At 48.8% G+C, this 71,596-nt stretch overlaps 1 protein-coding gene across 1 annotated transcript; it reads left to right on the top strand.

Annotated features, from left to right (window-relative positions):
- The first annotated feature begins 31,327 nt into the window (after positions 1-31,327).
- On the top strand, positions 31,328-53,732 carry Htr1d (5-hydroxytryptamine receptor 1D). Its single transcript, XM_041652645.1, has 2 exons — positions 31,328-31,421; positions 51,190-53,732. The coding sequence occupies exon 2, from the start codon at positions 51,865-51,867 to the stop codon at positions 52,984-52,986; it is 1,122 nt and encodes a 373-aa protein (XP_041508579.1). The 5' UTR covers positions 31,328-31,421; positions 51,190-51,864; the 3' UTR covers positions 52,987-53,732.
- Positions 53,733-71,596: the final 17,864 nt, after the last annotated feature.

The following is a 71,596-nucleotide window of genomic DNA, read 5'->3' as shown; positions in this document are numbered from 1 at the left end:
TTGGTGCTGAAGTTTGAATGCAGAACCTTATACATGCTAAGCAAGTGCTCTCTTAGCTGGCATGCTCTCTGTTTCCCTCCCTCCTTCCTCTTCCTCAATTCCCTTTCCCTTTCCTTCCCTCTCTCTTGTTTTGAAATAGCATTTTACACTCTAGGCTGGCCTCAGACTCACAGCAATCCTCCTGCCTCCAGATTTTCAAGTGCTGGAGCCCCTGCCTCTCTTAAAGATGATCAAAGCTGGGATCGTTGAACTATGACAGAGTTCTTGAGTAAGAGCAGGCAAGGTGGGGCAGTGGCGGGCCCGGTGGGTCTTTGCTTTGGGAAAGGATGAGAATGCCTCTGCTGGGAGGTTCTCTCCGGAGGAGCAAACCTGGCTCCCACCCCACTCGGTTCCTTGGTTCCCGAAGTGACCACTTATTCCGTGGTACCTTCTCCAGAGACCAAATGGAATCATCTCATCTTGAATTTTGAATCTTCAAAACTGTGGGCTGAAGAAATCTCTTTCAGCCAGGCGTGGTGGTGGTGGCGCCACGCCTTTAATTCCAGCACTCCGGAGGCAGAGGCAGGAGGATCTCTGAGTTTGAGGCCAGCCTGGTCTGCAGAGGGAGTTCCAGAACAGCCCAGGCTACACAGAGAAACCCTGTCTTAAAAACAACAATAAGGAAATCTCTTTTTTGCATCATGTGTTTTATTATAGTGGCAGAAGTTGGTTAACATAGTCTCCAAACAGCCTCAGGCTCCACGATACTCAGACCTAACTCTGGAGTGAGGCCGGTTGGTGTTCAGATCTTGGCTCTGTCTGTCTCCTAATTTATTTAAGATTTTAAATCTTCTTTAGGTCTCCATTTCCTAATTTGAAAAAAAAAATAAGGACCCAGGTGTGGAGACTCACGCTTCTAATCCCAGCATTCAGGAGGCTGAGGCAGGAGGATTGCTGTTAAGTTTTCTGCTTTTAGACAGAAGCTACTTAGGAAACACCCAGAGGGGACAGCTGAGGCTGGACAGAGAGCAGAAGGGGCAGACCTGAGTCTGGAAAGAAGCAGGGTCACACAAGTGCCGGCCAGGTCCCTGGCAGAGGCCAATGAGCTTGTGCTGCTGGCCCCTGCACCAACTGTTCCTAACCTCTGCTCCAGCCTCTTGCCATTCCCAAACTGGACAACAGGGAGACTGTGGAAGTCACCTGTTCCTGCCAGCATTTTCTGTGTCATGCGTGGGGGACATAAGGTCTGGAAGGACAGCGACCAGATTTATTCTGTTGCTCCCCCACCCCAGCCACTGTTCTAAGCACTTTGCAGGCAAAAGTACATGAACTATGACCACATGCTGGAGGGAGTAGGTGTTATTTTGTTCCCATTTCACAAATGAGGAAATGGGGGGGGGGGCACAGGAAGAGAAAGGAAGTTGCTCACATGGACAAGGGCTGAGCTGGGATTTGAAGCCCGGCGATCACGATCCTGGCTCTTATGCCCTTGGGGGTGCTTACGGTCTGGTCTAGTGAGTTCATGTGGGTGAATAGACTGGGAAACAGACACTTGGGGGAGTCTACATACCGTTCCTTAACTCCACGCAGGATGTGTTCACTGGCATCCAGTCCCTGCTTCATGTAAGGCTTCTGGCCTGTAGTAGAACTGTGAAAAGAAACTCTTCTGCCCTCTGTCATGACTGCACACCTATAGTCACTGTGCCACAGACACCAATGAAAGCCCCCCCCCAGCATCCCTGTTCTTGCCAGGTGTAGTAGTGCACAATCCCAGCAGGAAGATCGGAGTAGTCCAAGGCCAGCCTGAGCTACTTGAGATCCTGTCTCCAAAAAAAGGTGAGGGGATCAGATATGGAAAGGGTGTGTTTTAGGGTTTTTTGTTTTTTGTTTTTTTTTTTTTTTGATTTTTCGAGACAGGGTTTCTCCGTAGCTTTTGGTTCCTGTCCTGGAACTAGCTCTTGTAGACCAGGCTGGCCTCGAACTCACAGAGATCCGCCTGCCTCTGCCTCCCGAGTGCTGGGATTAAAGGCGTGCGCCACCACCGCCCGGCTTGTTTTAGGGTTTTTGTGGTTTGGTTTGGTTTGGTTTGGTTTGCAGTCCTAGAGATTGTACTTGGGGTGCTGTGCATTCAAGGCAAGCACCCTATCACTTCAGCCCCAAGTAGGGGTTCGAATCTAAACTTCCAGGCAGCTCCAGCCTGGAGACCTCTGTCTTTGGAGCCAGAAGCAATCAAGGCCTTCTGTCCTCATCCTGAGTCACTGAGTGTGGCCTGGATGTAACCAGAGGGCTCACCTAACATCTTGTTCACAAAGGGGACTTGGGAGCACTTGCCTGAGGTAACAGGGAATCAGTGACAGCTCTAGCGCAGAGACAGCTGTGTCCTACTGAGAGGACATCTGTAATTTCTGTGTCAGTGGCTCCTTGCAGAGCTGGCCACAAGTTCACCAAAGGAGGCAGTCTGGACTGACAGTGAGCAGCAGAGGCTTTGACCACCCATAAACCTTCAGTTGGATCCAGTCTCTGCTGCATCCATGCTATGCAACCTTTAAGGACATCATTTGATACCCAATCTTGATCACCATCTTTAAGCTGAAATAACAACTGCCAACTTCTCAGGGTGACCCCCTGAGATGAGATAATGGAGTGGAGGAGGTGAGAGCGTGGGCTCTGGGACCAGACTGCTTGGTTGGGTCCCAGCTCCACCACACAGTGATCATTTTATTTATTTATTTATTTGTTTTTTGAGACAGGGTTTCTCTGTAGCTTTGGTGCCTGTCCCAGAACTAGCTCTTGTAGACCAGGTTGGCCTCGAACTCCCAGAGATCCGCCTGCCTCTGCCTCCTGAGTGCTGGGATTAAAGGCGTGCGCCACCACCACCCAGCACAGTGATCATTTTTTATATTTATGGTTGTGAGCCTAGCCTTTAACGGCTGAGCCATCTCTCCAGCCCAGTGATCATTTTTTAAAAGATTTATTTTTATTTATATGTATGTGCTAGTGTGTGTGTGTATGTGTGTGTGTGTGCATGTGCGCACACACAGGCTAGCCATGTATGTGAATATATCTGTGGAGACCAGAAGAGAGCTTCTGATCCCCTGGGGCTCAAGTCACAGGCATTGTGAGGCACCCAACGTGGGTGCTAGAAATTGAACTTTGATCCTCTATAAGAGCAACATGCCCTGTTAACTCTGGAGCCATCTCTCCAGTCACAAGTATTTGACTTGGGCAATCAACGGTGCTTTGGTTTCTCTGCTGCAATCAGGGGAAGATCATATCTGTGTCACACAGTCATGAGAACTAAAGCCGTGTTTTCCATCACATGCTCAGGAGAGAGGCCGCCACACGGTAAGCCCTCAGCAAGCAGCGGCCCTCCCTCGCTGAGTCTCACCACAGTGCTGTCGGCATTACTACACGACCTTGAGAGCAATCAGTACAGGGCTGGCGAGAAGTGGCCTGCAAGTGCGCCTGTTGTCTCTGCTGCCACTTCTTGCTGAGGGGATGTGGAGAGCTGGCCTGCCATCCCTGGCCCCAAGGTTCCCTAATCAAGCTAATGCCCTGTGCCCTAGAATATAGGTCCCCCCTTCACTTCCTGGGAGCCTGACATTCTGCAGGAGCTCCCGGAGCCTGTTATAGATTTAGCTCCCGAATCACATCTACCAGTTGTCAGCCACTTATCAGCAATTAAGTTTCCATTGTAGATGTCAAGACAGAAATACATTTTTGCTGTTGAGTGGGGAGGTATTCCCACGGGCTGTCAGACCCGGATTCTTATTCTCCTTGCTGTGGCAAAGACTTCTACAATTTCCTCACTTTTACAACCAGAAGGGACCCTGGAGGGGCCCATTTCACATAAATAGAAACAGAGCTGGGAGGGGACAATGAGCTGGGGTGGGGACAGCCCTATGCTGCATATGTTTGCTGGGTCTTTAGAAGGAAGGTCCGGGGACTGAACCCTGGACCTGTGCTCTCAGAGGTCCAAGATGTGGGATACTCATGGAGCTGGGACCCAAACTTGGCAATTGTTTGTAACCATCGATTCATCTCCCCATTAAGCCAACTTCTCCTGACCCCTGCCATTTTCCTTTCTTTTTTTTCTTTTCTTTCCTTTTCTTTCTTTTTTCTGTTTTTGGTTTTTTGAGACAGGGCTTCTTCTCTGTGTAACAGCCCTAGCTGTCCTGTGTCCTGGAACTTTCTCTGTAGACCAGGTTGGCCTCAAACTCACAGAGATCCGCCTGCCTCTGCCTCTGCTGGGATTAAAGGCGTGCACCACCATGGTCCGGCCCTGCCATTTTCTTTTAAGACAGGGTCTTACTATGTGGACCTGGCTGGCCTAGACCAAGCTGTGGAGACCAGGCTGCCAAACTCACAGAGATTCACTTGCCTCTGTTTTCCAAATGCTGGGGCTAAAGGTGTTTGCCACTACACCTGGCTGTTTGACTTTTTTCAACTTGAGATAATTGTAAAATACAAGAGAAGTGCATATCCCCTTACTGTTCATAGCTCACTAATAGAACCCTGAACCTACCACCCAGGGGATGACAGGGGATGAGTACTGCCGCCATGAAGTCTCAATCTATTCATAGACAGGATCTAATTTTATATTTCAGGGGGACCTGGAATTATCTAGGCTACCCTCAATTTCAAAGCAATCCTCCTGCCTCAGCCTCCCAAGGGCTGGGATTACAGGTGTGATCCTTCACACCCAGTACCACATCTGTTTAAACTGTGGCCTTCAGTGGGGTCAGCAGCCCACTGGACAGAGTGAACTTTAGGAGGGATTCATGACAGGAAGGAATACATGGAGATAACTCCCCGTCTTAGGCGTTCTATTGCTGCCATGGAACACTATATTCACAACCAAGTTTGGGAGGAAAGAGTTTATTTGGCTTACACTTCCATATTGTAGTGTGTCTCTGAAGGAAGTCTGGTCAAAGCTCAGGCAGGGTAGGAACCTGGAGGCAGGCGCTGATGCAGAGGCCTTGGAAGAGTGGTGCTTACTGGCTTGCCCCTCATTGCTTTCTTATAGAACCCAGGACCACCAGCCCAGGGACGGCACCACCCACAATGGTCCAGACCCGCCCCCATCAATCACTAGTTAAGAAAATGCCATAGTTTGATCTTGTAGAGACAATTGAGGTTCCCTACTGTCAGATGACTCTAGCTTATGTTGACAAAACAGCCCAGCATCTCTCCTTCTTCATTTTCTCCAGTGTTGCACGCTGGCTTTAAGTTTCATTATCCCAGCATCATTGTAAAGCTAATTCTTGCCCTGGGGCAATAGCTTAGAAGGTGAGGGTGCTTTCTAGCAACCCTGACAACATGAATTCAATACCTGGGACCCACATGACGGAGGGAGAGAACTATCTCCTGAAAGTTGTTCTTTGATGTGCACATGGTATGCACACTCCTACACATTTATCTACACATCGATAGTTTTATGGTGTTAAATTTTTATTTTATTTGAGACAGAGTCTCTCTACATAACACTCACTGACTGTCTTGGAACTTACTATGTAATCCAAACTGGCCTCAAAGTTACAGCACTTTTGAGTGCTGGGATTAAATGCATGAGCCACTATGCCCTTCCTTTAGACTGATAATTTCAATTCAAGTCCTTTCCTTGGGGACAGTGCTAGCCACCTGTGGTAGTTTGAATGCAATTGACCCCCATCAACTTACAGAGAGTAGTATTTTTAGGAGGAATGGCATTTTAGGAGATGTGGCTTTGTTGGAGTAGTTGTGGCCTTGTTGGAGGAAGTATGTCATTGTGGAGGTGGGATTTGAAGGCTCATATATGCTCAAGTCACACCCAGTGTCTCAGACCACTTCCTGTAACCTGCAGGCTCAAGATGTAGAACTCTCAGCTCCTTCTCCAGCACCATGTCTGCATGCATGCTGCCTTGCTTCCCACCATGATGATAATGGACTAAACCTCTGAACTGTAAGTGAGCCTCAATTAAATGTTTTCCGTTGTAAGAGTTGCCATGGTCATGGTGTCTCTTCACAGCATAGAAACTCTAAGACACCCCATTTCAGATCTCAATGTCATTTTAGCCACCCAACTTCAGGAATCTAGGAGTTCATCTTCCAACTTAGTTAAGTCCCCACATTTGATTTCTTTTTATTTTTTTCTCTTTTTCTTTCTTTCTTTCTTTCTTTCTTTCTTTCTTTTTTAAGTTGTCCTGGAACTCACTCTGTAGATCTGGCTGACCTTGAACTCATAGCCTGCCTCTGCTTCCCAAGTGCTGGGATTGAAGGTGTATGCTACCACTGCCCGGCTATAGCAGAGCAGCGTGTGCCTTCTGTAACCCCATGTGCCCCAGGTGGACCAGTCTTGGAGATTATAACATCGTTGTATGGCCAATGATAAACATGTGTGGGATCCAGAGAGGGCTCAGGGGGTAACAGTGCTTGCTGCCAAACCAAGTTCAGCCCCTGAAACCTACATGGCAGATGGAACTGACTCCTGCAAGTTGTCTTTTGATCTCCACAAGCATGCCCTGGTACAAAGGCCCACGTGAGTCATGGACACACATGCACAGACACTAACTGTAATTTGTAAAAGAGAGAGAGAGAGATGCATGGGGGTGAGAGATGGTTTAGTTGGTAAAGTTCTTACCACAATAAAACAAACAAACACAGTCCAGCAAAGCAGCATAACCCCAGTAACCCCAAGATACCTGTAACCCCCAGTGCTGATGGATGGAGACAGGAGGGGCTGGGGGCTTGCTGGCTAGTCAGGCTAACTGAATTGCCAAACTCCAGGCTCAGTGAGAGAGCCTGTCTCCAAAATAAGACAGAAAGCAATTGAGGAGACACCAACGAATGGCCTCCACACGCATGCCCACGCGCACATACACAGAACACATTCGGCCGCATTTCTATTTTTCTGCCTCCAGGATGGCATCCCCTTTCCCAGGCTCATGCCACCCTTCCCCACTGTACACAACCCATGCCACCTGAAGCATTGACTAGTCTATCGACTTTTTAAATTTGAAAAACCTGGGGATCCCCAGGACCCCACTCTTTTTGGGGCACAGTTCTCTAGATGATCTTGTGCTCATCAACAAACACAAGGACCAGGGATATGGGAGAGAAAATAAAGGTGCTGCCCTCAACTGTTGGAAAGGTGTGTCAACTGGAGGTTAGGAAAGCATGACAGTGGGCATGGTAGCCATGTACGCCGAGTCCGCAACCCGCACAGAGCCTGCCAGACGCCCACTGAGGAACGAGACTGCCTTCCTCCATTCCCTCTGGTAGCATTTTTTTAAATTTATTTATTTATTAAAGATTTCTGCTTCCTCCCCGCCACCTGGTAGCATTTTTTGAAGGCAGTGTGCCGACTGAATGCTTTGGGGCTGCTTCCATCAGAATGTTTGTGCGCCCCCTAAATTTTTAGGTCAGACTCTTCTTTCTCAGGCTGGTGAGATGGATGAGCAGGTAAAAGAATTTCTCACACAAACCCGAAGACTTGAGTTCAATCCCTGGGTTCCATGGTAGAAAGGGAGAACTGGCCGTGTTGTCCTCTGGCCTCCACACCTGCCCTCCCCTGTGCATGCTGGGGGTTATCCATAGGGTATCCGTAGTGCTGGAGACGGAGCTTAGAGCCTCGGGCATGAGATGTGGTCTTTGAGAAGTGATTACCTTGTAGGGATGGGGCCCTCACGAGTGGAATTGGTGCCTTTTGTAAAAGAGCCTTGACAGAGGCTGGAGAAATGGCTCAGCAGTTAAGAGCACTGGCTGCTCTTCCAGAGGACCCTGGTTCAGTTCCCAGCAACCACATGGCAGCTCACAACTGTCTGTGACTCCAGTTCCAGGGGACCTGACAGTCTCACACAACACTAATAAAATAAGCAAATAATTTAAAACAAATAGAATATATTAAAAATAAACAAAAAAAACTTTGAAAAAAAAGAGGCTTGACAGAAACTCCCTTGTCCCTCCCCCATTCGAGGACACAGTGAGAAAGGCCAGAAAGGCCATCTGTGGACTAGGAAGCCAAGTAGCACCAGACAGCCAGTCTGCCAAGGCCTTGGTCTTGGACTTTGCAGACTAGGAGCTGTGGGGCTTAAATCTCTGTTATTTATAATCCATCCAGCCTATCCCATCTTGTTACAGAAGATTAAATAGACTAAGAGAAAGGAGTGTCTTCATGGGTTCTAATCTTACCCTTGCAATTTCCTAATGGTGTGGGCAGTAGCTTCCCTCCTGGTCCTCAGTGATATGCGGGAGGGATGGGCCAGCCTCCAAAGCTTGAGTTAATGATTGGCCCAACAGACTGTGGCCTCCTCCTTGCAGCAGGGACAGCTGATGCTGCTGTTAGCAGCCTGGCCTGAATGCTACAGCTCTGAGGAGCTAATTGAGGACCAAATCAGTGTTCTCAGGCGCACAGGCCCTCAGCGGCTGTAAGTCTGCAGTCAGGGTTAAAGGAGGTGAGACGGTCTGTGGACACGAAGTGCTGAGACGAGAGCGTGTCCAGCATGTCGGGGCAGTTCTCCTAAAAGGAGGGCTCCCCATCGGATTTCTTATGCAGACTGAAATGGCTTCAGCAAAATGTGAATAGCTGTGACTGATTTACAGAGGACTTTTGTTTTTCCTCCAGGAATCTTCTCTTTGCTCTACCCAGGGATCCTTAGCTGGTGCAATCATTTTATCCCCCTTTGCAAATCTTTTTAGGTTCTGTCTGTCTCGATACTTTAAATAAAAGTTACTTTTTCGCAAGCTTGACTTTGTAATGGTTAAAAAAAAAAAAACAAGAAGAAGATATGATTGCTTTAAAGGCAGAGAGTCTGGGTGTGCGGTTGCCATGGAAACGATTTAGTACTGTAAACTTTATTTTATAGGATGCCCAGCTAAGTAATTGGTCAGAAGGGAAAGAAAGACATTGCTAGAAACAATTTCTTCTGGTATGTGTGGCAAGGGGAGAAGGAAGGAGGAAAAAAGGAAGGAAGGAAGGAAAAAGGGAGGGAGGGAGGAAGGGAGGAAGGAAGGAAGGAAAGCCATACTAGTTAGGAAAGGCCAGCAGGTGGTAAGGCGAAAGCTTTCCTGTCTGCTCAGGGAAAGAGTTAGAAGACAGCTTGCATTTTGGAGGCAGGAGTCTCAGGACTCAGATGTGCTTTTTCTTTTTTCTCTTCTGTCTGGGTTAAGACACCAGGCGGAAGTCAGAAAGAGAGAGCTAGGAGTCGTGATGGCTCGTGCCTGGAATGAAAGCATTTGGAAGTGTCACAGGAGGGCAACTGTGAGTTTGAGGCTAACCTGAGCTACATAGTAAGTTCCAGGTCATAGTGAGACTCAGTCTGATACACAACAGTGAAGAGAAAGCTAGAGGTGGAGGGAGAAGAGTCATGAGCAAGGACATTAACATTCCTAGCTGAAAGTTCAGTCTCCTGTACCGGGAACGTAACTCATGAAGAGACCCTGGGTTCCATCCCTAACACACATGCATGCACACACACACACACACACACACACACACACACACACACGAGTCCTTATGGCTAGGAGGCACCTATGAAGTGTCAGTGGCTACTAAGCAAAAATACCTGTAACTGTTTTTGTTACTAAGGGATTTCTACGTCCTCAGAGATGATCAGATATTTTCCAGGAGTTTTTTTTTTTTTTTTTTTTTTTGGTTTTTTCGAGACAGGGTTTCTCTGTAGCTTTGGAGCCTGTCCTGGAACTAGCTCTTGTAGACCAGGCTGGTCTCGAACTCACAGAGATCCGCCTGCCTCTGCCTCCCAAGTGCTGGGATTAAAGGCGTGCGCCACCACCGCCCGGCTCAATTAGTTTGGTTTTTTTTTTTTTTTCCAGGAGTTTTAATGCTGGGTTCAAACCCAGAGTCTTATGCATGCTACCAATTGAGCTACAAACACAGCCCTATGCTTTAATTTATATCTTTATTTTAGTGTCTATTTTGTGCAAAGCATAAAACAGACACGATACTTCCCTGCAATGAGTTTGCATTCTAGGTAGGGAAACATGAAAATAACCGGTGGCTATCTGTCATCAGCTGGTGTAGTCACAGAGGCCCAGGGTGGGTCTGGAACCTAGTAGATCATGGACGTACACTCTCTCGCTTAAATCAGCAGCCTGACAGTAGATACTGTCATCTCAGTTTTCATGTAGGAAATGGAATTACTGGTTCATAAAGCAGCCAGTTCAAGGTCACAAAGAAGAGCGGGGACTTGACTTCCAACAGTGAGGCTAGCCTCTCCGTGTTCTGTGTTCTCAGACAAGCTGCGTGGGCTGCCTACGGCACCACCTTGGACCAAAGTTGCTTCACAGGAGTTGGGAACCATCTGACGATAGAGCTTTGAGAATGACCGCATTTTGGAGTGGAGCTCCTGAGGGCTCAGAGTCGTTCCTGGGTTCCAGTTTCACTCTGCTGCTGTGCTAAAATGCCCAGATGACAAGCGACTTCAGGGAGAAAGGGCACTGTGGATGTCTGACTGTAACTGACCCCCATAATCTCATATTAGGAGGTGTGGCTTTGTTGGAGTGGGTATGGCCATGTGGGAGGAAGTGTGTCACTGTGGGGTGGGCTTTGAGGTTTCCTGTGCTCAGGATACCACCCAGTGTCTCAGTTGATTTCCTGTTGCCTTCAAGATGTAGGACTCTCAGCTACTCCTCCAGCACCATGTCTGCCTGCATGCCGCCATGCCACCATGTCCCTGTCATGATGATAATGGACTGAACCTTTGAACTGTAAATGAGTCCCTTCAATTGAATATTTTTTTTTATAAGAGTTGTCATGGTCATGGTGTCTCTTCACAGCAACAGAAATCCTAAGACAGGCTTCTTCAGCGTATCGCTCCTGGCTAGTCTGTCACAGCGGCAGGAGCACAAAGTCATTAATCACACCACACAGTTTGGAGCAGAATGAAACGCGTGCACGCAGCTCCACTTGCTTCTCTTCTCCGTCCCTGTACGGTCCAGGACACACGCACACAACACCCTTCTGCTTCCAGCCTAGGGAATGGTGCCACCCACAGTGCCCTGGGTCTTCCCACATCCATTCACAACAAGACAGTCCCACACAGATACGCCCACAAGTCAACCTGACCTAGCTAACTCTTCCATTAACACAGCTTTCCGGGTGATCTAGGCTGTGTCAAGGCAGTAGCTTAATCAACACACTGGGCAAAAAGAAAACTCCTTCTGCTCCCTCACTCTGGACTTCATATCTCATCCCTCTTTTTTCAGCAGAGCTGACATTCAGATTCGTCTTGTGAACCTCGAATAGTGAGGCTGACCCACAGACCTGATGCACTGGAGAGGAAGTGCTGGAGGCTCAGGGAATCACAGGTTAGCCGGGCACCAGTCAGGCCTATTTCAAGGGTCACTAGAGGACAGCAGCCACCAGGTATCTGTGGCACCTGAGAGGAGAGCGTAGAGGTGACAACCTTTGCCATAGCCTTTAAGGTCTCATTTGGCAGGGACTTGCTGTGTAGCTTCCAGAAGTGGCTGCGTCTCCCCAAGCCTTAGTTTCTCTTTCTGGCTATTTATTCCCTGTGAGGCTACAGGATGATGTTTCCAATTCACAACTAGTGGCCAGGATGGATAAATGGAAGCAAGTCACATGACCTTGCTCGACAGCGTGGACCAAGAAGTTCAGAGCCTGGATGCAAGCCCAGGCCCTTCTCTCCGCCTGTCAACTCTTCTATGAGTTGGCGAACCAGAGCTGAGGAGCAGCTTGTTCTGGGTGATCCTCCTTCCTCCAGACTGTCCCTGGGAGCGACCTGAGGGCCAGGACGAGGTACAGTCCTCTCTCCTGGAGCCAGACTCACCATTAGACAACCTGCAGAATCGCCTGTGATTGACAGGTACAACTGTTTCCTTGAAAAAAAAAATAATTAAAATCAGTCAACTGGGCATTTGTAGCCTCAGCTGTCAGGGTGGCAAGTGCAGTCAGAGTTATTTCTGAAATAATTAGTGGCTGTGCCCGGCGAATCCCACCTGAGGTGTGAAGAGCGGGACGGGTGCTGCCTCTGCTCCATGGGGACTCAGAGGGTTATTTTTATCAGCTGGGCCTGGAGCATTGGCTGCAGCTTTTGAGTTTCAAGATGGCAGACTCCTGCTTGTGGCTTGGCTGAGGGAGCCAGTAGAGTCATCCCCTGAAGGGAAGACACTAGGAGGGATTTACCTTATGCTCAGGCCCATGCATCACCACAGGAATGCCTTGTCCTCTGTCGCAGTCCATCCCACAACCATGGGCCACAGTACAGTTAGAGCCATCTCCACTTGCCATAGCCCCAATATGCCCAAAGTCAGTGGTTGTAAAGTCTGCTGTGTACCAGGCTCACTGGCAGGACCGTGGCCACTCAGAGTTCTCTGAAGACAAGCTGTGTACTCAGATGGGAAAGCTGAGGGCTGAGAGAAGTTGTGTCAACTGCCCGGCATCACTTAGTGTGTGGCAGAGGAAGGACTGAAGACCAGGTCCCTGAGATCCTGACAAAGTGCTCTGATGGAACTTATAATCTCACACATACAGGCAAGCGCTCTGTCACTGAACCATAGCACCAGCCTGACCCTGCTTGACTTCCTTAGAATTGAAGGTAGCCACCACCATGCCTGTTTTATGTAGTGCTGGGGCTCCAGCCCAGGGCCTTGTGCATGCCTTTAATCCCAGCACTCGGGAGGCAGAAGCAGGTGGAGTTTGAGGTCAGTCTGGTCTACAGAGTGAGTTCCAGGACAGACATGGCTACACAGAGAAACCCTGCACCACAAAACCAAACTAAACCAAAAACAAAACAACAACAATAAAAAACACTGAACATAGTTTAAAACTGCAGAAGAACACAAGAGTGTTCAAAGATGGCCATCTCTCCCACCACTCTGCACTGGAACTTGCTTTGTAGACTAGGCTGGACCATCTGCCCTAGTCCTAGTCCACCTGCCCAGAGATCCTCCTGCCCCTCCCTCCAGAGTGCTGGGATTAAAGGTGTGTGCTACCCGGCTCTACACCCCTTGTTTTTTTTTTGTTTTTTTTTTTTTTTTTTTTTTTTTTTGGTTTTTCGAGACAGGGTTTCTCTGCGGCTTTGGAGCCTGTCCTGGAACTAGCTCTGTAGACCAGGCTGGTCTCGAACTCACAGAGATCCGCCTGCCTCTGCCTCCCGAGTGCTGGGATTAAAGGCGTGCGCCACCAACGCCCGGCTTACACCCCTTGTTTTATGTAGAAGTTTCTCCCCCAATCTTGTCATTTTAACTTTGTTTATTGTGTCATTTGCCATACAGAAGCATTTATTTTTGTGTAGTCAAACCTGTCAGCCATGATAGTATTTTAAGAAAATAAAGTTTATTTTTAAGTACCACATTTTTATTTAGATAGTGCAGTTTTAACACGAAACCTCACTTCGCTTCCTCGCCAGATGTCATCTATTCTAAGTAATGTGAAAAAATAAAATAACAGGTCAACTAATACATGAAGTTTTATTTTTTCCCCCAATACTAGATATGGAATCCAAGCCTTCACATATGCCCAGCAAGAGCTGTATCATTGAACCAGCTGCAGCTCGTCTTCACAGCTTGGTCCAGATGTGTCCCCTGTCCCAGACAATGCCAACAGTGATGACAGAGATAAAGGTGATGATGGCGAGAAAGATACAAAGATGACAGCAGTGATGACGAAGGTGATGATGATGATGGTGATAAAGACGGAGGGGAAGATAGAGACGATTGTCATGACGATAAAGGTAGTAATTAATAATGATGGTAATGAGAACGATAGGATAACGAGGATGAAGAAAGCTTCTGCTCCATGCTGGGGGCTCGATCACTCTCTTCATGCTGCCTCCTCTCCCCTTACAATTGCCTTTCCACTTTTTCTGAGACAGTCTTAATGTATGGCCTGGAATTTGACAGGTAGCCCAGGTTAGCCTTGAATTTGTGGCAATCCTCCTGTCTCAGTCTCCTTAGTGCTGAGATGACAGACATGTGCCACCACTCCTGGCTTTTTAAAACATTCTTTTAGATTTATTTATTTTAGTTTCTATGTATGAATGTTTTGTCTACCTGTATATGTGTGTCCCGTGTGTGTGCCTGATGCCCAAGGAGATCCGAAGAGAGCATCAGCTCCCCTGGAACCGGAGTCCTGGACCACCAGGTAGGTGCACAGAACAGCACATGTTCTTAACTGCTGAGCCATTTCTCCAGTCCCAGATCTCTTTTTAAAATTGGTGTATGGGTTGGGCATAGTGACACACACCTAATCCTGGAGCTCAGAAGGTAGAGGGAAGAGAACCAGAGGTTCAAGGCCAGATTGGGCAGCATGAGAACCTAGTCAAGGAACCTAGAAGAAGGGAGAAAAGGAGAGATATTATGTCGTAAAACTCACACGTGCCCCCACTCTTTCTCACTTTTCAAGAGAAATGACATTTACTTGTTTATTACTGAGGGTAGATTACCAACAGCTCCCCCTCTGTCCCTGCTTCTTTCTTTCCCCTTAGAGTCTTGACTATCGATTGGGCAGTGGTGAGGCAACCTTTAATTCCAGCACTTGGGAGGCGGAGGCAGACAGATCTCTGTGAGTTCGAGGCCAACCTGATCTACAAGAGTGAGTTCCAGGATAGGCTTCAAAGCTACAGAGAAACCTTCTGTTTAGAAAAACCAACAACAACAACAAAAAAATCCACCAAAAGAGTTTGGCTATCAATCTCAATACACTGAATAAATACAATTGCATGGATAACGCATTCCCCATGCTTGCAGCACTCAGGCAGCCGTCTTCCTTAATGAAGTCCCTGTCTGAGAACATGCCATCTGTTGGAGGCACAGCAAGGTGTAGCTAAGAAGTCTACAATAGTTTAGAAACAAATTACTTAGGCTGCATGTTTCACATGCTCAAGCTACCCCCCGAAGCTGCCAAGAACCAGAGAGCACGGTCTTCCGGTGCCTCCCTGTGCCTCCTCTCCTCCTGGTCCTTTGAAAACAAGATTTCCTTTCCCCGGTACACACTGGAGGACATCACGCATTTGGCCAAACATCTGGCCCTATTCAATGCGATGAGCCGCTGGGAATTCTCAGAGCACACCGAGGTCTGACTTCTCATACAGCTCAACCTAGTGACTCACTAGAGTCCAGGCAGGAGTGTCACCCGGGTCCACCACCTGCTGTCTGTCACTTCACTAAAACTCGGTTACTCATGAAGGCCACGGCCAGCAGATGGCTACCGTTCCTGTGGCTGAAATGAAATCAGATGTCGGATATTTTTGCGTCAGTGTATACTTGTTGCAGATACCTTGAGCTATTTTGTAAATTTTATTTATTGCTGCTAGGAGCTTTAATAGTTAACATGACAGACACCACCTAGTCATCCGAGAGGAAAGCCTCAATGAGGAATTGATAAGATCAGAGGAACTGGCCTCGGGTATGTCTGTCGGGAATTGTCTTGATTATTAATTGATGTAGGAAGCTCCTAGCCCACTGTGGGCAGGAGCATTCCCTAGGTAGCTAGGTGGTCCTTACGTGTACAAGAAAGGTAGTTAAGCATGAACCACAGAGATTCAGGTGCCTCCCTGAGCTTCCTTCAGTGCTAGAAAGACCTGGAAGTCTCAGCCAGATAAATACTGTCCTCTCCTAAGTTGCTTTTAGTCAGAATGAAGCTGGAACGTCTGTTGTCACTGTCATCATCATCAGTGTGTGTCCACCCATGCCTTACTGTACCTGTCAGAGCACACACACACACACACACCGTGGAGTCTGTCCTCTCCTTTCACCTTTATTTGTATCCGGGGAATGAGATTCAGGTCACCCAGCTTTCCAGGCAAGTGCCTTTACATGCTGAGTCACCTCATCGGCCTCTTTTTTTCCCTTTATCTCAAGCATTTCACGAATGGAATGGTGCTGCCCGAGGCCCAGGCCTGCTCTCTCAAGCCGTTCCACCATTGCTGTGAGGTCAGCCCTGCTCTCCCCAGAGACCCTGTGAAACTTTCACCAAAGGTCAGTGAGTGGAAACAACGTCTCCTTCAGTCAGAAGCAGCCACTGACTTTCTGAGAGCATCTTTGAGGCTGGCTAGCTACCCGGGAGACTGTAAGACACTAAGCAAGGTGAGTGATTCTCAGTTTGTCTGTGTGTGGAGTCCATCCACAATGACCTTGAATTTGATAAGTAGCTGAGGATGACCTTGAATTCCTTTATTAGTGTTATTATTATTTTCAAGACAGGGTTTCTCTGTGTAGCCCTATCTTGGAATGCACTCCATAGACCAGGCTGGCCTCAAACTCAGAGATCCACCTGCCTCTGCCTCCTGAGCGCTGGGGTGGCCTACATGGACCATCACGCCCAGTTTATTCTGGGCTGGGGTGGGCCACAGGCTTCCTGCGTGCTAGACAATTCTCCTCCAGCCCTGACTATGTAGTCTAACAGGACTGAAGAAGACATAACTCAGCTTTAGGAAAAATGAAGAGAAGGCCCTGTTGCCTTTCAGTTTGCAGGCCCTGACAGAGTAGCCATGTTTTAAAAGAGGCTCACGTGGGAAGACCCCAGTCCATCTCCCGGCTAGCAAACGATAAAGCGCCTCAGTCCAACCCACAAACAAGAGAGTTCTGCCAGCTCCCTCGTGAGTATGGAAATGGTTCCTTCAGCCCAGACCTCATCCAGGCAAGCATCTCTTGTATACACTGAGAAGGTAACCAGTGACCTGGGCCTTCGGCTGCACCAAGTCTTGTAGGTATGGCGAAGGCTGGTGTGATCCTGCCCCGTGGTTCATTGCTTCACCATCTTTAACAGTTTCACTGGCATCTGTGAAACAGTAAACCGGAAGCAGATGCGGACCCTGAAGGGGTGAGAGTCAAATAAGGGGGTGGGGATCACGACCGGTCTGTGGGGGCTGGCACTAACTGCTGTGCCCACAGATTCCAAAAGGGTGAATCCTGTGATTTTTACTGAAAAACAAATAATTTTCTTTGAAATTACATGTCACATATTTTTATGTGCGTGCATGGATTCGAGCATGGGCGTGTGTGGAGGACACTTATGGGTGTATGGTCTCGCCCTTCACCACGTGGGTCCCAGGATCAAACTCAGGGTGTCAGTCTTGGCAGCAGGCACCGTTACCTGCTGAGCCATCCCTCTGGCTGGAAAACAAGTAACTTCAAAGAGAGCCCAGGCGTCTAGAGATGATCTTAAATGCTTGCCCTGTTTATTCCCATTAAACCCCATGCTGTTACTAGAATGAATAAAACCCTTGAAAAGAAAAAAGGAAAAATAATACACACAGACAGAATATTGTATACATAATAAATAAATAAATATTTAAAAAAAAGTTTTATTTGTCCTACCGGGTGTGGTAGTGTACTCCTTTAATCCGAGCAGCTAGGAGGAAGGAGAAAAGGATCTCTGGGTCCAAGGCTAGGTTGATCTACACAGCCAATTCCAGGACAGCTAGAGTTACAAAAACATGAGATGGGGTCTCATACAGCCCAGGCTGGCTCCCAACTCTCTAAGTAGCCAAGGATAGTCTTGCATTTTTGATCCTCCTGCCTCCTCTTTATGAGTTCTTGGTGACAGACTTGACCACCACTCTGGCAATTTTAAAAAGTGGTGGGCTAGAGAAAGACGCCATGGGACAGAGTTCACATGGAGGGGTTTTTATTAGGGGAAAGGAAACATAAAAAGGGGAAAGAGGCGGGGACCTGGGATTTCTGGGGACAGGAGCAGCAGAAGAGAAGAGAGAGGCAGAGAGAGAAAACGGGGGCGGGGGGGGGGGGCAGAGAGACAGGCAGAGAAACAGAGAGAGAAAGAGGAACAGATGGGGAAAGGGAAAGCTGAGAGGTGGAAAGGCTCACCTGTTAAAAGGGAACGTAGTGAATGTGCACAGGGTGCTCTTAGTGGCTGCAGCTGAGGATGCGTCCTGTCAGGACCCCAAGGGCAGGCCAGTGCAGATGCCTGAATACTAACCGTACCTGGTTTATGAGGTGCTGAGAGTTGAACCCAGGGCTTCGTGAGTGCTAAGCAAGTGCTCTCCCAGCTAAGCTACGTCTCCAGCCCCTAGGAAGTCTTGATAAACATGTAGTCAATGTGCATATAAATGTGGTCCAGTGTAACATCTCAATCCACTGCAGCAAATGACATTGGTCCAGACTTATCCACTCTCCACCAAGCACAGGGATTAAAGCCAGACCTACCTGGATACAAATTCCATTTTCACTATTTGACTCAATGTCAAGAGACTTAACCTCTCCAAATAGGTTTCCTCTTCTTTAAAATGAGGTCATTTATTTCCAGCGGCATGACAAGGATAGGAGATCTTACATGTGTGAAATCCCTCACACAGTGCAGAGTGGGTTTCAAAAAATAGAAGCCACTATGCCTGTGGAGAGTCCCTTCGCTGCCTGCAGGGAAAGACTCTGTTCAGAGGCTCACTCTCACCCGCTGCGCCGCCCATCTCTTCCTGATCCCAGCGCATGGGCTCTAAGTCATACGCAAATACTGGGACTTTTCTCCCTACTAAGTGCATCAGAGCTTGAGGTAGCACCAGCGGCCGAAACTAAAGCGTCCTTTGGACTTTTCATTCTAAATGGAGAAACTGAGTGCCGAGGAGATGAAGGCCCTTACTCAAGGTCATGCGTCTTTCCTTCAGGGACACAGGTGCTTTCAGCTGCTTTTCTTGTCCCACATTGCCATCTGCCTTCTCACCTAAGGGTCCGGGAGTCAGTGATGGCTGTGGTGCAGCCCTGTGGTGGGGTCCCTACCTATCAATGTGTGCTCAGGCCCGGGAAGATCATGAAGGGGCCGAGGAGTCGATAAGAATAATTAACAAACCAAACCCAGACTCGCTCGTGGTGTTAAGGACTGTGTACATATTCCCGGATCTCTACTCTTCATTTTAATCTATCACTCTGTCCCCAGAAAACCTGGGAAAACTTATATATCTTGTCCAAGGTCACATAGCTAAGAAGTGGCTCGGGCAGGGTTTGAGCTGTCTTCTGTGTTTTTTCTACTTTGCCATTTCAAAGTCTCTTCTCGAATTTTCCATCTTCCCGGAGTTCCAGTGACTCCATGACTGTTCCGTCTTGTTGTTGCCTCAGCCAGGGCCCTGTTCTTGTCTCTCCTCCCGGGCCCAGCATGGGGATCCGCACCCATGCCTCACCTCTTGTCAAAAGTCAGCTCCGTGTTCTGCAAGATGGCTCCATGGTCAGACCCTTGCCTCTAAGTTTGATTATCTGAGGTCGATCTCCTGGTCCCATATGGTGGAAGGACAGAGCTAACTAACTCCTGTGACTTGTTCTTTGACCTCCACACATGCACCATGGCACCCACACAGTTGCACTAATTCACACCCATCCACTCACCCACATACACACACCCCCACACACGCTCATACCCACACATACACAGTCATGCATATCTACCCTCACATACACATGCATTCTTACCCCCACACTCATACACACACACACACCACACACACACGCTCATACCTACCCTCACATACACATGCATCCTTACCCCCACACTCATACACACACACACCACACACACACACACACGCTCATACCTACCCTCACATACACATGCATCCTTACCCCCACACTCATACACACACACACACACACACACACACACCACACACACACACACACGCTCATACCTACCCTCACATACACTTGCATCCTTACCCCCACACTCATACACACACACATACACACACACACACACACACACACACTCATGCTCATACACCCCTTCACATACTAAATAAAGGTAATTAGAAAAAAAAAGTCAGCCAGCTGGAACCCTGCCGAGTAGCTCAGCTGAACTGAACAGCACCCTACACCCTTCTTCAAGGCAGCAGGGCAGGCCGGGCCTGCTAATTGTGTTTGTATTTGGGTTGATTTATATTTGTGCTCAGTATGCATCCTCACCCCCTACCAAGAAAGCAGATGGGTACGTTGTGCCTTTGAAAGAAATATAATTAAGGCAATTTAGCATCTTCCTTCAAGGATGCTCTTCCTCCGCAAGAGAGGAAATGTGTTTGGATCGGCTTTAGAATGTTTGAGGTTTCTTTCTGTGGTACCCGCAGCTGGTGCACTCTGGAGGAGGCTGAGTGGGAAGGGGAAAGGCTTTTTCTTTTTTGTATTCCTAGGCCCTGGGACAGGAGGGGAGAAGCCATGGACTCAGGAGAGGGAGCCATTGGCATTATGATTTTGAGGAAGTCTCTTTCACTTTGTGAGATTCAGTGATCACTTTTGTTCTATGCTTCTTGAAGTGCGGAGAGGGGAAGCCAGAGCCTCCAGTAAGCTAGGCAAGAGCTCTACACGGAGCTGAATCTCCAGTACTGGTATTTTTATTTATTTATTTATTTATTTATTTATTTATTTTTTACTTTACCGTACAGTCACAGCATACAATCCAGCAGCCTCTGGATCCCGAGTCTTTGGAGACACGGAGCAAGCTCCCTGGTGAGCGAGAAGAGCAAGGCTGAGATTTTGTTTTAAATGCCTTGTGCTGCTGGCCTGGAATCCTAGGAATTCAAAAGGCTGATGAGGGAGGGGCATATCAAGTTCAAGGCCTGCCTGGGCTGTGAATGAGTTTAAGGGCCTGAAAGCTTAGAGACAGGATGTGTCAGAATTTACACTGTTGCTGGAGTATAGCACAGTGGCCAAGCGCTTGTCTATGGTGTGAGACTCTGGATTCAGTCCTAGCACTGGAAAGTAAATGAACACTTTATTTTGTTAAGTGTAGTACTTTTAATGTAATTGGCCTGCATCATCCCAAAGGGAGTGGCACTCTTAGGAGGTGTGGCTTGTTGGAAGAAGTGTGTCACTGTGGGGTGGGCTTTAAGGTTTCCTATGCTCAGGATTCTGCCAGTGTCTTAGTTGACTTCCTGTTGCTTGTAAGATATAGGGCTCTCAGCTCCAGCACGCTATCCGCCTTCACACTGCCATGCTCCCCACCATGATGGTAATGGACTGAACCTCTGAAACTGTAAGTAAGCCACGGCAATTAAATGTTTTCCTTTATAAGAGTTGTCATGGCTCCAAAGCCACAGAGAAACCCTGTCTCGAAAAAGAAAAAAAAAAAAAAGAGTTGTCATGGCTGGGCAATGGTGGTGCACACCTTAAATTAACACTAGTGCTCTGGAGGCAGAGGCAGGTGGTTCTCTTTGAGTTCAAGGCCAGCCTGGTCTACAAAACAGGTGCTAAGACAGCCAGGACTGTTTACACAGAGAAACCTTATCTCAAAAAATCATATATATATATATATATATATATATATATATATATATATATATACACACACACACACACACACTCAGAGTTGCCATGGTTGTGGTGTCTCTTCACAGCAATAGGAAACCCTAACTAAGACATTACATATTCGTAAAATTTTAGAGCCCACAGAGACTTAATATTAGTTTTGTTGTTTTTGAGTCAGGGTCTTACTCTGTAGCCCTGGCTGGCCTTGAACTCCCAGAGATCCACCTGACTTTGCCTCCTGAGTGCTGGGATCAAAGGTGTGAGCCTCCATGTCCAGCAGTAATTTCTGATCATGTGAAGCATAATAGGTCGTGTGCAGATTGCTGACATAAACTAGCTTCATAGTCAGTTTTCTTTCATATTTAATTCATCCATGTTAGAAAATACACTGGTGTTGATCTACATGGTGAGTTCCAGGCTAGTCGGGGTTACACAGTGAGGCCCTGTCTCAAAATCAAACAAACATATGTTAAAAGTTAAAGGTGTTGTGCACCCTCAAGGTGCCTCCTCGCCAGATAACCACTGATTTGAAAATCCCCCAAGGATGCCTCCATTTGGATGCTCTCTGTTTAATTTTTATTTAGTTGCTTACTTATTTTTTATATCCATCTGTATATACACTTGTGGGCCTAGAGTGGAATCATAGCCCATATTATTTCCTTTCTTTTTTTAAAATTTATTTTTTTATTACATATGAAGTGTTCTGCCTGCATGTATGCCTGCACACCAAAAGGGGGCACCAGATCTCATTACAAATGGTTATGAACCACCATGTGTGTGCTGAGAATTGAACTTAGGATCTCTGGAAGAGCAGTCAGTGCTCTTAACCACTGAGCCATCTCCCCAGCTCCCTCCTTTATTTATTTATTTTTAATTTTTATTTTCCAGTAATGGGGATTGAACCCAGAGCCTTGTGTGTGCTGGGCAGGTGCTCTAGCTGTACTACACTCCTGCCTCCAACACTTAATTTATTCTCTGCCTATCAATACACACAGACCCACTGACTCTGTTTTCTGTTTCATAGGAATAGACCCCAGAGCCTCACACATCCTAGGCATACACATGAGCTGTATCCCTGGCCCTACTGAGTTGTTGTTAATTGCTTTACAGTAGTTAATAATGTAGACATCCTATTCCTGTAACCAACAGGAAATCAGAGGCCTCAAGGTCCTCTTCATCTTTCCCCGCAAGGATAAGCAACCTTTAGGTACGTGTGATGGCATTTTTGTAAGATGATACTTTGCAGCAGAATTGTTAAAAAGCCTTTTTTGTTTAAGATTTTGATAGATGTTGTCAGTTTGTGTGCCAAAACAAACAAAAACAACTGCCCTAACATGTACTTGTCCTGGTAGTGTCCAGGGCATCTCCCCACAGGACTCCCAATGCTGTTTACCACTAACCTTATTAAATCTCTCCAGTCCGATGAGTGAAAGTCAAACCTAACATTACCCTAGGCATGTGGCACGGGCCTGTGGCCTGCACTGTAATCTTAGTACCTAGAAGGAGGAGGCCGAGGATCAGGAGTTCAAGGTCAGCCTTGGCTGCGTAATAAGTTCACCACATTCAATGTAGTGGGCTCTTTCCTGGTCGTCTGAAGGTTAAATTTGGAAGTAGGACTTATGCATTATTATTTTTTTTCCCTGCATCTTTCTTGAGAATCAAATCCTGCCCTTCCACTCAGCCTGGTCCCTGTGGAGCAGTAAGATGGGACTAAGTGATGAAGCTGGGAGGCGTGTGGGTTATGGAGCCAGCTCTGCTTCCCTCTGTCCCCTGGTACCTAAGAAAGAGACTGCTCTAAGAACACGCCTCCCTGTAATGAGATCGCATATATACATGCACAGCAGAAGGGCTGCCGGCCTCAAGGGATCCCAGCCTTAGGGAGCAGCAGGAGGAAAGGGGACAAACTCAAATCTCCTGTGGTCTGGTCCTGTGGTCTCTCATAACGCCTTTGCAAGCTTTGACCTCATTTGTTCCCACAGCTGCACCTGTCGAATGTGACCCATCTATTTCCTAGAGGGAGAGACCCACCCAGACAAAGAAACCAGGCCCACAGAGCTAGCTGCTCATTTCTTAGCTGTGAGACTTTTGACTGTTTCTTCACCTTTAAAATGGGAGAAATATGCTGGACAGTGTGGTGCACAACTTAAATTCCAGCACTTGGAAGGCAGAGGCAGGTGTATCTCTCTAAGTTCGAGGCCAGTCTAGTCTATAGACTGAGTTCCAGAACAGCCAGGGCTTATTTGTTTATTTATTTGGTGAAGTTTAGCTTTTTGAATGAGGACCTCATGTAGCATAGGCTGGTCTCAGACTCTCTGTGTAACTGAGGATTGACACTGAACTCCTGAGTATGTGGATGACAGGTGTGCCGCCATGCCTAGCCCGAGGATGGTGGGGTGTGCCGCCATGCCTAGCTCGAGGATGACGGGGTGTGCCGGCGGGATGGCGGGGTGTGCCGCCATGCCTAGCCCGAGGATGACAGGGTGTGCCGCCATGCCTAGCCCGAGGATGACAGGGTGTGCCGCCATGCCTAGCCCTAGGATGACGGGGTGTGCCGCCATGCCTAGCTTGAGGATGGTGGGGTGTGCTGCCATGCCTGGCTTAACTAAGGAGTGACGTGCTGTCTCACAGGACGGTGTGAGAGAGGGCAAGCCTTGTCACCTTCCTGATGTCATCTGTTGCACTGAATGAGCTCAGCCCATAGAAAAGTCAGAGAGAAGGATTGACATTGAAGGCCCCAGCATCCCAGGAGACCTGTAGGACCAGGACAGCTGGGATGGCCTCTGGGCCTCTGTGGAAGGTTCAGATGGACCTGTGAAGACCTAGAGGCATCTCAACAATGCTCCTCATCTCTGTCAGACCCTGCCCTTCCTGCCTGATCCCCTCATGACAGATATTTGTTTTTATCCATTCCATACCCTCCACCCCACACAAAAGCCCATCTAACCACTACCTTCTAAACATGGATTCATTTTGTTGTTTGTGTGTGTTCGAGCCAAGGTCTCACTATGTAGCTCCAACTGTCCTGGAACTCACTATGTAGATCAGACTGGCCTCAAACTCACAGAAACCTGACTGCCTCTGCCTCCTGAGTGTTGGGATTAAAGGCGAGCGCCCCAACTGCTTGGCTGATTCCAGCTGTTTTATGTGGATCTGGGGGTGAACTCAGGCCATCATGCTGGTGCTGTCTGCATGTGCCCCCATGTTCTGCCAACAATCTACACCCCTATACCTATAGCCCCTTAAATACCTGTTTGTTTGCTTTGCAAGTTAGGATATCAAGATGAAGGGAGGATCATCAGAATCAGAGCCAGATTCCCTGACTTCCTCTGTGCCCAGCAGCCCCAGGGAGGACACGAAGGTTTCACTCTTCAGGCCCAGGCTGGCCTTGACTCTTTTCTTCATCCTCCTGCCTCAACAACGTGAGTGCTACAATTACAGGTGTGTGCTACCAGGTCTGGAACAGTATTGTTGAAGAAGAAACATTACTCAATACTACTTGTTAAAATGAGAGTCTCTGTTTGATCGGAGCTTCCTCAGGTGTTCAAAGCCCATCCCAGCCTCATCTATATACTTCCTTTAGCAAAGGGTCTGGCTAGGTCCCTGGACTGGCTGCTTGTGTGTCCACTTGACACAAGCTAGAGTTATCAGGGAGGAAGGAGCCTCAGTTGAGGAAATGCCTCCATGAGATCCGGCTGTAAGGTATTTTCTCATTTAGTGATCAATGGGGGAGGGCACAGCCCGTGGTGGGTGGTGCCATCCCTGGGCTCCTGGCCGAGTTCTATAAGAAGGTGGGTTGAGCAAGCCATGGGAAGCAAGTCAGAAAGCAGTACCCCTTCATGGCCTCTACATCAGCTCCTGCCTCCGGAATCCTGCCTTGTCTGAGTTTCTGTCCTGACTTCCTTCAGCGATGAACAGCGATGCTGAAATATAAACTGAATAAACCCTTTCCTCCCCAGCTTGCTGTTTGGTCATGGTGTTTCATCGCAGCAATAGAAACCCTGACTAAGACAGTCCGTTCAGCAGGATCCTCACTCTCCTACCTGATCTTGGTCATCCTTGCTATCTGGTTCTTATTCCCTCCCTCATCTCCCCGGAGGTGTCATCCTGGCCTGTCTCCAGCAAGAATTCTGCTGCATAGATTTGGGCAGCATCCTCCTCACTGCCCCTTGGTTATAACTCCACTTGTCCCCAATATATTTGGTATGAAGGTGTCTCTCCCTGCTGTAATAATCCCTTTCTATGGGGACTTGGTCTATGAAAACGGCCCTGATCCAAGTCTGCTTTGCTGTGTCTTAATGAATATTGTGGACATGTTTTCTTTGGCAAGGTGTGAGTGGAGACACTTGGGACAGCAAGCTTTGCTGTCTCCTTGGCTGATTTAAAATTTTAAAGATTTGTGCCATGGAATCTAACATTCCTGGGGATATGGTTCAGTTGGGCATGAGGCCCTGGGTTCAATTCCCTACATCACACAAAACCAGATATGGTGGTCCTATAATCCCAGAACTCCAGAAGCAGAATCAAGGATGTTCAAGGTCATCCTTGCTCCTTGAGGGGTTTGAAGTCAGCCTGTACTACTTGAGACCCTGTCTCCAATCACTCAATCTATCAGTCGTCAATCAATCTAACACTCCCTGGGGTCAGACTCATTGTCCTCTTATATGTTCCTCCTCTGCAGAGGCTTGAGCCCATGGCAAATCTGAGTCAAGAGGCTTTTTTTTCTCCCTGCCTTCCTCGAAGGCACCAGTCTCCTCACTACTGGCCCCTGGGATCTTTATTCCTCAGGAGAGGCCATTGAACTCTTAATTAAATTCTCTTGTTAAAAGTGGAGGCAGAGGAAAACAAACAGCAATCCCGCTGTGCGGGTGCCTCTTGCTGGCCAAGCCTAGTGCCTGGCTAGAGGCGATAGCCATCTCTGTGGCTCCATGCCCCCTCTCTGGGTTCCTGGAATTTCCTGTTGGCTCTGGGCAGCTCAGCCCACTCTGTCTGGCCCGGAGGAAATTGCCATGGTGGGACGGGGTGGGGGGGGGTGGGGCTCTGGCTGGTTATCGGGAGCCTCTGTGCTGTTCCAGTCAGGAGTCTTTGAACTCCAGGCTGAAGAGGAGAGAAGTAGAAGCATGGGGGAGACACTAGCCAATGACAGCAAATCCAGGCATTTCCAGTCTCCCTTGAGCACACTCTGGTAAACATAGAAGTCATGGGAAGCTGGAAAGGACATGGAGCAGAGAACTGGGAAGCCATGACTGCATCCCAGATGAGTAACTAGGTCAGCTATGGATAACCATCGAGCAAATCTCGTGCATGTGTGATCTCAGCTCATTCCTCCAACTTTCCCCTACTTTTAGACAACCTGAGAGGATCAGTGACAAACCCACAGTCACCCAGCTAGGAAATGGAAAAGTTGAGAAACAAACCAAGAAGTCTGACTTCGGGATCCAAAGCTCCTAAGCTTACTCTTATGTTGCCTCCAGGTCTCGGTAAGATATGGGGACTGTCACACTTGAACTGCAAAGACTCGATCCTTCCAGCTTTGACAGTCTGTGATTTATTCACTACATTGCCAGGTAGAGCTGGGAATACAAAGATTAGCAAGACTTCACTCTTGTCCTCCGGTTGTGAACTCCCCAGGAGTAGATAGCAGACCTCAATTCTCCTGGACGACCTGACACCAATTACCACAGCAATGAATACCGAAAAGGAAAAGCTATTTGGCTCAGTCGATTCCTGGGGGAGCAGATCTAACCAAAGTTCTAACCCTGGCCTTGTAAGAGAGGCCGTGTGTTTCCTGTGCTTCTCTCTTCATCCAAGGGCCAGAACAGCCCTTGGAAGGGGAGTGGTTGGCATGACGGGCTGTGCCAAAGTATTCTGCTATCCCCAGGGAAAAGCCTTGTTAAGTCACTTCACCTGCTGGGGGCAGGGAGCAAGGCCGCGGGGCAGGTCGGGTTCTGAGCCCCAGAGCTGAGGGAAGGGAAGTCTGGCTCTCTGGACAGCTTTTCCCTGGGCTCTGATTCCCATGCAGTCCCCATTCCTCCCTGGCAGGCATGTCCCTTCTGTCTAGACAGCTCCCTTCTGACGACTCTGCAAAGCACAGTCTGTCTGGTGACAAAGCCTGCCCCAGACACACGCTCCCGGGACCGGATTCATTCAGCATTCTTCAAAAAAGGGTAAGTTGGGCTGCCACCTCTAAAGTAGAGAGACATTAGTGAATAGAAATGGTGCTTCCTCTCCCCCCATTTCAACCTCTCCTCCTCCCCCTCTCCTCTTGCCTTCCCCTTTTTCTCCCTTGCTCTCTCCTCCCTCCCTCTCTTCCCCTCATCTTCCCCTGCCTCCCCTCCTCTCCCTTTTCCCTTCCTTCCCCTCCTTTGCCTTCTCCCTCACATTTCTCTCCTCCTCTTCTCCCCCCTCCTCTTTCTCTACTTCCTTCTTTTCTTTCTCCTTGTCCTTGAGGCAAGCCTCACAGAGTCTAAGCTAGCTTTGACCTCAGAATATAGCAGAGAATGACCTTGAACTCCTGATCCTCCTGCCTCCACTCCTGAGTGCTGGGATTATGGTCAAGTACCACCATGAATGGCTTACACGGTGCTGGGGAATCAAACCCAGGACCTGGTGTATGCTAGCCAAGTGCTCTATCAGCTGAGCTGTGTTCCAGCCCTCTTCTTTATTCATCTAACCATTCGCATGCAGCATTGAATGAATGGTTATTGTGTGCCAGAGTAGGACTAGGCATTGGGTGTTCCAAGATGACTTAGGCTCAACTCACCCTGCCAGGGACTCATCACATTGTGGAAGATGGACTGCCATGACAGTGACAGGAGACATTGCTGAGACTCCCTGCTGGCAGGTACCACAATCTTCACCATGGTCATGGTGCAAACAAACTTACCAAGGTTCTCAGAACTGGGAAGAGATATACAGAGTTGTGCAACCCTAGAACACTAAAGTCGAGAGTCAAAGTCAGAAGGATCTTCACTTGCACACTTAACCACACTCTGGTGTGGACTGCCCAGGAGGGACCCACTTTCTTGTGTATGAGGAGTGTGAGGGCCACATGCAGAAGGGGTGCCTAAGCTGGGGCTGCAGGGTGAGCCCAGCCGGTACACCAAGAAGGTAGAAAAGAGTCTGTCGGGAGGTGGTGGCGCACACCTTTAATCCCAGCACTCGGGAGGCAGAGGCAGGTGGATCTCTGTGAGTTCGAGACCAGCCTGGTCTACAGAGCTAGTTCCAGGACAGGCTCCAAAGCCACAGAGAAACCCTGTCTCAAAAAAAAAAAAAAAAAAAAAAAAAAAAAAGAGTCTGTTAACGAGGAGATTCTGCTGGCAGGAATGGGAGGGAGTACATTCCAAATGCCAGGAAAACATGAGCCAGGTCGGCTGTGAACGAGCAGTGGGTACAGGAACAGAACAGGCTGAGAAGACTCAGGAAGCCAGCACAAGTGAAACAGGGCCTTCCAGGGGACAGTAGAAGAAGCTGAAGTCGCCAAAGCTTTAACCAGAGGCTCAGAGCCCTGTGCTCAGGAAGCTGGTTTAGGGAAGGAAGGCAACTAGGAATTGGCAACCCCTCCCTGAGGGTCCTCTCACTTTCTCTCTTCCTTTCTTTTTATTGTGGTGGCAATGATGGGACTACAAAGGTCCTGCTGGCAATGCCCACCTTTCACAGTTTCGCAGTTCAGGGCACCAGGACTGCCAGTGAGCGTGACTGTGGTCACGCCATAACCCTTGCTTGCACTGTTTCCCAGTTCTCAAGGCTCAATAGTGAGAGGAAAACCCTATCATCTGGCCTTCAAGACTCTGTAAGCCAACCATCCTTGTCCCCCCAGCCTGTGTCACCCACTCTCTACAGCTGTACCACACCCAGAACCCCTATAGCATGTGTCCTTCCTACATTCATTCTTTAGGGCTCTGCTCCCAGGAACAGTCTCTGTGGCCCTTGCCTGGTCTTTGCTGAGATGCCTCCTGCTCCTGCCTCAAGGCTTAAGCCCAGGGTGACCCTTTCCATGTGTCCACACCTTGGGTTTGTGCACCTCATCCCCTCTCTACCATCCCAACCCTATGCTGTGCCCAAGCATGTGTGGTTTCCTTCCATGGGGACAGAGATGGCACTTTGCACATTTGCTGACCCCTGAAGGACTACAGAATCCGAAGGGGACCCTCATCATAGACCTAGCCACTTCTATCAACCAGCTCTCCAATGTCACCTTCCTGGGCTGTTTTGTAAGCAGATGCTACTAGAAGGCATTTCCTCAGGTTTGTCCTTCTCTCCTGTCCTCTCATCGTCTTCATCGTCATTGTCATCATCATCATTATATTGAGGCGGAGTTTCATGGGGTCCAGACTGGCCTCAGATTCACTACGCTGTAGCCAGTGACCTTGAACTTCTAATCCTCCTTCCTCCCCCTGAGTGCTGGAGTTGTAGGCTTGTGCTACTACTGTTGGGTTATGTGATGTTGGATGTTGAACTCAGAGATTTGTGCATGCCAGGCAAGCATTCTACTAACTGAGCTATGTTGCTCACATCTCTTTTGAGAGCAACTTTAGGGACTTTTCATAGAAGCCACACACCTAGGATATGTCTCTGTCTATTCTGCAGTGTGTATTTTCCCACTGCAAGACCTTGGGGGAAGGACCCCTGGCAGCTGCTATGCTGGGTTGTGTATCAGGACCCTCTGCTCCTCTGTAATGGCTCAACCAGGACACTGGTAGCACAGCCTTTATTAAGAGCCACCTACATTTGGCATTGCTTGATCTTCCCCTCCCCTATGTGGGAAAAGAGCCAAGGGCCTAAAGAGAGGAGAGAAGGCAGAGGTGTGGTTGCCGATGACTCCTGTCTATTCATGCCAGTGATTTATTTGCCTGAGATCTGCGCTAAGACAAAAGGAACCTCTGCATTATTAATGACCATTGATCACAGCCTTCCAAAAAAGAGATTGTAAGAGATGGAGGCTCCAAGCCAATCACAAATGATAGACCAGGAGAGCAGTGGGAGGGGAGGGGAGGGAAGGCCCAGGTGGGCAGAGAATTTGGTGCAAATAGAAGGACATAGAAGGACATGGAAAGCAAAAGACGTGAAATAGTTGCTGAGCTCTCAGTGTGCTGGTGTGCCAGATGTCAAACAGCTGTGGGTGCTGGTGGGTGTTTCTGGAGTCTCTCTAGACACACCCCTATGCACCCCCCCACACACACACCAAGAAGACTGTTACTGGGAATGGAGGGTCAGGGTCACTTTATAATGCTCCTAAGGTCAATTTATCAAGAACGCATAACCAGCGTAGGGAAGGATGCTGATGATGATACGGCTTGAGAATATACAAACAATAAGGAGGCACAGTGGGCAAGGACACGGAAGGCCAGGTCCATCCAAGCTGTGTGGAACCTGGTCATACCCGCTCGGAGCCCGGACTTCTGCAGGAGTTTTTACTGCTCCTGTCTCTGAACCCAACCCTCCCTCTCCTGGCTCTCTGCCCCTGCTAAACGCTGCACAGCGGAGTTGGCATTCAGATCTGATACCCTAATTCTGTGATCACCATACTTGTCCAACAAGAAGCTGACTGTACCCTTTTCACCTCTAGTGTGTGGCCAGGAGGCTTCCTACCTCCCCTCTATCTGGGAGGCTACTTTCCTGGTGAGATCTCCCACCCTGGGCGCCCCCTCACCCCCTACAACTCTCTACCGCCTTTCTTGCTTTATTTCCCTCCCGAAATATCTGACATCTCATTAAGTGCATTACATCCGCCCCAGTAGAATGTGAGCCCCAAGAGGCGCGGGGAAGGGGGTGCGCAATGATTCTAACCCCAGTGCATAGTCCATGCAGACATAAAGCAGATCAATAAATATTTGCTAATTAAAGGTAGGGGGCGGGAGACCCAGCTTGTGAAGAACTCGCAGAGAGGTGTAGATGGAGTCTAGGCACCATCCACTTTCCCCGGACAGTCTGTTTCTTCCTACAGGTGGGCCTCCTCTACCCGCGTCCCTGGCGTCCTCCCATGGTGGGGTTGGGGCACGGGCTCTCCGGGCGGGCCTCCCCTGCTGTGGGCGGGACGCCGAGTGGGGAGAGAGCCCAGCGGGGGAGGAGCCCCAGAGCAGTGTGTGGAGCACCGGTCGGGCGCAGGCAGGAGCGCTGAGCCTGAGCTACAGGCACGGAGGGCGGCGGAGCCCAGAGCTCAGCAGGGTCATGGAGGAGGCCTGGCTCCTGCCCGCGGGGATGCAGAGCGTTTACAGGGTCGGCTGGTGCCTGCCAGTGAGGAGCCGGTAAGCGATGGGGCCCCGGGGCAACAGGGCGTCGCAGCCTCGCGGGACTAAGCCTGACCGGGCGGGTCGCGTCAGAGCGGATCCCCAACACCTGGCGTCCCGCCTCTGTATGCTTCTGGGACGTGAGGGAAGAGCAGGGACAGAAGGTCCCAAAAGACCATCGGGGCCAAAGGGAGCATGCTGCCGGGTAGGGTTGTCCGGAGCCCCGGACCGAGGGTGGAACGAGGGACCCCCCGAAGGTGGCCGCGAGACCCCGGGAGCACATCCTCAGTGTCCGGCGCTCTGGGGAGATCCTGCGGGGTGGGTGTTGCACCCCCAGGCCAAATCTGAGACACCTTCCCCCAGGTGGCCCCAGTGGCGGCCGAGGGAAGCGGGGAGCCCTCTACCGGCCAGGTCTCGGGGTGACGCCGATTTGGAAGAAGATTTAAAGGAGGGTCCAGTTCGGAGCTGGGGTTTGGGAAGGGCCCTGACTTGCTAGTGACCTTGGACGGGTCACTGCTTCTCTCAACCTCAGTAAGTGCCTCTGTCCAATGGAGAGGATGCTTCTCTTTCACTGCGGGCTGGGGAGAATGAGTGAGAGGCCGTGGATGTCTTTTTATACACGCTAAAGTTCTCTGCAAATCCTAGCTGTTCGAGGAACATCAGAATTGCGAAGCTCTAGATTAGTCTTATTGCAGGTGATAGGAATGGGGAAGAAATCTTTCCCCAAAGTCTCAGTACTTGTAGAATATGAGACTCAAACCCCTTGACTCGTTAGGTTTGGGGTCATTCAGGGCTTAATTTCCGGATACTCTCAGACTGGCCGCGTTAGTAAACTAGCCCTGGGCACTTAGCTAGGCAATCGCTGGAAAGCTGTTGACCTCCTTGGGAACTGGTTCCCTCCTATAGGAAATGAGGATGACAACGTCCACACGGCAGGTTTGCTTTGCAAAATCAAATGGATTATTGCCTAGGATAACATCTGACCCGAAGCAGGAGCTCCGCCCTCCTTGCCCTGTTTTGTAGTATCAGACTTGGATCTCTTTGGAATCACTTTCTGGCAGTGGTTCTCAACCTGTGGGTCACAACCCACTGGGATTGCCCAAGACCACCAAAACCGCAGATATTTACATTACAGTTCATAACCATAGCAAAATTACAGTTGTGAAGTAGCAATGAAAACAGTTCTATGCTGGGGGGGGGTGGTCACTACAATCTGAGGGACTGTATTAAAGGGCTGCAGCATTAGGAAGGTTGAGAACCGCTCACTTAAGGCGTTCCTGTGCTTTCCTCTGGACCCCAGCGACAGTGGCTGGAGTCTCAGCCCTCCCTATAAGGTACCTCTTATGACAATAGCAAACCGGTCGTGTGGGCTTTGTCTAAAAGACCAGGACTCCATGGGAAGCTGGAGTCTAGGGCAGAAGGTGTACGCAGCAGAGCCCCAGACCTCCCCTCTTCCCCATGTAATTACAAGGCCAGAAATACAACGATGCCTCCTTGGGGTTTGCCAGCTGCCTGATAGCAAGTGGGGCTGCTGTGATCCCTTCTCTCCTGGCACGGATAACGGTTCTCTTTGGCAAGGGTAAAGTGAGCATGAACAGAAATATAGATCCTCAGAGACTGGCATCCCCAGCCCTGAGAGGATGCCCTCACTGTACAGAATGGCTCCCATCAGGCCCAAGGTCAGCCAGCAGCCGCATCCAGGAAGCCAAATTTGCTTTAACTTTCTCTCTCTCCCCAGCAGTTAACACTGTTGGCCACACTTTCCCTCTGAAACAGGATTCTTGGGGCTCCTTTGACTTAACACTATTTTCTTCTTCTTTGCTGTTGTTATTGGTTTTCTATTTTATTTTATTTTTGCTTTTGCAGGCTCATCTGTGGGAGACCCTCTCCCTGGGTGATCTCACCTTCCCTCAGGCTCTTGTTACCACCTCTATGCATGTGACTCATAGGTGAATGTCTCCAGCCTAGAGCTCTCGTGGGCTAGCAATCCATCCATTTATTGTCAGCCAGCCACTAGTCAGGCCCTGGGGATAGAGCGACGAGCTAGACGGAGCTGTGTGTTAAGTGGGTACGGCGGGGGTGTGGAGTGGAGAGCTGGCCAGTAAACAGATAAGTGGAGGGCGGCAGCCAGTGTTGAGTCCCAAATGAGCACCAGGTAACATGGATGAGAGCTGGTAGAAGTGGTGGTACAGACTGGGGGTGGGAGGGAGGGCACAGGTAGGAGGTGAGGTCAAAGGGATGATGGGGTTCAGTGCCGATGGTGAGGGTCGTGTAGATCATGGTGAGGGTTAGGGACTTTATCCTGAATGATAAGGGGCCATCATTATTAGAGAGTGCAGAAGCCAGGAATGGTGCCTCAGGCCTGGAACTCCAGCACTCAGGGGGCAGAGGCGGTTGGATCTTGACTCTGAGGCCAACCTGAGCTATATAATAAGACTCTGTCAAAAAAAAAAAAAAAGGCAAGTGATGGTAGCACACGCCTTTAACCCCAGCACTCAGGAGACAGAGGCGGGTGGATCTCTGAGTTTGAGGCCAACTTGGTCTACAGAATGAGTTGTTCCAGAACAACTAGGGCTACCCTGTCTCAAGTAAGGGAGAAGGAATACTGATGTTTTTCTGTTGTTGTTGTTGTTATTATCATCGCCATCATCATATGGGGGGGCACAGAGTCTGTGAATGCTAGGCCAGCACTCTAACCAGTCCCAGCCCCAATACTGCCGATTTCTTCTGGGTGCATTTAAGCCTTATAAAAAGACTTATTCTAGCTGGGCAGTGGTGGTACATGCCTTTAATCCCAGCACTCGGGAGACAGAGGCAGGCGGTTCTCTGTGAGTTTGAGGCCAGCCTGGTCTACAAGAACTAGTTCCAGGACAGGCTCCAAAGCTACAGAGAAAAACCCTGTCTTGGAAAAAAAAAAAAAAAAAAAAGATTTATTCTAGATTGGTTGCAAGTGGTCTAGGCACTGGAGTGGGGAGGGACTAGGGACTAGGTTTATCTTCAAGGAGTTTCTAGCCACAGGCAGGAGGATGCACAAGCAACTTGGAGTCTCGGGGGGGGGGGGGATTAAAGGAGAGAGATTTGGAGGCTGGGGTATAGCTCAGTTGGTAAAATGCTTGCCTAGCGTGCACAGGGCTCTGGGTTTGATCCCCAGTGGTGCATACATCTGGGCATGATGGTGCACATCTGTAATCCCAGCACTCAGGAGTTCACGATTATTCCTGACTACATAGCTAGTTGGAAGCCAGTCTGTGCTACATGCTACCCTGCTGAGTGTGGGTGACAGTCCATGCCAGGTGACCAGGGAAGGGCTTCCTGGAGGAGGTGGCTTCTGTAGCGGAGATGATATCATGCCTCCAGACAGACAGAGCAGCCCTACCTAAGGCAAATGAATGTCCCCAGTATGTGGAGGGAGGACACAGAACCTGCAAGGATGTGAGATACCTGGGCTGTTAAGACCAAGGCTCTCCATTGTGCCATTGACTTGTGTGAGCCTCAGCTTCCTCTTTTTTTATGAGACAGTGGGTTAAATGCCAGGGAAAAACAGGAGGAAGAAGTCTCAGTTTGGGTGCCGGGCAGGGGCTCAGTCGCAGAGTGTTTGCCTAGTGTGCATGAAACACCAGGTTCTGTCCACATTCAGAAAAAAAATATCAAGAGGGGCTGTCAAGATAGCTCCGTGGGCAAAGGCTATGGCTGCCAAGTCTGCTGGCCTGAGTGAGATCCCTGGGAACCCCATGGTAGAAGGAGAACAGTGACACCCACAAGCTGTCCTCTGACCAAAACAAACAAAAACCCCATTTAATGAGAAAGTTGGTCCTAGTGGTGCACGCCTGTAAACACATCACCCAGGAGGCAGGGGCATGAGGATGTCCAGTTCAAGGCCAATCTGGACTATATAGCGAGACTCTGTCTCAAAAAACCAACGCCTGGGACGTGTCTCCATAATAAAGTGGTTGTCTTGCCTCCACAAGGCCCTGGGTTTGATCAGCAATATGGAGGACAGCCAATTCACAGTCTGGGCGAGAGGACTTAATTGAGTTTGGAACTCCTATAGGGCCTTCAGATAGAGTCACCAAAAGGCATTTGGATTACGAGAGATGAGGGAACAGGTCTAAGAAGGGTAAAATTGTCTTATTCTTTCATCTGTTCTTTGAGTAAATTTCTATTGATCACCTGTATCAACTCCAAAAAGCTCAGCTATATATAAACAAGTTCCTGCTCTATCGTGTGGGGAGAAGGGAGACACGGAAGCTCTGCACTGCAGAGTGAGACAGGCCCTGTGTTAGGGGCAGGCTGTACACTGCAGAGTAGGCAGGCCCTGTGTTAGGGGCAGGCTGTGCACTGCGGAGTGAGACAGGCCCTGTGTTAGGGGCAGGCTGTGCACTGCGGAGTGAGACAGGCCCTGTGTTAGGGGCAGGCTGTGCACTGCAGAGTGGACAGGCCCTGTGTTAGGGGCAGGCTGTGCACTGCGGAGTGAGACAGGCCCTGTGTTAGGGGCAGGCTGTGCACTGCAGAGTGGACAGGCTGTGTGTTAGGGGCAGGCTGTGCACTGCGGAGTGAGACAGGCCCTGTGTTAGGGGCAGGCTGTGCACTGCAGAGTGGACAGGCTCTGTGTTAGGGGCAGGCTGTGCACTGCAGAGTGGACAGGCTCTGTGTTAGGGGCAGGCTGTGCACTGCAGAGTGGACAGGCTCTGTGTTAGGGGCAGGCTGTGCACTGCAGAGTGGACGGGCTCTGTGTTAGGGGCAGGCTGTGCACTGCAGAGTGGACGGGCTCTGTGTTAGGGGCAGGCTGTGCACTGCAGAGTAGGCAGGCTCTGTGTAAGAAATGGACTATGCCTTGCGGAGTGAGACAGGCTCTGTGTTGGGGATGGGCTCAGAGTTAGGGACAGACTCTGTTAAGGACAGGCTGTGCACTGCGGAGTGAGACGGGCTCTGTGTGTGAGAGATGGGCTGTGTGCTGCAGAGTGGGACGGGCTCAGAGTTAGGGAAGGGCTCTGTGTTAAGGATGGACTGTGCACTGCGGAGTAGACAGGCTCTGTGTTAGGGGCAGACTGGGTGCTGCACAGTGAGACAGGCTCTGTGTATGGCATGGGCTGGCACAGAGGAAAAAGGAAGTTATATAAAGGGGAGATAGAGCAGCTAGTCCTGAAGGTGGCAACAGGGAGGACAATGGGCTCCACCACACATGTGTTAGTCCCTTCCAGAATTCCGGTCGGTCTGGCTGGGCACAGGAAGTCAGCAAGTGAGGCGTGTTGGGGAGGCCAAAGTTAATGCCTATGTAAGAAACAGTACAACAGAGAACAGGGGGTGATCAGTTCTACTGTGGGGTCCAGGGAAACTTCCAGAAAGCATTATTTGGAGGAGAGGGAGATGGCTCAGTGGGTAGGAAGGACTGCTGTACAAGCCTGAAGGCCTGAGTTCAAGTTCCCAGCACCCGTGTCAAAAAGCTGGGCATGGCTGTGCACACCTGTAACCCCAGAGTTTGGGAAGCAGAGACGGGTAGATCCTGGGAGCTCACGGGTCAGCCTGTCTAACCTAAATGGTGACCTCCAAAGACCCTGTCTTGGAGGGAAATGGGGAAGAGCGTGTCCTCATTCGGCTGGTACACGCACATGTGCACATACACCTGCTACACACATCACACATGTACAGTAAAGATTTTAGGGCTGGAGAGATGGCTTAGTGGTTAAGAGCACTGGCTGCTCTTCCAGAGGTCCTGAGTTCAATTCCCAGCAACCACATGGTGGCTCACAACCATCTGTACTGAGATCTGGCGCCCTCCTCTGGCGTGCGGGCATACATGGAGGCAGAATGTTGTGTACATAATAAATAAATCTTTAAAAAAAAAGATTTTAAACAATAGACCAGAAAGCATTCTGGGTAGTGGGAGTGTTCTGTGGGAACACTCAAAGAAGCAAAAGAACCATTGTCTTCACAAGTACAGGCCTCAGCTGAGAGGCGGGTGTCTGTGAGTCCACACATGGTAGGGGATGTGGGGAAGGGGGTGGACCATGTGGTCTTTGCAAAGATAAATGGCAGGAAGTAAAAAGGATTTGTGTGGACTACAGGCAAGTGTTCTCCAGGCTTCAGTCCTGTGCTTCAAAGCCAGCAGAGTGGCGTTTCAGTGTGACAGCATGTTGTCTGTGCCCGCTGTTGTCCCTGGCTCCTGGCACGCATCCTGTCAACCTCTCCCGACTGCCATCCCATGTACTGAAAGTGTTTTTTCAGGGGTCACACTGAGCCTCCTAGTTCAGTGCCCAATCTGTGTTGTCCACACCCTCAGGGGTTAATTGAATGGGAACGGCCTCAGCAAGGCTGAGTAACTAACTTATCCAAGATCACAGAGCTCATAAATGGAGCTGGGAAGCAAACGGCCTGATTCCATGGGCTACCTCACTCCAAAGCATATGTTAACTCCTAATTGCTGCTGCCCTGTGCCTCCCAGCAGGGAATGCAGATGGTGGCTAGTGGGTTTGAATCCTTTAACACCACAGTTCCCTGTTTGGCTTCCAGGAAATCTATCCCTGCTGTTAGTATCTTGTTTACCCATGTTGGAGAAGGCAGAGTCTCTTCAGACCCGAAGAGAAGAATAGACTCACACCATGAGCTCAGCTGCTCTCTTGAGATCCAGAGGTACAGCATCTGGGGAGAGGAGACAAGACAGGCAAAGCTCCAGACCAAGGCGTGTAGTTCAAAAGGTCTGTCAGGCTGGCCTGTCTGTCTGCTGTTAGAGTTGCCCCTGCTGGGGCAGGGAGGACTTGAAAACATCAGAAGCATTTGGCATGAGCCAGGGCGGGAGGCCATAGGGAACTTCCACCCTGCATCTCAGGTTCACACTGCAAGTGAGAGTCTAGGTGCCAGGAGCCTGGGTCTGTACCTGTCACTCACTGTGTAACTAGCTGAGCCTGCCCCCTGGTCAGTGCCACAGGGAGCTGGACTGGGTGATTCCCAAAAGCCCACTCTGACACCAGGGCTGACGTATCTGTGTTGTGTCCGCCCCTCCCACGACCCCCAGCTCTCCCTCCCCTGCACACTGATCGCTGTGAACTGTGCAGCCTGGTCCCAGCCTCTCACCTGCAGTAAGCCAGGCAGGCTCTAGGCCCGCTCCAAGCGCAGCCAAGTGTGAGACAGGCTTAGGCGCCACTTCCCCTTTTCCTCTGGGCTGTGCTGAGCGAAGAAAGATGTTAACCATTTACCATATAGACCTGGTGGGAGAAGGCCCTGCCAGGAGAGACCAGCAGGAACCAAGTTCCTTCCCCTCCCTCCCCTTCCCTCTTCCCCTTCCCTTCTCTTCTCATCCCCTTCCCTTTCCACTTTCTTCTTTTTCTTAGGCAAAGGTCTTGCTATGTAGTCCTGGCTGGCTTCAGGCTGCCTCAGCCTTCCAAGCCCTGGAGTGACAGTAGGCCTGGCTGAGGCCTTGCACGTGTGCAGGCCTGTACTGAGCAGCAGTTTTTGTGAAGAGAAAAGACAACCGCACAGGCTTTCACGCCTGGTAGGCGGAGCGCAGCATGGAGCCAGGCCGACCCAAATCCTAGTCCTAAAATTTCATCCTAGCTCAGAGCTCTGAGCTACTTCCCTCCCGTGGAAAACAATAGAAAGGATTGCGATAACAAGAGTCTCTGTAAGGCTGACCACCCACAAGTCCCACTGCTCCATCCCACTGTCCAGAAATGCAGTTCTCATATGATAAAATCCCAAAATGACCCCTAGGGGGCGATAGCGCCCTGTTGATAATTACTGGTTCTGGCGCTGCACTGTGTGTGTGTGTGTGTGTGTGTGTGTGTGTGTGTGTGTGTGTGTGTGTGTGACTCTGTATTTTCCTGCCTCAGCCTCACATGTGCCGGATTCCAGGTGTTCTCGTTACCCTCAAGCACTGTCTCAGTGTCTACACGGTCTTGGTACCTCAGTACTGAGTCCTCTTAGAGTTCCCGGCTGGGGCTCTCAATCCAGCTGTGCCGTTCATGGACTTGAGCTGCTCATTTCCCCACTGTTTCTCCATCTATAATGTGAACTGATTTGCCTCAAGGGCAGTACTAGGGGCGGACGTGCATAGGAATTCACCTAACCACCAGTGACAAAGGCTCTGGCTTCTAAACAACGCTGTGGCTGTGGCTTGTTCACAGTGGCCTCTGGCTGTTGAGGGCTTGTAACATCCCAGTCCAAAACCAAGAAAAGAAACGCTTGAGCGGTGATTCGCTAACTGGTTCAAAGGCCCTGAGAACAGGTCTCTCCTGTATGTGGCATTTTATCTATCTTAAACCGTCAGTGAGGGTATCTCGATGTCACCCCAGCTGGGCCACACTGTAGAAACACTTGAGGAATTTTTTAGAAACTACAGTGTCTGGGCTCTCCCCTAGTGGGTGAGGCCTAAATAATTGTGGGTTTGGGTTTGGTTTTTGTTTGTTTGTTTGTTTTGTTTCAGCCCCCCCCCATGCTGGAATTCGAACTCTAGACTTCTCAAAAGCAAGCATTCCACCACTGAATTACATCCCCATCCCCATCACCCTTTCCCTTTTTTGTTTTGAAACAATGTCTCTCTCACTCAGTTGCCCAAGCTGGCTTTAAACTCACTGTGTCATCCAAACATTTTTTGTTTTGTTTTGTTTTTTTATTTGTTTGTTTTTCGAGACAGGGTTTCTTTGTATGGCTGGCCTCGACCTCAGAGACCTGCCTGTCTCTGCCACTCCCCTGACCCCCTAGTACTGGGAATAAAGGCATGAATCACGCTACCACTGCTGGCCCTTGAACTTTTTTGATCTCCCTGCCTCAGCCTCCTGAGTAGTTGGGGTTCTACAGGCCTGTGTTGTCAGGCCCAGCCATGTCTGTTTTACAAAGGCTCCCTAGGTGCTTCTAATGCTCCCCACTGGAGTCTTTAATTTTTGAAGTTTGAGAGACAGAGTCAAAGAAAGAAGTGACTTACAGTTATGTAGAATTAGTGGCAGAGCTAAGCTAAAGTCCCCATAGCATCCCTGCCTCTGCCCAGTCCTGGTCTTCAGGCCAGTCCCCATCTGGTCATTGTCTTGACAAAAACATTTAAAGGTTAATTTTTATTGTGTTTGTGTGTGAGTGCAGGTGCCCAAGGAGGTGCAGAGGCATTGGGTGCCCTGGAACTGGAGTTATGGGCATTGGTGAGTTGTCTGTCATGGATGCTGGGAACCCAACCTGGGTCCTCTGCAGGAACAGCAAAGGCTTTTAATCACTGAGCTGTCTCTCTGGGTGCTTCCCTCCCCTGCCAACATAAACATGTATTTGTCTCTTTTCAGAGTCATAGGTGGAACAAGACCAGGCCCCTGTCCTCCAGGAATTCCCATGGAGTTAGTGATGGTGGTGGGCCCTCAGGGGAGGGGCACCTGGGCTGCCTAGGGCGGGCAGGTTAGGACAGGCAGGTTAGGAAAGACGTCACAAGGATGTCTCAGCCTAGTGAGACAACCAGAGGGCAGAAGAAATGACACTTCCCAAGCATAGGAGGACATAGGGTCAGAGCAGGAGGTAGCCCTCCCACGAAAACAGGTAGTTAGCCGGGTGGTAGTGGCGCACGCCTTCAATCCCAGCACTCAGGAAGCAGAGGCAGGCAGATCCTGTGAGTTTGAGGCCAGTCTGGTCTGCAAGAGCTAGTTCCAGGACAGGCACCAAAGCTATAGAGAATCCTTGTCTTGGAAATCCAAAACCAAACCAAAACAAACAAACAGAAAACTAGGCAGCTATGCCTTGCGGGAGTATAAGGACAGGCGGGCGGCAAACTGCAGCCGAAGGTGTTAGAGGCAGAAGGGACTCCTCACAGCAGGTCTCTAAGTGCCGTGGAAGCCCCAGGTGGAGTGACGTGAAAAGAAGATTTAGTTGAAAAGAAGATTCTGGAAAGGCAGGTGATCTCTGTGAGTCCAGGGACTACCTGGTTTAGAGACCCAGTCCCAAGACAGCCAGAGCAACATAGTGAGTCCTTGTCTCAAAAAAAAAAAAAAATATTTTTTCTGTTCTGTGACTGTCATGCCCCCCCCCCAGCCCATTCATCTTTTTGTGATGATGCAAGATTTATAATATAATGCCTAAGAGATGAGAAGGAGCCAGGTGAATGATGTAGACGGCACTGTCGTGTTAAGCTCCAGCCACATAGGGGACACCTGAACACAAGCGCTGTGAGGGCCGAACAGTCAGTCTGCAGGGGAGACAGCTCCTGGGTGAGCTCACACACGTGTGCAACATGGCTACACCAGCAAAGGATGACTCACCTCTGGGGCCAGTGTAAACAGGACTGTGCAAGATTTTTATCGTACTGCTCAGAACGGGGCATAACTTACAGCCTAGGAATTGTTTGGTTCTGAGACTTTCCCACATGTCATCCTTTTCCACCAGCGTTGACTCTGGGTAATGCAAGCATAGAAAGCAGCAGTAGCTTGGGGGCCACGGTAGCTACGATTGATGAAGCCTTTGATAGACACCTGACACTTTCACCCCACATAGTCCAGTCACACGCAGCAGCTAGCTGGGTGGTGCCGGGGCCTCTATTGTCTTCATTTTCTACATGAAGAAACAGCGTAGAAATTCACCTGATGAGCCTGATTCTGCCTGCGACCTATAGAACTGGTACCTTGGGTGCTCTTTCGGCCAGTATCGGCATCTAACCGATACTCCGGAGTTTCAGGAGATTAAAAGCAAATAGTCGCCAAACCCAAGTGCATGGCCTGGTGAATTTTCACAGCTGCTGAAACAAAACATGTGTTGCCCCCAGAGGCTCCATCCCCTTTTAAGATTCACTTTTTAAACCCAGCCATGGTGTCTCTCTCTGTCATGACAGCACTTGGCAGTATGAGGCAGGAGGATCAACGCAGGTTAGTTCGAGACTAGCCTTGGCTCCACGGCAAGGCAACGTCTCAACACAAAACACTGGAAGTCACACTGGATCCTGTCCTTACTGAAGGGATCATTTTGTAGGCTATGAACTTTATAAAGTCCCATTACATCTGGTATCTGGCTGCTTCTTGACCTCATGTGGTTGTGAGAGTGTCTGGGGTCATTCTCTAACGTAGCGGATGCTGTGTGAATATGCCACAGTTCTTCGTCACTTAAGCTACTGTCTGTTTAGGGGATTCCATTTCAAACTGTTACAAAGAGCGAGTTCCTGCGAGCCGCTTCTGCATCCATCCTGCGTCTTTCAGTCGACATTCATGCATGCTTTTTATTTCTTGGTGCTGGGGATCCACCCCTGGACCCGCTGGACACCAGGCAAGAAGTGCTCTACTTCTGAGTTTCAGTCCCAGCCCTCCTCATGTGGCTGGGCAGAGAGGCATGGAGTGTTGGGCCAAGGATCCGCCTGCTGGGGCTGGGGATGTAGTTCGGTCGGTAGAGTGCTTGCTTAGGATGTTGGCCCAGGGTCACACAAACAATGTGCATGGCTACAGAATGAGTTTGAGGCCCTCCTGGGATACAAGACACTGATGGAAGGAAGGAAGGAAGGAAGGAAGGAAGGAAGGAAGGAAGGAAAGAAGAGAATGTGATTATCTTTCCCTTTTTTTTTTTTTTTTTTTTTTTGAGATGGGAATCTCTCTACAGAGCCTGGCTATCTTAGGACTCACTCTATACAGCAGGTTGACATCAAACTCACAGAAATCTGCCTGCCTCTGCCTCCCAAGTGTTAAAACTAAAGATCAGCATGCCCAACCATTTTCCAGATTTTTGTTCTTTAATTGTGTGTGTGTCCACATGTATGAGTGCAGATGCCGGAGGAGGCCAGAGTTGTGAGCTGCCTGATGTGGGTGCTGGGTTCCGAAGTGGAGTCTTCTACAAGAGCAGCAAATGCTCTTAACTGTTGAGCCATCTCTCCAGCCCCATTTCCCAGGTTTTATAATTTAAGAGATTAAACCTTGAAACTGATTAAAATTTAAAACTAGTACTTTCACACACACACATGCACAGCCACAGCCGTGAGATTTTCCTGTCTCAATCACATACATTACGTTTACCCTTGACTCCGTCTCTGGGAAGCATGTGTGATACCTTGATTTTCCCATGGAGAAGGGCTCTGACTGTTGGCGGGCCCACACAGGATAGGGAGCGGAATCAGATAACAGCTGTGGAGGCCTTTTGTAAAAGGGAAAGTTCTCAGATTCGTGGAGAGCTATTTCCCTGTCCAGGGCTCTCTCATCCGTACAACAGAGAACGCAGACATGAATTCCTCTGTGGGGGATTTGTTCTACTGCAACAAATCTTTGATCAGAAAGCCCTAGATCTCCCCCTAGCCTCTAAAAGGCCTCGACTGGCTGCTGCAGCTCCAACAGAGCCACACTTCCGCTTTGTTTCTGGCCGGTTTCATGACTCAGCTAAAGACCCTTCAGAAAGGATAGGGGGTTGATCTACCAGGGAGTCTCAGGCAGGAAGCTTAGGCTAAGGGTTGGGGGAGGACCCCTGCTATGTGCTGGTACCCCTCCCTAGGGTGTCCTGACTTTGCTGCAACCACAGGAAGATTCTGGGAGAAAACTGGTGTTGTTCTAGTTGGCAGATGAGGAGGGGCCAGGAGGTAAAGGGACTTCAGATTCCACCCTGGGGATTGGTAGGGGGAGGAACTGAAAGTCTGTCTTGTGTGGCTTTCCAGAGCCTGCTAGGACCGTTTGAATTGGCTCAGCTGGGAGAAGACTGAGCTGGTACAGTGAAGGTCCTGGTGGGAGTCACCCAGGGCTTCCTACTTCTCTCCCTAGGCAATTCTCTCTCCCATCCCCCCCCATTCCTCCCTCTTCCTCCCTCCTTCCCTCCCTTCCTCTCTCCCTCCCCCCCCATTCAGTTTATTTTTCTGTTGACTCTACTCTTTTCAGACTTTTGTTAACAAATATATTATTTCCTACAAAGTAGTGTATGTGTGTGTGTGTGTATATATATATATATATATATGTGTGTGCAGATTAAGGAATAAAGAGGGCTCAGATGCAGGTCAGTTGGTAGATGCTTGCCTACCATACACAAAACCTTGGCAACACAGTGATATTTTGTCTCAACACACACACCACAAATAAAATGAAAATAAAAATAGGGCACTAGGGGGCTGGAGAGATGGCTCAGAGGTTAAGAGCATTGCCTGCTCTTCCAAAGGTCCTGAGTTCAATTCCTAGCAACCACATGGTGGCTCACAGCCATCTGTAATAAGGTCTGGTGCCCTCTTCTGGCCTGCAGGCATACAAGCAGACAGAATACTGTATAAATAATAAATAAATATTAAAAAAATAGGGCACTAGGAGCTGGAGAGATGGCTCGGTGGTTAAGAGCACTGTCTGCTCTTCCAAAGGTCCTGAGTTCAATTCCCAGCAACCACATGGTGGCTCCAAACCATCTGTAAAGAGATCTGGCGCCCTCCTCTGGTGTGTGGGTATAAATGGAGGCAGAAAGTTGTATACATAATAAATAAATCTTTAAAAAAAAAGAAAGAAAAATAGGGCACTATAGACCTCTATGTTAGGGGTGTGCAGGACTCCCCATTGAGGATCAATTTATTTGTTTCTGATTGTTTGCTCTTACAGGTGGGGCCACCAACATCATTCATGTTCCCATCAGCTTGTGAACATAGAAGTCTGTCTGTCTGTCCATCGAGCGAGCATGAACAGAATTGGGAGCATAGGTCCTTGGGTGGTCATCACATCGTTCGTGTCTTGAGACAATACAAATGCTGTGTCTATGAGCACTTCCAACTTTTGCTTTATTTTCAGTTTGTGATACTTCATATGGTCTCACTTGTTCACACACTGACTTGATCAGACTAAAAATTGTTCCCTCAAGTCAGGAGGTGGTGGTGCACACCTCTAATCCCATCACTCTGGAGGCAGGGGCAGGCAGATCTGAGTTCAAGGCTAGCCTGGTCTACAGAGCAAGTTCCAGAAGAGCCAGGACTCTCCTGGGTGAAAACAGCATCTAATGGTCATGCTTCTTTGTGTGTCTATGTTGTTGTTTGAGCTGTGATGGAGAAAGGCTGTTGTCTGTACATCTGTGGTCCATGCCTCCAAAGATGAAAGGATTAGGGATAAGTCTCCCAACATGGCTCAGGAAGGAAAAAGGAAAAGCTGAAGGCTCTCAGATGATGTCACTTCCTTGAAAAGTTTCAGTGCAAACCCCCAACCAAGGCCACCTCCTTTGTCCCTGTCCCTCTTCCCAAGATAGCACTGAGGGCTTGCCTACCTACCAGCCCATGACTCTTCCTGCAGGGAGTCTCTGGGCCATCTGGAGCCACCCGAGTATATGGGGCAGTCACACCAGCCTGCTGTGGGCCGTGACAGTAGCAAGTCCTCCTTGGCTATCTGTAGGCAAGAAAATTCCTAAGGATCCAATCTGACTTTGCATCTTCCGTGTGAGCCGTGTGAGCCATAGGAAGGGAAAGCAGCTGTAGGCTTGGAATGGAGCCCAGGGCAGGAGGAGGCAGGAAAACTGTTTTGTCACCTTTTACCCCTGGGGCCATACCTGTGCCTTGAGGCTTTCTTCCTGGATTGCAAAATTTGAAGTCAGGTAGAGATTTGGAGAGCTCTGGAGCCAGTCCTTCTACTTCCAACTCGGTGACATCACCTCTCTGTATGCCCATTGGCCACTTTGTAAACTGGGAGATAGATTGCTCAGTGGACAGGTTGGGTGACTCAGGTCCTGGACTGGCTCAGTGCCTGTAACATAGCAAGAATGCCATTAATAATAATGATACTGATGATGATAATAATACTAATAAAACAGACTGTGTATGCCTTTAGCTCAGCACCAGGGAGGCAGAAGCTGGCTCATCTCTGTGAGTCCAGCTCAACTTGGTTTATATTATGAATTCTAGGCTAGCCAGGGCTACATAGTGAGACCCTGCTTCCAAATAATAGTAATGATAACAGTAATAATAAAAATGTCTTTCAAATTTGGGGATATATTTTGGAGTTTAGAGTTTAGGGTTATTTGGGGGGATAGTTATTTTCCCCCTTCCTTCCTTTCTTTCTTGAGACTGACCTCAAACGTGCAGTAAATATAACTGAGGCTGGCCTCGAACACCTAATCTTTCTACTGCCACCTGCAAACTACTGGGATTATAGGCGTGTGCCATCATACCTGGCTGCTCTTTGTTATTGTTGTTCTTTTGTTTTTTGAGACAGAATCTCACTATGTAGCCCTGGCTGGCCTGGAACTCACTCTGTAGACTAGGCACACATGTCAGAACACACATAAAACCAGGTGTAGTAGCTCCTACCGTGATATGGGAGATGAAAAGAGGCAAGTCCTCCAAAACTGTGGACAGGCTCGTCTGCCTTGCTTGAGATGAGATGCTGTCTCAAAAATCAAGGTGGAATTGAGGACGACACCTGAGGTTGTCCTCAGACCCTCACACACACTGTGGCACAGGTGTACCTGAAATCCCACACAGATGTGTACATACACGGATACACATCACACACACACACACACACACACACACACACACACACCAAGCTGGGCATAGTGGCACACATCCGTAATTCTAGTTGAATTCGGGAGGTGGAGATATGAAGATCTGGAGGTCAGAGTTTCCTACACAGTGAGACTCTGACTCACAACAAAAGTAGAGACAAATCAGGAAAAAGAAAAGAGAAAGGGTTCCTATGAGGCTGAGTATCTCCCACACTACTTGGCTCCTCCTTCTCCCCACAGCATTTAGGGCTGTCTGTTGGGTCTCATGCCTATAGGCTTCTGCTGGGATTATGCCAGAGATGGGCTTGTGTTGATGGTCCTCAGCCTTGCCTGACCCTCATCATCCATGTCTAGGCCTGAAGACCTTCCCAAACCAACCATTTGTTCAACATCTGAAATACATAAGCCCAGAATCCAGAAGCACATGGAAGAGACACGAAACGGTTCTGATGGTTTGTGTATGGGAGTGGGGGTGGGTGAGGTCAGAGGTACGCTGGGACACACTTGTCAGGAGGCAGAGGCAGGATGGTTTCAGGTTCTAGTCCATCCCAGGTAACATAACATGACCCTGTCTCAAAAACAACAGCTAGGAAGGGTCAGACCAGAGAATGCCACAGAGATGGTAGTGTGCTTGCCTCGCATACACTAAGTCCTTGGTTCCCAAGCATTGTATAAACTGGATGTGACTGAAATTCCAGCAGTCTGGAGGTGAAGGCAGGAGGATCAGAAGTTAAAGGCCAATCTCAGATACCTGAGACCTTATTAGCTCAAAAAACAAGAGAACTGTAGAGACGGCTCACCTTTAAGAGCACTTGCTGCTCTTGTAAAGGACCTGAGTTTGGTTCCCAGCACTAATATATGGACTCACAACTGCCCTTAACTCCAGCTTCATGGGATCTGATGTCCTCTCTGGCCTCTGAGGGCACTGCATACACACACACACACACACACACACACACACACACACACACATAAAAAAATAAGGCAACTAACCCATGGGGCCAAACATCCAGTTCCCATTTATAAAGTTGAATTCTTTTTCTGGACTGAATTTCTATCATGAAAAAATTCTCAAGGGTCTAAAATTTATCAGTTAACTTTTTTAAAGCAAATATTTAAATCATTTATTGCCATTTAAGTCACAGACATGCATCTACACACTATGGAAAATATGGATACTTGCTACCACTGGGAATTACATGTAGACATGCCAACTGAAGGATATATTACCGTCACTAAAGGAAAAGTCAAGAATTTTGAGTACGTAAGTGCTTATAGCTATAAAGTTTTGTTCCCACTATTAGTAAGAACTGGGATTGGTATGTAAAATGAAAAAAAAGATAGTTTGTTTTATTTTTTTAGAAAATAAAAAATAGATAAACTGAGAAAAATTTGTTCCCTTGGATTTTTATTACACAAATCCCAATAGATAACATACATATTACTACAAATTACTATAGCTAAAGCCGTCATTAAACTTATTAAATTAGTTATGTATTTTAAACTACTTGCTGAAGACAAATTTTCGCATTGAAAAGCCAGCAGAGAGTTGGCCTGGGGACTCTCCCCCATTCTGTCTGTAATGTTGGCATGGTTATTTAGGATAGCATTCTGTGTTCTCCTCAGCAAGACGATTTGTGCTGATGTGATCTGTGGCTTACAGCAGGTCTGGGGTACTGTCCCTGTCTTTTTCTTTCTTTCTTCTTTTTTTCTTTTTGGTTTTCCAAGGCAGGGTTTCTCTGTATACAGCCAGCTGTCCTGGAATTTGCTCTGTAGACCTGGCTATCCTCAAACTCACAGAGATCCACCTGCCTCTGCCTCCTGAGCACTGGGATGAAAGGTGTGCGCCGCCACTGGCCAGCAGGTGCTGCCCATTTCAGGAGCTGTTCCTTGCACTGGTACACAGATGCCTGCTTATCATTTTATAGTTGATAAGCCGCCCACTTGAATGAGCTGATCTACTTCATTTGTTACACGGCCTGCAAAAGAAGCCAGATTCCAGGTCGGACCTTGAAGTCAAATCTCATGAATGTCATTGAATAGCGGCAGAGGGTTAAAGTCATCCACCTGCTGATAAGCTCTGGAGACTTCTTCGTGTCGTTGATAGCAGCAGTAGGGGAGACCCCAGATGGCAACTGGGTCCCAGGAGTTCGTACTTATGAGATAGTTCAGAAGTCCTTGCTGCAGACAAAGTCCACACTTTGCATAGCAGCGTTCCAGCCACGGGCACGTGGTTCTCGGTGAAGCCGCTATTCAGATGATACCAGCTTCTTCGACTTCAGTACTCTCACCGTGGGCCTGCCTCAGGAAACCCAGATACCCGCTGTAGTGATATTTCATTTGTATTTTAATAAATAAAGCTTACCTGAAGATCAGAGAGTAAAACAGCCGCACTGGTCAGCCTTACAGACCAGGCAGTGGTGACACACACCTTTAATCCCAGTAGCCACACTGGTTTACCTCAGAGACTGGGTGGTGGCTGTGCACACCTTTAACCCCAGCCCTAGAGAGGAATATAAAATGGGAGGAGACAGCTCTCACGCACAGTCTCATTCTGAGGATTCCTGGAGGCAGGATTACATTTCAGATTGACATAGAGGTAAGAGCCAGTAGCTGGTTGTTTTGCTTTTCTGACATTCAGGCAAGCTTTATTTATTAAAATACAAATAAAATATCACTACAACCAGCAATTAACTTCTTTACTTAATATGAAGTATTTTGTTGTAGTTTTTTTTTTTTTTTTTTTTTTTTTTTTTTGGTTTTTCGAGACAGGGTTTCTCTGTGGCTTTGGAGCCTGTCCTGGAACTAGCTCTGTAGACCAAGCTGGCCTCGAACTCACAGAGATCTGCCTGCCTCTGCCTCCCGAGTGCTGGGATTAAAGGCGTGCGCCACCACCGCCCGGCCTTGTTGTAGTTTTTTTTTTAAAATATTTATTTATTTATTACGTATACAATTTCTACATGTATGCCTGCAGGCCAGAAGCAGGCACCAGACCTCATTACAGATGGTTGTGAGCCACCATGTGGTTGCTGGGAATTGAACTCAGGACCTTTGGAAGAGCAGGCAATGCTCTTAACCTCTGAGCCATCTCTCCAGCCCTTGTTGTAGTTTTTTAAAAATAATTTATTTTAACTTTATTTTATGTGCATTGGTGTAAAGGTGTCAGCTCCCAGGGAGCTAAAGCTACAGGCAGTTGTGAGCTGCCATGTGGATGCTGGGAAGAGCAGCCTGGGCCCTCTGGAAGAGCAGCCATCTCTCCAGCCCCCTTGTTGTAGGTTTTTTGTTGATGTTGTTGTTTTGTTTTGTCTCTGAGACAGGTTCTGACTATGTAGCCCTTGTCAAGCCCTGAAACTTGCTGCTATCAGGCTGGCCTCTAACTCACAAAATCCACCTGCCTCCACCTCCTGAGTGCTGGGATTAAAGGCATGTGCCACTATTCGTGGCTAGTCATAGGTTTTTGCTTTGTTTTAAGAATTATTCAGGAGGGAGCTGGAGAGATGGCTCAGTGGTTAAAAGTGGTTAACCAAAGGTCCTGAGTTCAATTCCCAGCAACCACATGGTGGCTCACAACCATCTGTAATGAGGTCTGATGCCCTCTTCTGGCCTGCAGGCATACATGTAGACAGAATACTATATACATAATAAATAAATATTTAAAAAAGTAAATAAAATAAAAGAATTATTCAGGAATGCCAGGTGGTGGTGGCACACGCCTTTAATTCTAGCACTCGGGAGGCAGAGACAGGCGGACCTCTGTGAGTTCGAGGCCAGCCTGGTCTACAAGAGCTAGTTCCAGGCCAGGCTCCAAAGCTACTGAGAAACCCTGTCTCGAAAAAAAGAATCCTTCCAGAACCAGGCATGATGGTGGGTGTCCTAGGCAATAGAGTGAATTTAAAGCCTCCTTGGGCTACATGAGACCACATCTCAAAAGAAGTACCACTGTCCCCCTCCTCCCTCCCCCACAAAACCATTTGTGCTGACTCTAGGAAGTCTGCAAAGTCAGATGAGTAGAAGTATGTCAGCCTCCATGCTCGGGCAGTGTGTGGTGACAATACGGTGTTCTCTCTGGAAGCCTTCTTTCCCCCAGGCCCAGCTGGGTTTTGTTTAGCTTCCATTGCTGCATAAATAGAGTGACGCTTTCTGATTCACTTTATAGTGCTGACTTCATGGTCTCGGAACAAAACTGTGATACTTCCAACAGCTAGGACACTCTGTCCCCCCTGGGAATTGTGTGGGTGGGGCACACCTCTGCCGTGTTCTCCATCTTGAGAAAGTCAAGTCCACGGCACCCGGGGCAGCACAAAGTAGTCCATTCCCCTTTCATCTTACCATCTCAACTTTCAGAACTCTCTTTCTAGAATCTAATTCTTTTTTTTTTTCCTTTTTCTCTCTCAACCCTCAGTGTCTGAACATGTCTCCATCTCCGTGAACCAGCAGTGACCCATTTGTTTTGCCTTCTCCCAGCTCATGCATTCTTTGAGTCTTGGTAACGGGAATGTTTTGTCTGATCGGACTCAAAGCCATCAGCAGGATAGCACCAACACTGAGCGCTCGTGATGTTGTCGGGAGGATCCTGGGAAAATGGAGCTGTTGAGGGCACACCTCTGAATCAGTCGCTATGCCTTGTCTTTTTAAAAGCTCTCTGAAAGTGACCTAATATCCAGAATCTTCTCTAAGTATGAATAAGGAAATGTTGACGTTTTGTTAAGTATGTCGAGGTCTTATGTTTTGAACAGAGCTAGAATGCCAAAGGCAAGAACCCCAGCACTCTGCCCATCCTCCTGTGAGACCCTGGTAATTGTCTAACAAATCTGTCTTGTGTTCTCTGGGCTGGAGCGTCTGCTGAGAAAAGTTCCAGAACCCCAAGATGCCTTGGGGTTCGTCTACTTCCAGAAGCGGCTAGCGGTGGTCTTGGTGTTTTTCCTGGTCATGTCTTGAAGCCTTTCTGCTGTGCTCCATTCTGATGTATGGCCTTCACAACTGTCTAACCGAAGGATGACCTTGCTCTTTGGGAGGGACCACCGTGAAGGAGGCAGCCGTGTCTACACGAGTCTGTGGGAAGAGAGGAACACTGAGCATGTCTCTGCCAAACCAGTCCATAGAAGGCCTTTCCCAGGAGGCCTTCAACAGATCCCTGAATGCTACAGGGGCTTGGGACCCACAGGTCATACAGGCGCTCAAAATCTCCCTTGTGGTGGTCCTGTCCGCCATCACGCTGGCCACTGTCCTCTCCAATGCCTTTGTTCTTACCACCATCTTACTCACCAAGAAGCTCCACACCCCGGCCAATTATCTCATTGGCTCCTTGGCCACCACCGACCTCTTGGTTTCTATCTTGGTCATGCCCATCAGCATAGCCTACACCACCACCCGCACATGGAACTTCGGCCAAATCCTGTGTGACATATGGGTGTCTTCTGACATCACATGCTGCACGGCCTCTATCCTGCATCTCTGTGTCATCGCTCTGGACAGGTACTGGGCCATCACCGACGCCCTGGAGTACAGCAAACGCCGGACAGCAGGCCACGCAGCAGCCATGATTGCAGCGGTCTGGGCCATCTCCATCTGCATCTCCATCCCCCCGCTCTTCTGGCGGCAGGCCACAGCGCAGGAGATGTCCGACTGCCTGGTGAACACATCTCAGATCTCTTACACCATCTACTCCACCTGTGGGGCCTTCTACATCCCATCTGTCCTGCTCATCATCCTGTACGGCCGCATATACGTGGCCGCCCGGAGCCGCATCCTGAACCCGCCCTCCATCTATGGGAAGCGCTTCACCACGGCACAGCTCATCACGGGCTCTGCAGGTTCTTCCCTCTGTTCGCTCAACCCCAGCCTCCACGAGAGCCACTCACATACTGCCGGCTCCCCTATCTTTTTCAACCAGGTGAAAATCAAGCTTGCAGATAGCATCCTGGAACGCAAGAGGATCTCCGCGGCTCGGGAAAGGAAAGCCACTAAGACCTTGGGCATCATTCTGGGGGCCTTTATCATCTGCTGGTTGCCTTTCTTCGTGGTGTCCCTGGTCCTCCCCATCTGCAGGGACTCCTGTTGGATCCACCCAGCCCTCTTTGACTTCTTCACTTGGCTAGGTTATTTAAACTCCCTCATCAACCCCGTCATCTACACTGTGTTCAATGAAGATTTTCGACAAGCATTTCAAAGAGTTGTCCATTTCCGGAAGGCCCCCTAGTTGGATTTGGGGGTGACGTTTGTTTATCTGTTATGTCCTGTAACCCAACTAAGGTTGCCTTTTTTAAATTATTGTTGTTTGTCTGAGACTTGGGTTGATGTGTGCTGTCTTGGGGTCTTGGATTAATCAATAGACTTGCTCTGTATTCAACTGCCAGCATCTTCTAGACTTCTGAGTCACCTAAAGCTAGGCCATTGTGTGAAAGGGGACAGGACTGAAGATGTCCCTTAACATAACATTCTCATGATTCTCCGGATTGGAAGAAATATAAGCTACAGGACTGAGGTGAGGAGCTGTCTTATTCTCTAGCAGGCTCAGAAGGAAGGCCTTCTGGTCTACCTGGGATTTTTATATGGGGCTGTGGAGAGTGGGTAAGATTAATGACTTGAATTAGAGAGAATATGGAGTCAGAATGGTGGGGACACCATCTCCTATAGCTCCTTGATTAGAAAGTAACACCAAATTACTTCCACTGGGTCCTGGTTGTCCATAAGGAAAGTGGTACCAGTGACACACAGAGTGACATGGAAAGAAATTCAGAAGGTGGCATCAGGGGAGAGGGACCAGATCAACCTTCCTTCTATCTCTGTCATATACTGTTTGGAAGTTAAAGCCCATCATCATGCCACTCAAAAAGACTGACAAGTATTGGACCCACCAACCTTAATGGGTCACCCCGTTCTGCCCAGTCTGATTTTTTTTTTCTGAATTATTTTTTTACAACTCATTGTCATCAGAGTTCCTAAGATGTTGCGTCTTATCAAATAAAAAGCATGAGACATAGTGAGCAGTGACGTCTTTACAGAATTGTTTTGTACATGTGTGAGCGTATGATGCGTGTGTAAGGGTGTGGCAGCCACAGTGCACTCAGGCCCTTGCCTTAAGCCTTGTTTGAGGCCGGGTGTCCCTTGTTTCCACCTCTGCCTTGCATATTCTGCGCTCACGAGCTCCAGGGATAGACTTCCGTCTCCACCTCCTGTCTCATCACAAAGTGTGAGGATCATAGTCAGGTATGACTGCATCTGGCTTTCTAAATGGGTTCCAGGGATGGAACTTGAGTTGTCAAACTTAGAGGGCCAAACAGACATTCTGAGCCACCTCCCCAGCCTTCCAGGAATAGTAAAATCTTTGTGTGTTTTTCCCCCTTCTGCCCAGATGCCTAGACTTTCTACTTACGTCAGTTTACACACCCACTGAGCACCTACCTCATGCCGGGCCCTGTGCCCAACTTCTTAGCATTTGTTAGGACAGGGAGCCTTGTGACTCTGGATACCAGGATAACATGACAATTAAAAGTGGAGAAACTGTGCCCAGGACAAGATGGCTCAGTGGGTAAAGATACTTACCACCAATCCAAGCCTGATGACCTGAGTGTGATTCCCAGGACCACATGGTAGAGAGAACCATCTCCTGCAAGCTGTCCTCTGACTTTCACGCAAGCAAACAGGCAAGCACACATGCACACAAAAAAATAAACTCCAAAAATGTTAGGAAAAAGCAAAAACACCCTCAAGACCTAGGGCTAGGGTCTTGGAGCGCAGCTCTATGGTAGAGTACTTGCATGTTCGAATTCTTGGGTTTGATCCCAGCACTAAACAAAAACAAACAACAAAAATTAATCTGAGACTTGGTTTCAGTTCAAATCCAAGTGCTGTCAGTTCCTAGCTGTCCGTTCTAAATCCTTCTTCATTTCTCTTTCCTCACGTGTAAAATGGAGACGATACTGTGTCATAAATTAACACAGCTCTTGACACAAAGAGGGCCTATCATTTTGGAAAGCCAGGAATTGATCTACTCAAACACAGGCAGCATAAAATAATAATAATAATAATGACAGCCCCTCTAAAGTGCCCTCATGTGGTCTGTGTCCCTTTTCTCATTTTTTCTTCCTACTCACCTTGCATGGGCAAGAAAGAAATGTGCCTGTGGTTAGATGAAAGCTTCACTAAGAGACATCTTCATAAGCTGGGCAGCAGTGCTGCATGCCTTTAATTCCAGCACTCAAGAGGCAGAGGCAGGTGGATCTCTGTGAGTTCGAGGCCAACCTGGTCTATAAGAGCTACTTCCAGGACAGGCTCCAAAGCTACAGAAACCTTGTCTCGAAAAACAGAGAGAGAGGGAGAGAGAGAGAGAGAGAGAGAGAGAGAGAGAGAGAGAGCGCGCACATCAGATCCCCTGGAACAGGAATTAAACTTGGGTTTTTATGCTTGTACAATAAGCACTTTTTACCCCTTAAGCCATGTCCCCAACTCTCCTTACTGGCCTCACACTCAGAGATCTGCCTGTCTCTGCCCCCTGAGTGCTGGGATTAAAGGCGTGTGCCACCACCGCCCAGCTTGGTATATTTCTTATTATTGCCAGAGTGTGTGGCTATCACATTCTGTTCATCCGTCGAGGGGCATTTGAATTACTTCCACCTTATCAACTATTGCAAATGAGTGGGAATATCCAGTTCCAAGTTTTGGTGTGGACATAGGTTTCGAGCCTTGGGAGTTGACTCGACCAGCCAGAGGACAGCTGTGTTTGGCCTCCTGCAGAAGGGCCACACTGTTTTCCAGAGTGGCCACACCGGTTTTCCTTCCCAGTGGCAGTACGCAAGCATTCCAGTCTGTCCACATGCTGTGGCTCCTGCTATTGTCTGTCTTGTTTTATTGGCGCCATTCTAGTGGGAGTGACGTGGTGTTTCCTTGCAATGCGGCTAAGCTTTGTAAAGGGCCCAGAGAGTGAATCTTTCCAGCTCTCTGAGTCACTCTCTTTCTGCCACCGAGGCATGAACACGGCCTGATTGGCATGTAAATAAACATCCTCTATTGCTTACTAATGGGGCAGGCAGCTCAGGCCCAGAGTCTGCAGATTCTACTTAAAAAGAGTGGCTGCCCCATTTGCCCAGCCCGTCTCTGCCCCTTCTTTGGGCATTACTATTATCAGCTTTAAAAATTGTCATTATTATTGTGTGTATGTGTATGGTGTGTGTGTATGCTTATGTGTGTGTGCATGGTGGGTGTGTGCATGTGTGTGTGTATAATGCGCGTGTGCTATAGTGTGCATATGAAAAGCCAGTGGACATTTTCTTAGAGCTGGCTTTGTTTCTCCACCTTTATGTGAGTTTTCAGGAATTGAACTCAGGTCCCCAAGGCTATACCTTTTTTCTTACCAACTTCTGTTATTGACTTTTTTTTTTTTAAGTTTTACTTTGCTCTATGTGTATGAGTGTTTGTCTGCATGTATGTATGGGCACCATGTGTGTGCAGTGCCTATGGAGGTCAGAAGAGGCAGCTGAGCCCTGGAACTGGGAGTACAGACAGTTGGGAGCCACCATGTGGATGCTGGGAACTGAACCCAGGTTTTGGAAGAGCAGCAAGTATTCTTAAACTTGGAGCCAATTCCTCAGGCCCCGTTACTAGACTTTTGAAAGAGGCTCTCCTCCCTACATAGCTCAGGCTGGACTTGAACTTGAGACCCTCCTGCCTCAGTCTTCCCAGTGCTGAGATTACAAACCCAGGCGGCCACGCCCAATTCCTGGTATTATGTTTTTATTACGCTTGTCTCCAATGACTACACTTAAGCAAATAGTCCTTGCTTGTTGCTGTCCCTCCTCTTAAGTGTCATTTGGAAGGTGATGGTCGTATTTGACATGTTCCCCCTTTGATCACCAGCATGCCACAGGCCTGGCATACAGTTGGTGTTCAATACATGCGTGTTTGAATGAGTGAGCAGCTGATGGATACTTGGAATCCTGTTCCCACATGCCTTCTGCTCAATGTCTTGCCTTTAAATTTTTGAGAGATGGCAACTGCTCCCCATTAGGAACTTCACCCAGTGTGAGGATCGGTGGCAGGTGGAACTGGATCGGATGGGATGCCACGCTGAGAAGAAATGGCTGGTAAGGATGCCAGATTTACCAAGGAGTCTCCAAGGGGTCAAGTTAGATCTGGTGACTTAGCTTGCCTTAGTACAAGCCCCCCCTGCCCTTCCCCCCTTTTGCCCCCATCCTCTAGACAACCCCCTCCCCCTCCAGCAATTACTGCACTGTAAAAGTTAAAGAAAGGGTCAGCCACTCCAGGAGAGGGTGTGCTGGGCTTTGTTTTTTTTTAAATAATTTTTTATTTTATGTATATTGGTATTTTTGTGTATGTGTGTGTATGTGCATAGTGTGTGTGTGTGTGTGTGTGTGTGGTATTTTTGCCTGTGTGTGGGTGTCAGACCCCATGGGGCAGTTACAGACAGTTGTGAGGTGTCATGTGGGTGCTGGGAATTGAACTTGGGTCCTCTAGAAGAACAGCCAATGCTCTTAATTTCTGAGCTTTAGCTTTTTAAACAAGGTCTCCTCTATCCCAGGCCAGCTGGCCATTGTTATTATCTGAAGGTGGCCCACGTTCTGCCCACAGCTGTGCTCGTTAGGCCACGTGATGGACACACTGAAAATAAACTTGTCTAGCTCAGGCCTGCAGGTAGGAGAATCCATAGTCTGAGCAGCTAACCGACATTACATACCAATTCGAGACCTAGCCAGGGATATGTGTGGAGACCTTGTCTCAAAATTTAATTAGTTAAGATAAGATAAACCAAGCCCCAACATTAGGGAGGCAGAGGCAAGAAGGTCTCTGTGAGTTTAAAGCCAGCTTGATCTACAAAGAGAGTTCCAGGACAGCCAGGGCTACATAGAAAAAAAAAAAGTTGTGTCTCAAAAAAAATCAAAAATAAAATAATAAACAAAACACTGTGGACTTGGAAGTGCAGTTTGGGAGGTTGCGGCAGGAGGATTTCAAGGCCCGCCTGAACTATGCAATGAGACTCTGCCACAGAAGATGAAGTTAGAGCTAACATGAGATGGGGCTAACAGCTCAGGCGTTGGAGCGATTGCTTTCTGTGCAAGAAACCGTGGGTTCGATCCCCAACGCGATGTAAACCAAGCAGAGCAGCCCACCAGTCATCTTAGGGCTAGGGAAATAGAGGCAGGAAAACCAGAAGTTTAAGGTCATCCTGGGCTACACGGTGAGTTGGAGGCCAGCCTGGGGTACATGAGAGCCTATCTATAATTAACTAATCAATTAATTAGTAGGACCCAACTGCCAGGATGTGGTTTGGTGGGTAGGTGCTTACCTAGCATGCATAAGGCCCTGGGTGTAATCTCCATTAATACAAACAAAAACCCAACCAACCAACCAGCTTCTTAGAGACAGCCAGTGCCGAGGACCTTTCTCCTTCCAATCCTCTTTCCTCCCACCTCCCATCCTGGACACGGTTTTCATTCCTTCACACTTAGTCACAGACACACACCCAGTGTGACAGAAGACTCTGGGGGAGGGCAGGGCCTCAGCCATCGAGAGACACTGCTGAGCCCTGGCAGAGGCTTATGGTGCCAGTCCTGTACCTGCTCAGAGAAATCCATGTTTATTTATTTATTTATTTATTTTGGTTTTTCGAGACAGGGTTTCTCTGTGGTTTTGGAGCCTGTCCTGGAACTAGCTCTTGTAGACCAGGCTGGTCTCAAACTCACAGAGATCCGCCTGCCTCTGCCTCCCGAGTGCTGGGATTAAAGGCGTGCGCCACCACCGCCCGGCCCCATGTTTATTTTTTAAAAGCAACACTGTCCCTGTGGGCATGAAATGGCAGAAATTAAGAGGACATTTTGAGTCTAGGCCATCCAAGAGAACATAGTTAGACCCTATCTCACAAAACTAAAATACAAATCAAAACAAAAAAACATATACAGCAAATAAATACCTGCTTCCCCCAATCCTTCCCCACAATAACCTTCATTTATTATTTAAAAGTATGTATTACGTTTATTTTTGGTTTTGAGACAAGGCCTCATATAGCTCAGGCTAGCCTTGAACTTTGACCTCCACTTCCCAAGTGCAGGAACTATAGGTGTGTATCCCCATTCCTGGCTTTATTTTTTTTTCCAATTGATTTTATTTTTAAAAATACATCTTTCGATCCAGGTAGTAGTGGCACATGCCTTTAATTCCAGCTCTTGGGAGGTAGAGACAGACAGATCTCTGTGAGGTTGAGGCCAGCCTGGTTTACAAGAGCTAGTTCCAGGACAGCTAGGGTTGTTATATGGAGAAACCGTGTCTCAAAAAAAAACCCAAAATAAATAAATAAATAAAAACAAAAAAATGCATCTTTAGCTGGGTGGTGGGAGTGCACGCCTTTAATGCTAGCACTTGGGAGGCAGAGGCAGGTGGATCTCTGTGAGTTCAGGGCCAGCTTGATCTACAAGAGCTAGTTCCAAAATAGGTTCCAAAGCTACAGAGAAACCTGGTCTTGAAAAACAAAGAAAGTTGGGCTGGAGAGATGGCTCAGAGGTTAAGAGCATTGCCTGCTCTTCCAAAGGTCCTGAGTTCAATTCCCAGCAACCACATGGTGGCTTACAACCATCTGTAATGAGGTCTGGTGCCCTCTTCTGGCCTGCAGGCATATACAGAGACAGAATATTGTATACATAATAAATAAATAAATATTTTTAAAAAAAAATAAGAAAAACAAAAAAACAAAAGACAAAAACAAAACAAAACAAAATACATCTTTTGGCTGGGCAATAGTAGCATAAGCCTTTAATACTAGCACTCAGGAGGCAGAGGTAGAAACAGACAGATCTCTGTGTGTTCGAGGCCAGCCTGATCTACAGAGTGAATCCCAGGATAGCCAGGGCTACACAGAGAAACCCTGTCTCAAACCAAAAACCAAACCAAACCAAACAAACAAACAAACCAGATAGGCTGGAGAATCGCCTCAGCAGTTAAGAGCACTGGCCATTCTTCCTGAGAACCCAGGTTCACTTCCCAACATCCACAGGGCAGCGCACCACTGTCATCTGACACCCTCACACAGGTAAATATGCACACTAATATACTACATAAACTAAAAGAAAAATTTTAAAATACCTCCTTGTTTACTTTTTTTTTTTTTTCCTTTTAAAAAGGACTGATCCCTATATGCTACCCAGGCCAGCTGGCTTTGAACTCCTGGATTCAAATGATCCTCCTGCCTCAGGCTTCTGAGTACCTGGTACTGCAAGGACACAACTTTACATCCCGGCTTCCCAGGCCAGTTTGTTTGTTTATTAGTTATTCATTTTTTCCCAGAGCTAGAAGCATAACCCAGGGCTTCATGCATACGAGGCAAATTATTCCCCGCTGGGCTCCACTCTCAACCATCCCTTCCCACAGTCTAATTGGCAACAGACTTCTGGCCTCCAGGGTAGGAATCCCGGAGGTTGTGCAAACACGTGAGCTCTGTGGACACAGGTGACCTCAGCCCCTCTGTTTTCAAGGTCAGGCCCCTTCCACCACACATCCCTCACCCTGTGATCCCCACCAGACTCTGAGCCTGCAGGGACACTTATCCAACTTTGTCCTCTTCGCACCTGGCAGCCAGCCAGCCAGCGAGTGGTTAATGATAATAGCTAGCATTTATTGAGCTCTGACTGTGTGCCCAGGTATGCTTTAAGGGCCTTATGAACGTGAACCACTTAGCCCAGTGAGGCCAGGCCTGTTGTTAATCTGCAGATTAAGTGCTAAAGTCGCAAGAAACAAAATCTTTTGCCCTGTGTCACAGTGCCAGACTTAAAGCCAGTCTACACTCTGAACGCCCAAGGATGTGGCAGGGCCCTAATGGTACATGACCGTGCGTGCCGTTGTAAAGCTGGGGAGATGGCTCAACCCACAAAGTATGTGAGGTGCATGTATGAGGATCTGAGCGCTTGTAATCCCAGCACTGGGGAGGCAGACAGGCACATCCCCGAGGCTCAGAACCAGTCAGCTAACCTAATCCAGGTAAAAGAGAGAGAGACTTCACCTCAAAAATTGTGTGGATGGGGCTGGAGAGATGGCTCAGAGGTTAAGAGCACTGACTGCTCTTCCAGAGGTCCTGAGTTCAAGTCCCAGCAACCACATGGTGGCTCACAGCCATCTATAATGAGATCTGGTGCCCTCAGGCATACATGGAAGTAATGTTGTATACATAATAAATAAATCTTTAAAAAAAAAATTGTGTGGATGGTATCCTAAGTAACAGCATCCAAGGTTAACCTCTATCCTCCATACACAGACACTTGTATGTTCACCCATGAACACACAGACACACACAGAGACATGCACACACAGACACATGTATGTTCACCCATGAACACACACAGAGACATGCAAACACACAGAGACAGAGACATACACATACACACACAGACATATAAACACAGGCCAGATCACACACACACGCACACACACACAGACACACAACCACACACAGACACACATAGACACAGAGACATACAAACATACACAGACGCGGAGACACACAACACATGCATAGACATAGACACACAGACACAAAGACACACTAACACACACATAGATACACAGACACATAGATACACAGACACAAAGACATACATAGGCACACAGACACACACAGATACACACACAGAGACACACACAGACACACAGACATACACAAACACACACAGACACACACAAACATACACATAGTTACACAAACACACACACACATAGAGCAGTGGGAACATACAAGTCTGGTAACCAGGGTCTCCAGTTCCTTGCTTTTTTGACGCAGTTCATTCCTTGGTTTCACATGAGTGACAATACTATCCACCTCGGGGTGACTGGCACCTGGTACTGTGCCTGACACTGGGGAAGTCACTGAATGAGACTAGGCTACCACTTACTCATTTGGAACCAATTAAGTGTCAGGCCAAACACACACAGTTGACCATTCGGACTACCGAGCAAGGTCTGGCCCTTGGCTTCCACTTGGCAGCCTGTGATCTTTTTTTTTTTTTTATGATTGGCTATTTTCTATTCCCATGAGGCCCCCAGGTCCCTCACAGAGCTCAGAGTCCATCTGGGGATCAAAGTGCAGGAAACAGATTAGAAAGGCAGACACCTGTCCTTCACCCAGCCTGTGTTGTGCCCTTAGGTGCCCTTCCAGCCACCTTCCTGCCACCAGAGTCAGAGCAGGGAGAGATGGAGAGAGGGACAGAGCCTCCTCTCCAGTCCTTGACAAGCACCTGAAGGGCTTTGGGATGATGCATTTATTTGCTCTGTTGATCCCATATTTTGCTTTCTAAGGCGGAAGCAGGGGTCCCCGACCTAGAGAAAGAGGATTTTAAAGATCATGGAGGACACCTTCAGTCAGGTCACCCATGTCACAGCAGCAGCAGCTCATGCCCATGGGTTGCTTTACCTCAGTGACCCCCAGTAACTTGGTGGAGAGCACACCATTGTCACCCCCATTTTACAGGTAGGTAGACCAGGGCTTGCATTCCCAGCCGGGTGAGGTCACCTAAGAACAGCATCACTCGCTCCCAGTTCATCCCACTCCTTGAAACACTCTAATTTTCATGTTGCTTTTTGAGACGGGATCTCTCTGCTATGTAGTCCTGCTTCTTTTGGAACTCACTCTGTAGGCCAGCCTGACCTCAAACTCACCGAGATTCTTCTACCTCTGCCTCCCTAGTGCTGGGATTAAAGGTGTGCGCCACCACCCTGCTTCCCTGAACCACACTTAGACAGTTCATTTACTTGACGCCTGGGTGTGCCCACCAAGTACCCTTGAACAGATTCAGGGACTGGATGTTCACCCCAACTCTACCCCTAACCCAGCTCTACCCGAGCACCGTGGTTGTCACTAGTAGTCTTCCTTCTTTCTTTCTTTCTTTCTTTCTTTCTTTCTTTCTTTCTTCTCGAGACAGGGTTTCTCTGTGTAGCCCTGACTGTCCTTGTAGACCAGGCTGCCCTCAAACTCAGAGATCCGCCTGCCTCTGCCTCCTGGGTGCTGGGATTAAAGGTGTGCACTAACATAGCCTGGCTGTATCATTTCTCCCTAGCAACAGCCACCATGTTCTATCACCATACTGTACCAATCATGTGCTTAACCAGACAGGCTTAGAGCAGAGAAGGAGCTGGGCAAGAGGACAAACCTAATTTTAATGGCAGGTCAGGATCAAATGCTCTGATATTTTTGTTGTTGTTTTTTTTTGTTTGTTTGTTTGTTTTGGTTTTTCGAGACAGGGTTTCGCTGTGGCTTTGGAGCCTGTCCTGGAACTAGCTCTGTAGACCAGGCTGGTCTCGAACTCACAGAGATCCGCCTGCCTCTGCCTCCCAAGTGTTGGGATTAAAGGCGTGCGCCACCATCGCCCGGCTGATATTTTTGTTTGTTTGCTCATCCTTGTTGTCTTAAGACAGGGTCGCACTGTGCAGTCCTAGCTGGCTTGGAACTTGCTATGTTTGAGGAAACTGGCCTCAAACTCATGGATATCTGCCTGTCTTTGCCTCCTGAGTGCTGGATTAAAGATATGTGCTACCACATTGGGCTTTGATTTTAATTTGTTTTTAAAGATTTTTTTTAATGTAGATGGGTGTTTTGCCTGTATATATAGTGACTAAGGAGGCCAGAAGAAGAATTCCCTGGGACTGGAGACACTGATGGTGGTGAGCTGCCATGTAGGCTCTGGGAATCAAACCCTGGTCCTCTGAAGAAGCAGCCAGTGCTCTTAACCACTGAGTTCCAGACAGAGTAACTTTAGATCTGGGCCTTGTCTGTGTCGGAGCTGGAAGAACTCAATCCTTCCTCGTCCTTTTTTCTGAAAGAGGAACCTAATCCTGAGAGGGGCTGTTACAGATCTGAGATCCCATCATAGGCTAGGATCCAGTAGGGAACATCTTGCTTGCCCTTATGGAGTTTGAGAATGGCATTGGCCTCCTCCGAAATCCTGGTCCAGTCCAAATCTGTCCACCAGGTGGCGCAGAGGCATCAGGGAAAAGCGCAGAAAGAAGGGTGGGCAACGGCCTTCCGCGGGCACAAGTTTTCTCCAACAGGCAAGTGCAAGCCTCCGCTGTTCTGGATCAGCACTAGGTCCCTGTACGCATTGCAGACACTGACAGAGGTGAATTCTGCCTGACCACGGAGGTAGCAGAAGACGATGGTCAAAGCTGGGAGACAGACTCCAGCGGACGCGGTAGGAAATCTTTGCCGCTGGGAATCTTCTTGGCATCTGACTCAGGTCTGTCCTGGTGCATTTCCCGGGCAGTGCGCAGAGCTGGAGGCTGGTTGTTGGTGCTTTTCTTAGGTGGATGGTGGCCACCACTGGTGACGGTCTACCAGATGGCAGAAGTTGCTGCCATCACTCTAGGGACCATCAACGGGTCTGACAGCTCTGTAGCTCAGCTTAGGCCCTGCAGTTCGGTCAGACTTCTGTAGTCTCACACCACACAGGGAACGGTAAGTTCAAAGGCTGGGAGGTCGGAGCGGGGGAGGGGAACAGAGCTGAGGGAGGCCTAGAAGAAGGGGAGGCTTGGATGAGAAGTAGGTTGGACCTTGGGGACTCGAGCAGCTATCTGCTCTGAACTTTATCCTGGGAGGAACAGGGAGACTATTCAGTGAGAGGATGGCGCGGTAAGATCGGAGCTGAGAGCGGTGTGTAGACACAAGAAGGGAGGTGGAGGAGTCTGGAGACAGACAGGCCAACTAAGAGGCTGAGCAAATAAGAGCTGACGGCTGGACGGCGTGATCACAGCTGGGGTTAATTTTCCACACAGCCACCACACGACCTTCCCATGCACCCCCAAGGCACCTTAGTGAAACTGTTTGTCTTGGTCAGGTGACAGTCCTCGCAGGGTAGGGGGCTTCCCTGGGCCGAGGAGGTTGTTTCTTCACCTGATATATTTTGGGAGGTCCTTGATATCAGCGGACATCTAGGGAGAGGGACTGGCTAAGAGAAAAACCAAACCATGGGGATGGTGGGTAGGAGAGAGAAGCAGAGCAGTCTGCTTGGACACACACCTGTGGTAAGTTTCTCTTTCAGGTGCCACCTCTGCTAATTATTGGCTGTGTTACCACAGCCAAGTCACTTTGGCAATCTAAACCTCAGCTCCTGCCTCTGTGAGATGTGGTCATGGGACAATGGGGATTGCTCAGCCGGTGCCTAGTGACCTGGGTTGGATCCTCAGAACCTACACGAAAGAGGGGAGAACTGACCACGCAGTGGTGATACACACCTTTAATCCCAGTACTTGGGAAGCAGAGGCAGGTGGAGCTCTGTGAGTTCAAGACCAGCCTGGTTTACAGAGACAGTTCCAGGATAGTTGGGGCTGTCACACAGAGAAACTCTGTCTCGAAAAACAGAACAAAACAAAAAAGTGGAGAGAGCCAAGTCTACAAAGTTATTCCCTAAGTTCCACACGTGTGCAGCTTCCCCAACATACACACACAATAGCAGTAGATAAGACATAAAAAATCCAATGTGGTTATGGACAGGATCAACCTTTCATTTAGACCGTTTTAGGGGCTGGAATAGGCAGAGTGTGTAGGGCTCAATGCAGTTCTGGGGTGGGGGACCCAGGAAAGGAGACTTTCAGGTTGGCCATCACTCGGAGAGACTGTGGCTTCTGGAGGTGGGTACTTGGCTCTCTGGCCTGGAAATACCTTTTCAAGCCAGGGTGGGTTTCAAACCAGGTCAGCCCCAGGCTGACACCACATGGAACTAGGCCAAGAGAATTCTAGCCAGAGGCAAAGAAACAATGCTGACCAGTCCAGGGCCTCCTTCTGGAGAAGGTGCTCTGTCTATTCCCTTGTTTAAGCATTCAGAACGATTCTCCTGGGCCAGGTCTAAGGAGAGAACCTCTGTTCTATTTTGTTGTCCGCGTTCCTGTTTGGTGCTTGTGCCGTGAAGGTGGCCTCTAACCCCAATGACTGCGACAAATGCCTCACACATATATCCCTGCTTTCTTTGACTTTTTTCCCTTTGCTTTTGTATATGAGTAAGCTGTGTGTGCCTGTGTGCGAGTGTGTGAGTGAGCATCCGCGCACATGTCTGTACTTGCACAGAGGGCTGACAGAGCGTCCCTGTCAGTTTCCTCTGCTTTATTTCTTTGAGACAAGATCTCTCACTGAACCTGGAGCTAGGCTGAAAACAGAAAACCCCAGCCATTTTTTTTTTAAAAAATGTGAGTGCTGGGTTTTGAACTCAGGTTCTCATGCCAACCCACCAAGGGCTTCTAACCGCATCTCTCCAGCTCCTACATCATTATATTATTATTACTATTATTTCCTTTTTTCTGGAATACTGGAAAATTGGGCCTGAGGCCTCACACATGTTAGGGAAGTACTCTCCCACCGAGTAACACACAGCCATTTATGTGTATACACTCTTTCAGGTGTCCTCTTGGCCTCTGTGTGAGGTAGGTAGGTAGGTCCTACTTGTTATTCACCCATTGTATGGGTGGAGAAACCAAGGCTGGAACAAGTCAACACATGTATAAGAATCTACATTTGTTTGGCCTATGGATAGATCACTGAACTTAGAACTCATGGTTCCCCCAGCACCTAGAATTACTCAGTAAGCAGAACTGGGCCACAAGCCACTAAGGGACACACTCAACACAAGGTACAGCAGTCAGCTTGGCAGTACCAACCACTGTATTTGTGTGACATCTGCCAGGGAGAATTTAGTTCAGGGAAACATGAGTGTCTCTCAAATCGCTGGCCTGGATTCTTCCAGTCAAATCCAAGCAAAACTTTAGGGAGGGAAAGGAGGTCCTGGAAATGAAACCCAGAGCCTCACACGCATGCGTCACATGCATGCATCAAACGCATAGTGAATTCTCATGCACGATTTACCTCGTGCCAGGCCTGCTGTAAGAGCCCCCACACGGTTTGCTTGGCTTCTTTAATCTCCCCAAATGCCCCCAGAGAACAGAGAAGTTCCGGAATGGCTTAGGGTCATGTGACTAGTAAGAAGAAGAGTTGGGTTTCAAAATAACATAGCTTAATGATGGGGAACTTGTCTGGCTCTAAATTCAATCTTCAGCACCAGGGGAAAAAAAGTTAGTTAATTAACATAACATTGTCTCCAGGGTCTGTGCACTTAATCACGTTTACTACTTCCTATACAATTCGAAGCACATCCTGTTTCCTTCTTTGCTTTGACTGCCAGGAAACTCCGAGCCAGCCACGGTTTGGGTTATACCGCAGTCTCTGTCCTTAGAAAACTTTCCATCACCTTGCTGCTGCAGTCAGATTTCTGTGCTTCTTCCTTCCTTCTCCTCTGGCTTTCTGCCCAGGCTTTCATTACTACTTGATTCCTACTCTTTAATTATTGATCAAATGGTCTTTAGGCTGCAGCGGAAACCACCTCCAAACCCTTTTTGGAATCAGCAGGGCATAAGACATTTATGAGATGAATAGAGACCTTCTGACTGGCTGAGGCAGCCGGTCACAGTCTGCAGGATGAGTGTCTCCAAACAGCTTCCAGTGGCTAGAGCAGTGAAACCATGTTAACTCTGCGTTCATGAAATTACGCCAGAGACACAGAGCAGCCCCGAAATCTCGGTGCCTAACTAAAAGGAAGTTTTTTCCAGCGGCTCAGTGGGTAAAGCGCTTGTCACATGCCTGAGGAACAGAGTTTGGACCCTCCCCAAGCCCATCCCACCTAGACTCCCAGGGATGGAAGCGGAGATGGGATCTCTGGAGCAAGCCAGAGAGCTAGAGTAACAAAACCAGTGAGCCTTGGGTTCAGTGTGGGACCCTGCCTCAGTACTGAAGGTGGAGAGTGACGGGGAAAGATACATGATGTCAGTCTCGGGGCTCTATACGAATACCCACACACGCACTTCCCACTCCCCTGTGTCTGTTCACACGTGAACACGTCACACACACACATACACACACTCACAAAGGTAGAAAAGGTAGAGAAAAATGAAGGCCTTCCTATGTATTCCCTGGCCAGTATAGGGATGGAGTAAAACTCAGATCGACTCAGGCTCTGCCACATTCAATACGTGGCTTCCAAGGTCACCCTGGTGTTGGCGTCCAAATGGCAGATGGGAGCGCACATGCATACTTCTTAACCACGTTGGCCTGAATGCGGTGCCACATCATCCTCGCCACTGTCCCATTGGTAGAAAGGAGTCACATAGTAATTGCGAGAAGGGCTGGAAAAAATGTAGTCTGGGCTGCTTTTCTCTGAAACAGCTCAACGCACGGAGGGGAGGCATCTGTACTGAATAGCTGACACAGGTCCAGTTCACGTCTATATAGATGCAGACTGGCCACAAAAAGGAAACTGGGCTTGCCTTGCTTGCAAGGAACCATGGGTAAAAGGGAGCATTTAGGGCTGAGTAGAAGGATGGGGAGGTAAAAGTTTGTGTCACTGTAATCTTGGTACAGGGGAAATGAGTCTTTGGAGCTCATTGTCCAGCCAGCCTATCTGATTCAGTGAGTGCTAGGTTTGTGAAAGAGCCTATCTCGAAGGAATGAGGGGGGAGAGGAGAGCTTGGAGAGCTGGTTCAGTGGTTAGAGCTCTGGCTGCTCGTGAGGAAGACCTGGGTTCGGATCCCAGTACCCACAAGGCAGTTCACAAAAATCTGTAATTAAAGCTCCAGGGGATCTGATGCCCTCTCCTGGCTTCCAAAGACACCTGCGCTCAGGTGCACACACACACACACACACATACACACACACAGGACTTAAAAAACAAAACGAATCTTAAGAAAAAAATAATGTGGAGAGCAATTGAGAATGTTGACCTCCGGCCTCCTTAGTGTGTGTACACTGTAGCCTCTCTGACACACACATGTGCATGCAGCATTTACATTTTAAAAAATTGTGTTTGTTGTGTGCACATACGTATGGAGGCCAAAAGTCAACATCCCTCCTCAGTCACTCACCACCTGTACATTTAGAGACAGGGTCTCTCAGGGAGACTGAAGCTCATTGGTTTAGCTAATCGGATTAGCCAATGAGCCCAGGAATCTGTTTGTCTCTACCTCCTAGAGATAGCCGGATAGACTTGGGTAGTCACACCCAGCTTTTTGTTGTCGTTGTTTGTGGGGTTTTTTTTTGTGCTTTTTTTTTTTTTGACAGGTTTTCTCTGTGTAGCCCTGGCTGTCCTGGAACTATAGGCCAGGCTGACCTCGAACTCAAGGCGCGTGCTACCAAGCCCAGCCACACCTGCTTTTTTTTTTTTCTGTGTGTACTAAAGTGAGATAGACAGGTCCTTTTGATTGCGTGGCAGACATTTTAAGGACTAGCCAGCTCCTGACTTTACATTTGCCGTTTAAATCAGACTTTTGGCCACAAGGAAAGGAAATATGGAGAACACCATGATCAGAAAAAGTCTGAGCGGTTGAATTTTCACTGGTTCTTAAGGTTGTGGAAAGAGTCAGATTGATGCCCCAAGTTTTAGCTTGGGTGCCAGGGTCCAGAATCTTCTTCGAGTTAACTGCTTTCTTCCGAGTTCCGTGAACTAGTAAGAAATGACATAAGGTCCCAGCTTTCTGGGTTACTGAACTAGAGCGAGGAGGCGGTGTAATGAATGGAATGGCCAGAGGTCTGGAAATGGGAGCCTGAAGTCAAATTCCTGGCCAGCGGTGTGATGAAGAGCCACGTGACCTCTGGTTGTCCCATTCCCGGCCGGGTGGGTAAAGTCTGTTGTGATAAACTGGACGACTTGAGGTAGAGTGCGTCCTAAAGTTGTTCTCGGATCTCACGCGCAACCTGGCGCTTGCCCTTCGTTTGTCAGCCTCGGTGTTCTCATCCGAAGGATGGAGTTAACAGGCTGACATCAGAAGGTTGGAATCTGGCCGCACTGTGGGCCCTGCCTCCTTGGGATAAGTGTGTGGCCTCCCGCCCCGGTGCAAGGACTGTCACCGAACACCACCCCCCTCCCGGCTCGTTCCCGGCAGAGGAGGACCCGGAGTTCACAAGGACGCGGCTTCCTGGCCGCGTTCCGGGGAAGGAGCTTTGCGCCGCGGGTCCCATCCCCCGGTCGTCCGGCTCAGGAAACGCAGAGAAAGCCAGGAACCCGGCCTGCCAGGCCCCGGGGCCCTCCGCCCCGGCCTTCGGCTGCAGGAAGCTGGCTGGCGGGAACGCCCTGCCCGTGGGTGGGAAAAGCCGGAGCTGCAGCAGCGCGGCGTCCCAGGCTGCAGCGAGCTGTCACCGCCGCTGCGCGCCCTTGCCGCAGCCCCAGCCCTGCGCCAGTGCGGCAGCCGCATGGCCCGGATCCTGCAGCCGCCACTGCGCCTGCCGGGGCGCAGGGAGGGAGGGCTCCGGCCCAGTGCTCTCGTGGAGGGGGCGACATGCTGAGGGTGTGTAGGTGAGTGGTCCGTAATACCGCTAGGAAATTGCTGGACCTGCTGGAGTTAGACTCCGGGTGTCTTTTTGAGTCTTAACTTTGTTCTTGGTGCCCAGAGGTTTAGTTTCTTGATGGGCGGAGACTTCAAAAACAGTTCTGGACCTGGAGGCTACTGTGATGTGCAGACCACGATCCCTTTTCACTAATTACAAGGAAGAAAAAAAAAATGGAGGACATAAATGGGCGGTGCTTTCTAGTATAGCACTGTCATTGGAATCAGTCATTCTCCAGCTTATGTCCTAGCTTTCCTCCTTCCTAGCTGTGTGATCTCAAGTAGGTTCCTTAACTTCTCTGAGCTTCCAACCCATGTCCTCTTAAAGGAGTCTTCCAGGTCTCCAAGACTCCGTTGGGTCCCCACTTGGTGTCCCTCTATCCCTCATAGCATATGGCCTGATTCCTTGTGTGATACTTAGTGCTAATATCATTAAACGATTGTATTCGTTGCCCTGTCTCTCCACCTCAGAAGTCCCAAAGTTCAGGAAGATAGGGACTTTTGCTAAAGGGCAGACTGTGTAGCCTTGACACATGTTAAACACCCAGCCATTTGTTGTGAAATAAAGAGCAAAGGAATGGAGACGTGCGTGCCAGATGCTGCATTAAGGGTAGAAAAAGCACCAGGGATGAATCAGCATCGTTCCCGTCTTCAAGGAGGTCCCAGACTGGGTGGGGGAGGGGAATGAAACGGGTTTGTGCAAGGAAGATGGTCCTAAGTATGTGCTAACAGGGGTTAAACAGCCCCGGAGATAAACGCTGGTGGAGGAGGGCAGCGGGAGAGCCAGAGATGAGTGACACCCAGTCCCTAGAGGGCTGGGATAATGGATTTCTTTTCCACCCCAACATACAGAGTACTTAATTTGCATAAAGTGTCGTTGTATGTTTTTATCCTAAGGAGGTGGGGGAATTGATGAAGAATTTAGTGACTGTTTCAAGCTCTCCTGCCCGTTTGGAGGCGGAGAGTTGTGCTGAAGATGGATTCCAAACCTCGTGCACACTGCCCGTCTACCATGAGATACATCCTCAACCTCAAGGACCCAGCCATTCGTTTAGCTCTGCTCCAAGTAAATGTGTGATTTTAGATAACTAACTCTGCCTCTCTGACTTGCTCTACCTCTAAGCCTTGTTTTCCTAAAAAGAGCAATCAAGGCTTCCTGTAGCCTTGCGAGATAGTGGGGTCAGAGCCCTCATCACTCACGGAGATTCTTAGTTTATGCAAAAGGGTCCGTCCATAAGGTGCTCGTAGGTAAAACAGTGAGTGAAATGGGTGTAGCGGTGGGGGCCGTGGGACGTGAGGACATAAACCAGGCGATTCGGAGGCTGGCAGGCAGATGGAGGGTGATTTTATTCCTCCCCACTCTCACTTTCCACGATTCCTGTGAGACTTTGCTCCCGGCCCCATTCATTATTGCGTTATAATTTACTGTTTGTGAACCAACAAAGGTGAGCCAACCCTAG

This window comes from Microtus oregoni, unplaced genomic scaffold (genome assembly GCF_018167655.1).
Source record: "Microtus oregoni isolate MIOR12 unplaced genomic scaffold, Mior012 000005F_ref0000423, whole genome shotgun sequence".
NCBI lineage: Eukaryota > Metazoa > Chordata > Mammalia > Rodentia > Cricetidae > Microtus > Microtus oregoni.
This window is presented reverse-complemented; position numbering and strand designations above follow the sequence as displayed.

Bases quoted from the DNA above. Each gene is read 5' to 3' on its own strand.
- Htr1d (XM_041652645.1), top strand. From the start codon at position 51,865: ATGTCTCTGCCAAACCAGTCCATAGAAGGCCTTTCCCAGGAGGCCTTC.